The following is a 72,089-nucleotide window of genomic DNA, read 5'->3' on the forward strand; positions in this document are numbered from 1 at the left end:
TATGCCTGCCCTATGGCTGATGAGTCTCATCTATCGGTTATAAAGCCAACCCGACAAGTCCTGGTAGCTAACCATTGGACTGTCCCTTTGTCGTGCATCCCCAACTCGAGTTATTCACAATCATAATCATAATCATACAACACCCACACTGGTGTTTATTCACGGGGGCGAGCTCATTCGAAACTTTCACAGTGTCCGGCCACACTTACGACATAGGGTCAACAGAATCTCGGATCTCAACCTGGAGCAAGTGGAGCCGACCTACTGCATCTATCCAAGGAAATCCGAAACTCAGATAATTTCACAAATCTCAAATTATACTCGATTGGGAGCAAGTGGGGGCTAACCACTGCATCTACTCTAGGAGTCTCAAAACCATAGTTATCAAACCCGGCCGGTTCGACCGGAAACCTGGTCACCCAGTCACCTGGCTGGGCCGAGCCACACGTTGAACCGGCCATGCAATGGACCTGGTGGAATCCGGTTCAACCCGGCGGGTTTTGACTAAAACTGGTGACCCGGACGGGTTATTTGACCCGATCCGGGTGGTGCATTTTTTTAATATCCTAAACCTAAACGGCATCGTTCTACTATCCCCCCTCTTTTCGTTGAAACTGAAAGCCTAGGCTATCCCCATTTCCCTCATTGCCTTACCCTCACATCTCTGATCTCCCTAATGGCATCTGAGACAGATCTCTTGAGAGTTGAGTGAGTGTCAGTTCATCAATCGGCCTCATCAATCACCGCCGAAGTCACCAGTCACCGCCGATACCCCCTCTCAGCCAACCTCATCTCTCCGTCTCTCCGTCACCCTCGTCGTCACTCTCCGCGGCGTCGTTACTTCTCCCAGCCGTCACTGCTTCTCCCCTCACTTCGCCATGTTCGTTGTTATATTGGTCGTTTGTGGGTTATGCTTCTTCTACTTTTACTTTGCTGCTTTTGCTTCTGTCTTTTGTCGGTGCCTCACCTGGTCGTCAGAAAGCTCAGAGCCTCTGCTCCCTCAGGTCAGTGCCTCTACTATTGACCTATTGACTATTGTTATGGAATTGGAATTGGTATATTAGTTAAAATCTGTTCTTGAATTGGTATATTAGTTAAAATCTGTTCTTGAATTGGTATATTAGTTAAAATCTGGTTGATATATTAGTTAAATTTGTTCTTGAATTTTAGTTAAAATTGCTGTATTTTCCCTGTTGCTGTTGCTAGTTGCTGTGTTGGTAATTTGGTATATAGTTTTTTAGTTGCTGGTTGCTGCTAATTGCTATTGTATTTTACTGTGGTTTTTTTAGAGCTGTTGTTGTTTGTTACTGGTTTGTTTAAAGTTGCTGTTAGTTGAATCAGGGAACTTTGGTGAAATGGTGGTGGTTGATATGTTGCTTAAAAACTTATTTAAGCAAATCTTTTGTTGCTGAAAATATTTTTGGTTTCTTTGCTAGAATTTTAAAAATGGCTTCATCTCAAACACCATCAGAAACGCCACCATCTCAAGAACAAGCATCATCAGCAACTCCACCCCTGATCTTACCACTAAAAGAGTTTATAATAATAGAGGAAAGACTGATCCAGCTTGGGGTCATTGTAAACAAATTGTGGAAAAAATAGGGAAAATTACTATGATGTGCATATATTGTGACAAACCTGTTAGGGGAGGTGGGATTAATCGATTTAAGTATCACTTGGCTGGAAAAGGAGGAGATGTTGAAAAGTGCAAAAAGGTTCCACCTGCTGTTGCTCATCAATTTGGGCAAAATATTGAAGAATTTATGAATAAGAAAAGAAAAACTCAAGAAAATTATGCAGAAAGTTATGGAGCACGTGATGATGTTGAAAGAGAATTTGATAGAATGGAAGAGCTTGAAGCACGGCAGCAACAACTCCAACATTCAAGGACAAGGTTGCCACCACCTGCAGCTAGGAAAAGGAAAAAAAACTACTGGAATAGAGACGTTTTTTCCATCTTCAACAACACTTGGAGCCCAACCAACGATAAAACGTGTATTGCAAAGTAAAGAAATTGTGGAAAAATGTGACATTGCCATTGCAAAGTGGATGGTTGATGCTTGTGTGCCATTTAATGCAGTTAATTCAGCATATTACCAACCAATGATTGATGCTATTGCAAACATGGGTGTAGGATATAAAGGTCCAAACTTTGGTAGAGTTCGTGGGTATTTGTTGAGTAAGTTGGTGGATTATGTGAAAAAGATTATTGAACAGTATCATGAAATTTGGAAGCGAACTGGATGTACTATCATGGCTAATGGATGGACTGATCGTTGTAGGCGCACTTTAATTAACTTCTTGGTTTATTGTCCTAAAGGAACTATCTTCCTAAAGTCTGTTGATGCTTCTCATGCCTCCAAGACTGCTGAATTATTGTTTAAGCTTTTTAAGGATGTTGTCAACTTTGTCGGTCCTGAAAATGTTGTTCACATAGTGACGGACAATGCTGCAAATTATGTTGCTGCTGGAAGGTTGTTGGAAGCTGAATTCCCTAAGTTGTATTGGTCTCCTTGTGCTGCGCATTGTATTAATTTGATGTTGCAAGATATTGGAAAGTTGAATGAAGTCAGTGAGACAGTTTCACATGCTTCAAAGATTACTAAATACATATATAATCATTGTCATCCATTGTATCTTATGAGAAAGTTTACTGGTGGACGAGAAATACTTCGTCCAGCTCCAACTCACTTTGCTACCAATTTCATAGCTTTGCAAAGTATTCTAGCTCAAAAAGATGCATTAAGAGATATGGTAACTTTTTAAAGAATGGACAATCTCAGCCTACTCCAAAGAAGCTAAAGCTAAAATATTTGTGGATCAAGTTTTAGACTCTAAGTTTTGGAATCAATGTACAGATGTTGTCAAACTTACTGAGCCACTTGTTCGTGTGCTTCGTATTGTGGATAGTGAAGATAAAGCTGCAATGGGTTTTCTTTATCAAGCTTTTAATATGGCTAGAGAAGAGATGGTGAAGAGGTTTCGACGAAGAAAGAAGATTGTGGAGCCTTACTTGAAGATTTTGGATACTCGTTGGGATTCACAACTTAAAAAAAATTTTCATGCTGCTGGCTATTGGTTAAACCCTGCTTTTCGATTCAACGCTGCTGAATTTGAAAAATATAAGCAAACCACTTCTGGCCTACTAGATGTAATTGAGAAATATTCATATGATGATCTAGAATTGAATACTAAGTTGACAAGTGAGAAGAGAATATATTCTAATGCTGAAGATGATTTTGGAAGACAATCTGCACTGTGTGAACGAAGCACAGTGATGCCAGGTAAATATATTTATTTAGTTTTATCTTTCTTTATTCGTTTATTTATTTAAAAAGGCTAATTGTAATGCATTGCCTCTTTTGATTTTAAGACCAATGGTGGGAATCTTATGGAACTGGAGCACCAAATTTACAAAAGTTAGCCATTCATGTTTTAAGTCAAACTTGTAGTTCTTCTGGTTGTGAGTGAAATTGGAGTATTTTTGAACACATCCACACAAAGAAGAGGAATCGGTTAGAACATCAAAAGCTTAATGATCTTGTTTTCGTTCATTATAACTTGAGGCTACAACAAAGGTATCTTCTATAATTATTTATCTAATTTTAAAAAGTATTGTTCATTAAAATTTAATCTTTAGTTTAGTAATTACATAACTTGATAACATAGGAATCTAATGAGAAAGCAAAGCTATGATCCAATTTGTCTTGATACATTTGATGACTATTCGGATTGGATATTGGAAGATTCACCGCCATTTTTAACTCCTGAAGAGGTTGATACTCTACGAAATGATTTGGCAAATATGTCCATTCAACCAACTTTGGATGATCTTGGTAAATTCTTCAATTGCTTGAATATTTTAATTGTCAGTTGCTATTACGAATTATTCTTGATATTGATTTGTCAAAAATACACAAATGTAGATAAATTAAATTTGGAAGATGACCAAGATAATGATGGACCAAGTAACAATGCTATGGAAGATATGGATACAAATCAAAATGAGGGAAATGTTGATCAAGCTCCTAATTTTCCCTATCAAGATGTTGATGCCAACTTTGAGCTCACCCCTTGGACTTGATTTAATGATTGTGTTATCTTTAACTTGCTCTTGTTGATTTAAATTGAGAACATATTTATACTAGAAACTAGTTTATTAACTCTTCTTTTAGATTATTAGTTATGTTTAAGACTTGATATTTGATTATTAATGTTTGTAAGACTCGCATTTTAAGATTTAAGACATTATTTCAATTTTATTAATATTATTTTATATTTTTTTAGTTATGACCGGGTTAACCGGGTGAATTAGTGACCCACCAGTTGAACCAGTAAGCCGGTGACTTGGTCATATGACCGGATTGATTACCGGTTCGGTTCTGATAACTATGCTCAAAACCAAACCTGGAGCAAGTGGAATCACTCTACTGCATCTACCCAGGCAGGTATGTCTCACCATATCCCGGAATAAGAGGATCAATGCCACTGCATCTACCTAGACAGGTGTTTAAAAGATCAACCTGGAGCGAGTGGAATCACCACTACTGTCGCTACTACCCAGGCGTCACAATCTCTGACCTGGAGCAAGTGGGACGAACCACAACCCTTGCGTCTACTCGGGGAGCCTCTATACTAATCAACCTGGAGCAAGTGGGGCGCAACTACAACCCTTGCATCTTCCCAGGAGGTACATTCTCATATGCCCAGGAGGAACCAAAGAGGGGATCCTAACCTCCCACCATCTCGCAGGGGGCGATTTTACAATACCAGGAGAAACAAGGAAGGGGATCCTCACCTTCCTTCATCTTTCTGGGGTCGCACTTCCGAGAAAGAGACCTCAAGATAAAACAATCATTCAACGCCATATTTTCATTCTCAGCCATAAATCAATATTTATCATAGCCATCCGGCTCATGGCATAACCCATAACTAGCCAATAATCATTATCCAATACAGCCCATTGGCTCACGGCATACACCGCACTTCCATCATCACCCTCAGCAACTCATACAGTCATCATTAATCATAACTCATCATTAATTATCCCCTTACTTCATCCACAAGTTACCACATCTTCTAGTCTCTTCCCATCGCTAGGCATACTATGAGTATTCCAGACAAAAAGGCTGAGAATGGAGACTTAGAAGTCTGAAATTTGGCTTTAAAAACTCAAAATAAGCTTTGGGGTGAAAAACGGGGTCACGCGTGCGCGTCGCCCACGCGCACGCGTGAATGGGAGAAAAGCCAAGTGACGCCTGCGCGTCAGCCACGCATACGCGTGGGTGCGTTTTGTGCCCCAGGCACAAAACCAGCACAACTCCGGCACAACTCTCGGGAATTTTGGCTGGGCAACTGATTTAGCCCATCGATGCGTACACGTCGTCCAGGCGTACGCGTGGATGGCGAATATTTGAAAATGACGCGTGCGCGTTGGCCACGCATACGCGTGGGTGTGCGTTCTGCCAAAAATTTTACTAAGTTAAAAAGCTGCAGAATTTCATTTTAAAACCTCAAACTCCCACCACACATAACTTCTTCTACAAAATTTTTTTTTCAACCATTTCTGAATCGTTGGAAAGATCTTTGAATAGACTTTCATGAAAATCCATTTTTTGAATAATTCCAAACTCCGTGGATCGAGTTACGGACCGCCAAAGTTGGTCAAAATCAGTTTTTACCCCAAAACTAGAAAGTACCAATTTTTCTAATGTTCACAAGCCAAATTCATTTCCACTCATCCAAATGACCACAACCCAACCCCATTAACACAATCACACTCAACAAAACCAAACCTACCTCCTTTACACAATTTCACCTAAAAACTATCAAATTCCACACCTCAATTCCTCAAACCGTATTATTCAATAACCAAACCAATTATTCACACATGAAATATCTAAATCCATCCAATCTCTTATATCATCACATAATACACATATCAACTTATCTTCCTCACCTTTTTCCGGCCTCCGGCCCAAAATCCATGGCCTTCGGCCCAAATTCACAATATAAATGCATATTCCACAAACCAACATTCATTATCCAATTCATCAAATTCTCAACACACCAAACATACAAATCCATACAATTCTCAACTCAATCATTAATTCACATTACATATCAACTATGCATATTAGCACCAACCATTTACACAATCCAAACTTAATCCTAGGGGCATCTAGCCTAGAAATTCTCATCACACCACACGGTACTTAAATGAAACTTAAACCGTACCTCTTGTAGCCAAATTAATTGAGCTTCTTCTTGGAAGTTTCCACCAAGGCACCAACCCTTAGCTCCAAGCCTCACCAAAGCTCCTCAAGCAACACCAACCTCCCAATTATGCCCCAAAATCACCAAATACACTAACATAACCAATTTCACATATATACATTAACCTAGGATTCATGAAAATAATAAATCACAAGGGTTGGAGGGTTCCTTACCTTAACCCACGAAATTTTATGATGAATATCACCAATGTCTCATACTAGAGCACCCCTAAACAACCAAAATCACAAGATTTCCTCAAAACCCAAATCAAATTCAAAATACAAGGGGAAAAACGAAACTGGGCAGAGGAGAGTGGATTACTCACCACAAAACTTAGATAGAATTTTATAGGATGAGAAGAGCGACATGTGGCCGCAAACGGCTCGTCAATCGGAGTTCCGGAGAGAAAGTTATGACGATTTGAAGTTTGGAAGGCTAGGTTTCCTTCCTCTCTACTCTCTAGCCGCCCCTACCCTCTTTCTTTAGGGTAAATGAGCTGAAATGCTCATGACTAATGTTTATATATGTTGGGTCTTGGGCTCACTTGTGCCCGGTTCACTTATTTTTGTCCGTTTTGGGCCAAAACCTTCAAGATTAGAGCTTTAAATCACATTTTAAATATTTCTACCCATCCTAATTATAAATCCTAATTTCTTAGGCTTATTCACTTATAATTAATTTTCTCAGCTGCAGTACCAGACAGATCTCAGTCGATACTTCTGGTCAAGATTCCAGTGCGCGTTTTTATGCAGAAAACTATGTTTTCCGACTCAGAAAAATTCACTAAGTCCAAATATCATATTTAAATTATCAAATTCCGAGTGCTAGATTTTTAACCATATTTTCTTCTATTAAATTTATTATTTAATTAATTACGATTTGACCGGATTTTACAATAAACTTGAGATATGGATGATGGATGAGGAGATTGGAACTTGCAAATGAGTTGAGATTGATCTGAGATTGATAAACTTGAGGTATACTGATATTGGCTAATGAGTTGTGCTGTATTACTGAATTGTTATGTTTGGTAAGTCGCTGTGCGCCTTGGCAAGGGCTGTGGCAGTCTCTTGCTTGTCGAGGTGGTAGTGCCGGCATAGGGGTCGAGGCAGTCTCCTGCCTACGTTGAGATGTGAGGACTGTGGCAATCTCCCGCTCACATAAGTTTTCTGCCGCCAGAGTGAACTCGGGCACTATAACCCACGGGGCACAAGATAAAGTGTTGGGCACTAAAAAGAGTGAGCAGCGCACTATACCCCTGGTCGTGGCAAAAAGGCGACATCCCAGGGATGTGTCGGGTTAGCATTTTGAACCGACAAGTGATATCACGAGACAAATAGGATAGATATTCATCATATGCATCTTCTATATGCCTGCTTACTTTGATTACTTGAGTTTTTCCTATTTGAATAACATGCCTAAATGCTAGTTGAACTACCTGCTGTATATGTATATTACTTGTGTTTTACATGGTTGCATTAAATGTGTTTTACTGGCATTGAGGAGGATCGGGAGGCGGTGGGGATGGGATCGCACGGAGGTTAGGTTGGCGAAGGCTGTGGGATACAACGGCACGACTAGTATTAGTTAGAAATCTACTAAGTTTAGATAACCCTGTTTATGGTTTATGGTTTAATTTATTTATTTTTTGTTAAGCTTGAATATCTGTGATGTTCAAAAGTTCTAGGATTGCCTTTGGCGTCCCGGAACCTTATATCTTAAATATTGGACACTGTTACCATACTGAGAACCTCTGGTTCTCATACCATATGTTGTTGTTGATTTTCAGATGCAGGTCATAATTCACCTTGGTGAAATTGTGGACATGGTGACAGAGCAGACTATGGTTTCTTCCTAGTTTATTTCTGTTTTATTCTGTTGTAGTACTCTCTCTCACCCTTTCTATTTTAGACTTTATGGCCTTAGAGGCTTACTTGAGAGATAAGTTGTATAAGCTGTTTTTAACTCAAAAACTCTGTATTTTTTGTTTGTAACTAGTCGGCCTAAACTCTGTGGGCTACGACTAGAGTTCTTTTGTTTATCATACTTATGTACATCCATCTTGACTATTATTATATTAAGTCTCATGTTGTATCATGTGTTTTTACGCTTTTAGTTATCGTGTGTGAACACCTCGCACTTGTAAATTCGCTTTATGCAATTTTGAACTTTATTCCGTCATTGGGCTCCTAGTATTATTATCTCCTTCTATATTTATTAATGCATGAGCTTTAGAACTCTCGTAGCATCTTGTTATCCTTCGCTTTACGGCTAAAGGTAATTCTTAGGGTAACGAGGTGTTACACTGTGAGAAAAGAGTTTTTGTCACGTGGTTAAGTTGCAATCGAAGTAGGGGCCTTTTTCAGAAAACTATACTTTATAATTTGGAGTTGTTATATATGGATACTGATGTGAGAAATATATCTTTAGTGATTGTATAAGTCTTATGTATTGCTTGGTTGTCTTGGTTGGATATGGGGTTTGTTTGACTAGATTATTGTTTGGTTTTGTTAGACGGACGGTTCTTGAAGTTGTTTCCTTAAAGTTTTGAAATTGAGTTTAATCTGTTGAAAATGAAGTTGTTTCTTGAAATATGAGAATGATATGAATTTCCGGGATTAGTCTGGTTTTAAACTAATTTGGTTTTGAACCCGTGGAAGGGGATGCATAATGGTTTGTTTGGGACCCAAAAAGGGTGGCAAAGTCCAAGTTTTAGGGGAGATGCTGGCAAATTTTTATGAAATTTAAGATTCTATTTTAAAATATGATTTAGAAAAGGAATGAATTTACGAGGTTCTATTATTTGGTTCTTGATTTATTAAGAAATAGGTGTTTCGAGTTTAATCTGTTTAAGGAAAGTTTATGTTTTAAGATTGATTTAAATATGAAAGAACCTATGTTTTGAAGTTTGATTAAAGAAGTACTTTTGGAGGAGTTTTAGTGGATTTTAAAAGAAATTGAACGTTGATTAATTAAATTCGTTTTGCTTTTGAAGTATTCTTTAAATTTTGACTTAGCAAGACTAAACAATTCCAAGCCTTGGAAAGGTTTCCGATTTAAGAATGAAATGAAATTGGTTTTTGGGCTTAAATAACTTTGGTTTTGAAAATGGTTCGGAACTTTTGGCTTACATGCCTTGTTGTTGATTTCTAATCTTCGTTTTAATTTATTTCAATTTAACTAACTATGATTCTGAGGATTTCTAAAGAATTTAAGAAATGAGGCAGGTTATTTTTCCTAGAGTCTTGAGTCTTTGCCAAGGTTGTCAATTAATAACCCTGATTTGAAATAGTAAAAAAAATTCCTTTTGATATGATATTTTTGAAAGTCTTTTAGAAGTTTTGAAAGAGAATTGATTTTGAGGAAAAAGTGGATTATGAACTTGGAATAATTTGAGATTTGAGGAATTTTGAATTTTGAGACAAATATGAGTTTGATTTTGGTTTTTAAAGAAAAGTGATTTGAGGAGAAAGTGATATATGGCAGGAATGATATTTTGACTTGATATGAAGTGTTAATAAAGTGCGAAAATGATGATGAATGAATATGTGACTTTGCACTTCTTTTATCTAAGATACGAGTTTCCCTGGGTAAAGTACCGTGGCTTGCCACCACGTGTTCCAAGGTGAGACTCGATACTCTGTTGACCCTACATCGTAAGGATGACCGGAAACTTATAAATTCCTGAGAAGGTTAACCCCCAATCAGTAGAATTTTATATATACGAATTATGAATGAGAAGAGAAAAAGCTATGCATAGACTCATGGGGATGCACGACGGGGGACAGTCCAGGGTTTAGCAGCCGAACTTTTTGGGTTGGCTTGATAACCGACAGATGAGACTCATCAGCCATGGGCAGGCATTCATGATAGCATCTATGTGACATTGTTTGGGTGTGCATATTGTAATTGGTTTACCTATGTGAATAATTATGTTTAATTGCTAATTGCTCTACTTGATGTAACTGCTTGATTGTGTTTGAACTTTCTTACTTATGTTTGTGACTGAAAATTGGTTGGATTGACTGTTGATTGAATTATTTGGGCCTATGGCCGTGGTTGATTATGAGATGGGCCAAAGGCTGTGTTTGATTTGAGCTTTTGGTTTAGAAAAGTATGAAAAACTAAACTGGTTCAGCATAGACTTAATGAACCTATGCTTGGAACAGTTTGGTCATTCATGCTATTTAGGAAAAACTTTTAAAAAGGCTTTTGGACTTTTGAGAAATTAACAGCTTTCTCTTTCAGAAAGGATTTTGGATTTCGAATATTAAATCTTTGGTTTTGAAAAGATGCATAAGGCGTTTATTAATCACTATATTTTAAAAATAGTTTTATTTCACATATCCTATTATAGTAGTTCTCTAACCCCATAGTGAGAACCAGCGAAGACGATGTTCTCACTCCCCTACAGGTCTTTTCCTTTTAGGTTACGAACGACAAAGTTCGGAAGAGCCTATTTTATTTCTTTTCTGTTCAAACGATGTTTTATGTTGTATTAGTTACTTTTTTCCTCGCCTTTCTATGTAAAAGTTTTTATAAGAGAGATAGGAATTTGATTATGTAATGCTTGTAAATTAATATGTATATATATGTATTCTTTATGAGTATTGTAATTTATATTTTAAGTATGGATGTGTGTTTTGAAAAATTCGGTTTAAGTTTTAAACAGGCTCATATTTTAGTATTAAATATTTTAAGAGTCATCGTAATATCCGATCTATCAGAGTGGCACATCCAGAAGCGTGATATTTTGATAGTTAGGGTATTACGTAGCGCATGGCTTACAACTATAATTTGATGATGAAAGAATGAGATAAAAAAAAGGTATAATGAGTGTGAGTTACTAGCACTTTATAGCAGCGTGTGTTAATTGAAATACCACATTTTAATATTTTGTTACAGTTTAAAACTCTCTTGAATATGAAATAAGTTATTGAATGTGTTGTTTGGTTTGTGCTTAGAATTGAGTAGGCCTTACTCTAAGGATGGAGAATTTTCTGAAAAAGAAGACAAAATAATTTGCAGCCTCTATATATGTTAATAGTGGAAGCAGGTATTACTAGATATACTAGTAATGAACAACTTTCTCTCTTTATATTTAATCTAATCTACCATTCATTATTTCTTCCACTATTTTATGCTCTGGTGATGAAAATATATACACTAATGAAAGTATATGAATTGGTGGTCAATTATAGCAGGTCATTTACCAAGGAAGACTGACAATGATATAAAGAGCTATTGGAACACTGAGCTCAAGAGAAAGCTCATCTCTGGCTTCCTTCCTATTCTTTTATTCATTACATGGCATGTATCTATGTGTTATGTTGATTGTGCTTTGCAGTAATACTGCGAGATGCAATAGCCGATAGGAGGCTCTATTTAAGTATTTATCCACATTATATACTACTATTTACTCATATTGCCATTTTAAAAACATTTAGAAGGCTGCAATGCATGCATGGCTTGAAAGAAAGAATTTGTTTATCACATCTAAACTATGATAATTAAATAAAGTTTTTCTTATGCATATAAGTTTATAAGATAGCATTGGATTTAAAGCTTTTCCTTTAAATTTGGACAAGCTAACTTTGAGTTAAGCTTAAACGCAAGTGAACCGAATTGACCACTAAAAAGGGTTAGAATTGGCTTGAATAACACCCTTGAAGAACTCCAACGTGACTACCTTGATCTTTACTTGGTACATTATTATGCTTCTAAACCCTAATCATACACGATACAAGTTTTGATTTTGGTAAAAGAAAGTTATATTTTTTTTGGTATATATATTAATACTTCAACAGATTCATTGGCCATTTTTACCAAGAGAAGGGGCAAGTATCGTAGACCACCAAAATCAGGAGATCTTCACTTTAGTTCTTGGCTATGTAAGTATTATTAATTTTAGTCTTTAATATTGTATTCCCTCACGACCCTCAGTCATTTTAATCTCACTACATGTGTCACCATGTGTCACTTTCAGCATTTATGACATGTGATTATGATCTGCATCACTTAATAGCATTATATAGGGTGTGTATTCCTAAACTGGTCTAGACACTCCTAAAAAGGCTATTATATCTACTATTTTGTCACTAAGATCTTAAAGTTCTAAGATAATTCATAAAAAGAGGGTATTCTTGATTACATAGATATACCAAAGCAAATAAACTAGGGCTTATCTTTGCGAAATTTTCTCATTGTAATGAATTTTTAAACTAGTTCTCCTGAGTTCCAAGTGATAATAGCACTTGCCATTTAAAAATGGAATTTATGACGTGATAAAATAGATTGTGCTCTAATGATTGAGTTAACGATGTCTTTTGAAATACCGGCATGTAAGATGATTTTGCCTAGTTTTCATACTCATCGAATATTTATTTCCCTCCTTATTATTTCTTATATCACATTATTGGTTTCATATATGTTTGATTATGTGATGCTCTCTTCATAATTTCTAACAATTTGATGCAACGTGCATATATATATAACTTGGATCATGTATCATGGAAGTTCTTGCCTATGAAACAATTCTGGAAACGACTAATGTTGATTATAGTAATATTGTCTTGCTATCTAAATTTGTCTCTCTATTGTTTTTTCTTCTGTTCTATGGCAGGTGACTAATTTAATTGGTTAGCTACTTGGCACTGGGAGGTTTGCGATGTTATTTGTAACATCCTAACTTTTAGCACTTTATGATCGTACTAAAAGCTCAGGCGTCACTTATCTTTAAACCTTTATATTTTATATTATCTTTATTTAATATTGAGCCTTTGCGAGTAGAAACCAAAATTTTAAACAAGAAATCGAAATGAAACTTTATTTTAAATCACTTAACCACAGAAGTATAAATATTCACATAGCTTTATATATATAGACATATTCAATGATTGTCAAATACAAGTCATGTCCCTCTAAAAATCAAAACAACTAACGGCAAGAGGAAAATAAAATCTATGACTAAACCAAATACAAAAAGTAGGAATACATGTATATGTTAAGTTTCATAGTTCGGTCGCGGCCTCGGGCCGAGGATTCCTAAGCCTGTCACTAAACAAAAGAAATCTGTAGGGGGTGAGAACTTCGTCCTCGCAGGTTCTCTGTAGGGACAGAGAATGCCGTGAAAGTAAAGAATTACGTTGCAAATAATCGCTTTTCAACTTAAAAAAAATTACCTTTAGAACTCTTTAAAACTCACTTTAAAGACTTTGATTAGTTCTCAGTAAGTTAAATCATTTAAGAAGATCCCAGTTAGCAGTAGCCACCGAAATCCGCAACAAACGTACTAACTAAAGCACATAAAGAGAAACAAACACAACACATACACAATCACAGAAAAATACAACGAGCAAACACAACCAAAACAAATGCGCAAACAATATGATGCATGTCTATCCCTAGCGCAGGTAATGAGCTCATTTGTCGATTTGGACCTGCACCCGACGCAATCCGACTCGCAAGTCAGATAAGGCATTCCAGCGGCATAACCTCTACAAGTTTTTACTTCATGCAGGCACTGATTTTTCAGCTGAAGTATGCCGAACATGACCTCTGCAAGTACTTGCAAGCGTTGATTCTCCAGCTGAAGCATGTGCCCTTTTCTCCTGGAAGCCATTCCATACACACGGTCGTCCCCGCACAATCATTCACATATAAAGCCCACAGCTTAACATTTTCCCATCGGCAACATAACCATTTAGTTTCCGTCACCCTCTTGTGACCTTTTAAACATTTCATAATCACACGTGCCATGTTCTCTTTTCTCATTCTTTCTTTTTCTTAACAAACCGAATTCATATCATAACTTAAAATAAAATCTCTTCTCAAAAGAGTGAATTTAAAAGATTATACTTTTCTTAATAAATCGGATTGAAAATAACTTTCCGTAATAATTCAAAATCAAATAATATTCATAAATTTGATTGCCTTTTAAATAACGCCTTAAACAAAGTCTTGGAGTTTTATAAAAATTTCGTCAGCATTTCCTCTAAAATTTGGACTATGCCACATTTCCAGGATTCCAACCAAACCATTTCTAATTCTTAGAAAACATCTTTGATCATTCAAACGAATCAAATTCAGTACTAAAAACCTATTTTCAATTCTCACAGATTACTTCCGATAAACTAGCAGGCCAAGTCCAATATCCAAAACATTTATAAATCTGAAAATTCAACTAGTTCCAATGTCAAAATCTTTTCTAACTCTCAATTTATTACTAATAAAACAAATTTTCAATACAAAACCCGTTTCTCAATATGAGTAAATATGTAAATAAAATGTTTTCTACTATAAAATCATGTTTCAAAATAAATTTATAAATAAGGTTTCGAAACAAAACCACGTTTTCGGTTACTTTTACATAAAATTGGGCAGAATCTCCTCTTAAAAATTAGACTTCACCACCCATGCGGGCTCTCTCGGATTCATAACTTTCCAAACCAAACTCAAATCCAACTCTATTCAACAATTATCAATACGACAATTTCTTCAATAATTAACTCATCATATTACAATTTAACAAGTAACACTAATTTAACCACCTTTCACAGTCACAACTCAATCAATTCATCATAATCACACAAAATCAGAATTTCAACAACTCCATCAAAATCAGAAAACCAATATCAATCACAGCCTCAATTCAAACTCATCATTCAGTCATTCCAAGCAATCATAAATTATTTACAAATATCCACTAGACTTTCATGGCATTCATAATTTAAAACAGTTAATTTCAAAATAAAACCCCCTACCTTCGTACAAAATCAAACCAACGGGATCTCCGGAGAAATTTTCTGACCGAGCTGCTGAAGAAGAAAACGTCGAAAATCGTCTGTGCCTCCTAGAACTCCAATTGGCCGAACTCAAAGGGAAGGGGAGTTACGTCACCGTCAGCCTTTACCGAACAAAAATAATGCCAACGTGTAGAGGAGGAGAATACAAACATTTTTACTGGATTAGATTTTTTATTGGAATTACGGATCTCAAGAAATCAAAGCCAAAAGTGCATAGCATCCATAGAATCATGTTCTTTTCTCTCTCTCGGCTTCTCTTTCTTTCTTTCTTTCTTAAATCGCTTTGGTGATGGAAAGAAAGAATGGATTAATATTAAAGTTTTCAAAACAAAAGGGTTAGGTGTCACGGAAGGAATATCATGGGTTTTATATATATATACATATACATACATGCATGCATAAGCCATGTGTTGGCTTTTCTTAACTTCTTTTTGTTTCCTTAATGCACTACAGCAGAGGCGGGATTTGGTGGTGGTTTTTTTATGAATTGGCGGCGATTTTAAAATGCCACAAAATCAAATTCCGGCGGTTAATCGAAACACCATGGATATGGGTGTCGGGATTGGATTTGGCGGCGGTTTCCAACAACCGCTGGCATAACCGCCGCTAAATCAAAATTTCGCGGCACACATACAGAAAACCACCGCCGTTTTCCACTGACACATTTTGCAACATATTTACCGGCGGGTTTTTAACCGCCACAATTTTTATCGCTTTGTTTACGTGGCCGCACGTTTAGCGGCGTTTTTAAAACGGCCACCAAATGCTAATATATTTTCTGTTAGAGATGTCGGCGGTTACAAACCGCCACTAGATATAACACTATCCTTAATTATGGAACCAAAATAGAGGCGGTTTAAAACCGCCGCTGTTTTAATAGAAATTAAAAAAAAAAAGAAAATTCGGATCTTTAAAAAAAAATGCAAAATTGGTTTAAAATATTATTCAATTATTTTTTATAATTCTTCTTATATTTTTTATTATTTTAAGATTGAATATTTTCAACTTTAGAATCTAAACTTGTAGCAAAAAGAAAATTGATATATAAGCAAAATAGGAAATATATATATCCATAAAAAATACGAACAAAAAGAAATCTCTTTCAAAGAGTTGCTCAGTCTAATTCAATAAAATGCTTGATTCATAGCAAAATTTCTCCACTCCTAATATTCTACTATTCACTCTATCATTCCACGAAACTCATTCCTGCAGCGATGTCTGGTGGCAGCTCCTCACCCTGGCGTTGAAACAGATAAATCAGAGCACTCTCTATCACCTTCATCTTTTTCTTCTCTGCTGCTGCCTCATCCTCCATCGCCTTCCTCTTCAACTTCTCTGCTGCTGCCTCATCCTCCATCGCCTTCCTCTTCAACTTCTCGTCTTCAAGCTCTGCCTGCAGTTCAAGCAGCTTCCTCTGAGTCTCCTCTAGTTGGACTCCGTTGCCAGACCCATGTGAATTTGGACCGAAGAGTTGACTAGGAGTCGGTCCAAAACCCACACCACGTACTCTACCCGGTTTCTCTTTTCTGAAAACCTGAGCAATGGAATCATTTTGAGACAACACCCTTGATGACTCATCCTGCTGCTCAATCTCCTCAATTCTTTCCTACATACACAAATTAGCATAAACAACAATTTTGTTGATGGGTCCATCTCATGTCAATAACACATAGCAAACGATAACATAGGATGCCTGCCACTATAACTAGCTGTAAGGGATAAATGAAACTCAGTCATTCAAATTCTACGGCAACTGTTTCCAAATTATATCTTAGCTCAAATAGTCCAGAAACATAACTGTTAAATTAGCAATGATAATTAAAGTAAGCTGAAATAGGACTTTTAAAAGTCTCTTGGTCCATCTTAACATACAGTATCAAACCATTCATCAAACAGGAGCAAAAACAATATAGCATAGAAAAGTAGACTATTGCCCTATTTGAGGTCATAAGTTTATCGATCAATTATAAGTAGTAGTACTTACACCGATTGCTCTTGCTTCATCATTCATATAGGAGCCGTCCTTTTTTTGTGCACCTTTATCCATAACTCTCCTCTACCGACTATTCTCCCTTGTTCTTCCGACTGTATCAACAAATTTTGTGCCATTACCGTTTTCCACACAATCAAGGCAACCTTAAGTCACAGAAATAGTCCGAAGAGTGAACAAAAAAAGTAAAGTACCTCTTCTTCCAAACGCCGTGCAAAGCTCTTCGAACCGCCAGTGTGGGTATACTGTTGTTTTGATCGATTCTTCGCATTTTTCTTGCACTTCTCCTATTGGTTCAGCAGAGAAAATGAGAGATTATAAGATGATTTAAAAATACTCAACGCAACAATAATTTGTAATATACTAGTATACCTTCATCTCGGGTTTGGCGCGATAGTCAAGGTACCATCTCCAATGCTCTCGATATATTCCCGGCGGACGGTTCTCAATATTTTGTTCAGTCGTGAACATTGGCTCGAAATAAGCATTATACAACCTCAGCCTTGTCTCCTTCCAGGACTTTTCCATAGCTTTCAAAATATTTTTTTTGATGGTTCCTTCGCTATCTTCATCAATGTGGAAAATATGCTATACAGATAACAAACAACAGTATGTCAGGAGTTGTAAAAATAAAGCAGATTTATTTCAAAGGGGACATAAACTTTTACCTTGACACATTCATTATAAACTTTGTCCTTGGTGGTAATCTTGCGCCAACTTTCCTCGCAGATATGAAATTTCCCAAAATCAGATCCTAACAGACCAAGCACGCCACTCAACAGTCCAGCCTTGTTTCCAATTGCTTGCTTTGCCTTGTTGAACCTGAGCACGATCTTTCTACCGTTAGGCCTTTCCATAGCCTCCCTGACGCTTAGTCTTGCCGGCTTGATTGTGCCATCAGAATCTAAAAGCCAAACACAATACCATATGTGTATCCGTAGTGGACAGCATGGGATAATAAAAATAATCACCAAGAATGTAAATCGGATTGAACACATAAAATTTAATAGCTAAATTACCGATTATCCTGACTTCCTAAAACTCTGTTGTCTTGCGTCCTTTGTGATTCTGAGCTCTAGAATCAACAAACGAGTCATCAGCTTCTTGATCAACAGAATCTACATCATTAGCATTATCCGTAGAGTTTACACGGCTTGGCTCTGAGTTCTGAATGGTAGTTGTGCTCGTTTGTGGAGCAGGCCTTGGTACACTGCGCGGCGGAAGGAACGGGCGTGAAGTTGGAGGGACACTATCACCACTATCCGGGAGTATTTCAGAGTCATCGCGGTGGGTAGCAGAGGCCGGAGGCGGAGCCATTTGTGGTTGCTGACATCCTGGTCCTACTTTCGATTTTTTCATGAAACGACCTTTTCTGGCCATCTTAGAAGATAAAGGGTGCCTGTTTCAACTAAATAACAAATTAAAATCAAGAAGAGTCAAAGCACATATCATTCTGTTTTGATAAATTTGTTACAACCAAAATTAAAATATAATTCATTGACTAATCCATATAGAAAACACAAGTTTAGATACATATATGAAATTACATACATGTGAGACTATAAGTTCTGCCCAAGACTCTATGATACTCCCAACCATTTCAACAGAAAAAGCACCACGTACATTCAGGATTGTAGCAATTGCAAAGGGCAACTCCAAATTAATTGCTATGTTTCATATATAGCTTTTAGTTTCAAATATCACATGAACACTGTTTAAGGCTAAGTGACTAAATAATTTAATATATTTAATTAAGAAAACTAGTGACTAAATGATTTCCACGAACAAGTACCAAATACACAAGAGGAGTATTTAAAATATATACGATGAAGAGCCTATAGGTAGATATGACCGAACCATTAAATCTTAGGTAGACAACAGCATTAAAAAAACACCACGCACATATCAAAATACAAACCAACTGGCTATATATATTAATGTCATATTTTAGGTATAGATTTGAACAATCAAAAGCATATAAATTACTTATGACCTATCCCAATTTAATTAGATCCTTCCATTGATTATTTTCATGCATGTCCTAGAGTGTTAGCTATAATCATTGCAACGAGTATATGGGGCCAAAAAGGTGTCTTATTTTATAATCACCATCGAATAATTATACACTCAAAAAATATAATTCCCAAAAAATGAATAAATAACTAAATCAATAATCATATGTTATAATTTTTTAATTAGATAATTAATTACTAAAATAATCAAATCTCCCATAAGAAAATAATTAAATGTATAATAAATAAACTAAACAATCAAGCTTTGACCTATGTTTGAACTACTTTGCTTTTAACTCTCTATAAAACCATGTTATCCTTGTTCAACAAAAAAGAGAAAAGATACAATGCCATATAAGAAGAAACAGTGATCAAATCAAGCTAATAAAACGCATGATTTCAAGCCTTTTGTCAGGGTTTATGTTAGTCATTACTGCCCAAGAGAACTCATCATCAGTTTCAATTGTTTCAAGCAATAAAATACCATGGTTCAAGTTCCTTTAATTAGTTATTTAAAATTCTAGGCAGTTAAAGCTTCCCATTACAATATAAGTTTTCACAAATTCAGTATGAAACTTCAAGTCAGAATAGTTTGGGTCTCTCACAAAAATTTTAGGGAATGTGCCTTGAACGACAATAGCATTGGGATCAACGTTAAGATAAATGCTAACAAATTCAAAGATTTTGAATATAAAGATAGTGACAACTGAATGAGTTCCTACTCTCCATAAAAATCTCATGGGGTAAGGCAAGCCAAATAGCATTTCATAACTAACTCAGAATGAAAGCAATGCAAAAATAACCAAATCCCAAAGGAATATAAGTTCAAACTTTAAGATGGGCCAACCTTGATCTCAATCGGAAGCTGTGAAGACTGGTGGAGAGACCTGAGCGACCGGGAGTGGCTGGAGACCTAGGTTTGGCGCAAGCTGAGGATCCCTCGTTGGGAGCGCGAGTTGTGCGAGCTTCTATTGGGGAGGGGTTCCTTCGTTCAATGTTTTCGAAGTTAGGGCTGGGGAATAAGGAATGAGAAGCAAAGTAACTTATAGTGGAGCTGGGGTATTTCATAAAAGGGTTTCAATTTTAATTTCGCGGCTCCCTTTATTTGTGAAAACCCAAATTCCTAATATAGCATTTTAAAGCAAAATCAATAATAGGTGGGTTGATATCCTAAATTTTAAAATAATAATAATAATAATATTAATAATTAAATAGAACAGTATAGGGATTAGTCATAATAAAAATTTCTAAAACATGTTTGTTAAACGAGGATGTGACTCGGTAAGAAATCCTATGCAAGTCTTTTTTTTTTTTTGAAAATTCCTAAGTGGCTAATGCTTTTTGTCTTATTTTTAAAAGAAAGACTAGCTAATTTTCTCTTAGCATTTCTTTGGAAGATGGATAAATAAAATATACTAACAAGACACTTTTCTTGGTTTTTTCTCAAATATGTTTTAACTTCTCTACTCTTATGTTTTTCCTTCATCTTAAAAGATAGAATGTAAACTAGATATATACTCTTATGTAATTATCTGTAAAGTCTAGAAATGTATGAACAGAACTAATTTTTCATGTCAAGGGTGTAATGAGAGTAGCTGGAGATTGTGCAAGTTCAGAGAAAGCAAAGAAGTGAAAGATAAAGACGTGGCTTGAATTAGAAAATGGCAAAACTCAAGCTTTATATCCCATCATAGATACAATGTGTTAAATTTTAGTTCACGCACATACTAGTAGTGTACACACATAGTAGCTGCTGATAAAACAAACTCTAACCACCTTGTGATTAATAGAGTAATATCTTGGGAATAAACAACAATTTTGGGATGCTCTACAGTTTAAGATAGTAAAGAGTGAGGTTTAATTATTACTCCACGTAAAAAAATAAAAACATTATGAGGTGGATGAATGATAAAAGCAGGAGTAGGTAGGAGAAAAATCTCCTGAGAAATAAATTCCTAGAGACCTAATATATGTAAGTGTAATATAACATAACATATTCATTAGGTGGTTGATTCATGTATAATGAAAGGATAAAAATAGTAGTAGGCATCGGCAGAACATGTGATTTGTGGTATCATAAGTCATTTTAATCTTCTCACTAGTTGGGTGAATGAAATAGCACAAACTTGCATAGGATTATAAACACCAGCGAATGAAATTTAAATTTAATAGAGGCAAGAGGCCCTTCACTGTGGCACGGAACAGTGATAAATCCAACTCATTACATATTCACTTTCAAAAAGTAACAAAACAAATGAACCGTTCTTGCCTAAATATCACATTCCCTAAGTTCTCAACCATGATAAACTGTCCAACAAGAACAATCTCTAATAACAATCTGAGAAGTTATAGAGTTACGACAAAATCAATCAACAAGGTTTGGCTTTCCCAAATAACTTCAACTGAAATTCAAATAAATAAACTAAAGCAATGTTCTCAAGGATTCAAGTACTTTGTTGCCCACATAGCCAAGTGCCATGCATTCTTCTTACCAGGAGACATTCCACTGTAAGGATATTCATTATCTTCTGGTGTTTTATTAAGGTCATAGGACAGCATGGAACCATTTCGACTGGCAGAAACAGCCTCATCAGACCCATCGGAGGAGACAACGTCCTCTTTCTCCATCGAATCTGGAACCACCTCTCCTGGTTCTTCGGATGCTTCTTGGATCTTTGCACGAGATAACCCTGAGAGTCCAGCATCATATCCAAACACAAAGGAACAATTGATACATTAGAGTGTGACATACAATCCTATTATATTACCATTGCATATATCATGTATTTCTTACTGTCCCATAGTCGTTCAAGGCCATGTTCCATGAGCTTGAATTCCTCATGTGATGCAATATCCAGCTCAACGAGCAGAGTATTTTCATAGCGTGTCTGTACAAAATATTAATTATCAATACTATAAATAAGAAGCAGAAACAAAATAAAGCACACAGAGACCAATTATCAATCAAAAAGATAATAAGGACAACAAGATCTTGCCCATAATTCTTATCACTGGCATCCACCGATATTTCTAATCTTATTCAAAATCCACCGTAAACTCTCTCACAAGTCTTATAGGTTCCAACTTGGTCTCGGCTTACCCAAATCCCATTTTTACAGGTTCCAACTTGCAAGTGGCTCTTTGTAGTGAATCGTGCACCTAAACTCCATAAAGAATTACAAATATTGCAGGTGGCAAATGGGTGTAGCCAAATTTGTAGGGATATGTTAGAAATCTTTTACAATGCTGAGTGAATTAGGAAATCACTGGCCATACAGAATAATTGGGTGCTTTCTTGAGCCAGCTCACATCATGCCAATACAAGCAATTAAATTTGAGTAAATTTTAAACCCGCACATATTTGTATGTGGTAGATACTAGCATACAACTTAAAGCAACTAAATTTCTTCTAGCAAGGGAAAATAGAGTTTACTCTGATCTAAAAAATACAATTATATATCCATCCTCAATGGTGACTCGGCTTCTTTAATTTTACCAAAACAGCGCAATTTAGGAAATTAGCTACATAGATAGAGAGATGTGGTATAAATTAGATAAATCGAAAGGTAAAATAGGAAGTATTACCTTCGCCTCGTCAAGTATTTTCTGTGTGAACCACAATTCCGTACTTGTTATAAACTCAAACCCAAATTTAGCCCAGTACTTTTGGTCCCAAAATAGCAATTCCTAGAAATTTAACATAATCGCCTGAAATGGGTTTCAACAAAGAATATGACAAGGAAACACATACTAATTAATTGGGGATCAGCAAACAAACCCTCATCAGAGAAGCCGGCGCATCACGAATGGCTCGATAGAGGTGACTTTGTCCAGAAAAGGCATCCAACCATGACTGTATACGCGACTGATTGAACCACAACTGCCTTGCAAAGGATGTTGCGTGGTCCAACGAAGAGAATGGAGACGCCTCTATCATCTTCTCTGCGAACCAACGGCTTCTGGTAATGGGATAGAAGTCTCGGCTCTCCAATTTTCCTGATAGGCAACGGAGATAGATAGAACATATAGGGACAATTAAAAAATGTGATTGGAGGAAATCTTATATGAGAGGCAACAGTTAGAAAAAAAAGACCAATTATATCAGAACCCAGTCAAATAATAGAGATTTATATGAGGGGATAAGTTTTAAATAACAAGAAATAACTCAATCGAGATATCTTTTCTAATAATGAGATGACTAGAATACATTCAGCTATCTCTCCTAGGTGAATCATGACAGTAGTATATATGCATAAAATCCCGTGAATATGAGCTACATCCATCATGGAGAAATGTATATTAGGAATCGGCGGCCTCATCACAATCATCACCCACGTTATGAGTGGATTCCTCTAAAACCTCATCTCTTGTCAACCGCAAGCCTTCGACATCAAATTCAGTCAAGCTCGTCATACAGATTTGGGGGTGAAAGTCGACCTCACAATGTTCATAATCTTCGCCCATGTCAAACAAATCTCTAGGCATCACATGGACTACTACACTCCATCCGTTGTCCACCTCATCCTCCACGTAGAACACAAGACGCGCCTCAGATGCTAGGATGTACGGCTCATCGTCTTCTCGATCACCGGTGTGAATCGGATTAGTAAAATTGACACAGGTATGACCCAACTCGTCTTGTCGTATGCCTCTGCCCGACGTGGTGTCTGCCCAGAGACACTTGAACAAGACTACATTGAACTGACCACTGTAATTTAGCTCGATGATGTCTACTAATCTCACGTAGTACGATACACCGCCGACGGCAACATTGACATCCCGTTTGCTTGCATAACTCCTAGTATCCGAAGTGACATAAATCCCGCTATTTTGTGTTTTCATCCCTTCCTCCCTCGAGATGGTTCTAAATTTAAATCCATTGACGTTGTAAGCTTGATAGCGTCTGGCCTGAGCAAGGGGTCCACAGGCAAGCCATTGCAACTCGTTCGAATGACTGGTGCTTCCAAATGGGACCTAGAATTGAACCATTAGAGGCAAGAAAGCATCAATATGGAAAGTGGAATCCTATGATATTAAGGATTACCTGATGCCTAAACCAGTTGGGGAATTCTCTGTGCACCACACTATCTATAAGAGACTGGGACCTTATTTTGCTTCGCATTTTTCTCTTTGTGATGGCTCTGTACTCACTATGCATAGTTCCAAAAAAATGTTCAATTTTATTATTGTTAAAGCTATATTGGCTCGCTGCATAATTTTAGAACTCGGTCTCGATACTTACTCTAAGAATTTCTCTACGGCAATGCAATTGACCAGTACATGACGATGTGCTTGAAGGATTTCAGTGGAGGTCAAAGTAAAAAATGAAGTAGCCCCGACCGCCTTTCCAACTTATGGGAACATGCTGGCAGCCTCACTGGGCAGGGCATCGTTCGGCCGATCGTCAACCCGCGTCGGTCGGTTGATCCTAGTCTCGACGTTATCTAGATATCTTGAACAGAACGTCAGAATCTCTTCTGACAAGTAGCCCTCTGCAATAGATCCCTCCGGTTGTGCCCTATTACGCACGTACTTCTTGAGACGACATAGGTACCTTCGAGAACATAACACATAAAATTATAGGTGACAGTTATCCTAAAAAATAGATCGAGAAAGCTTAGATAGATTTCTACCTCTCAATTGGGTACATCCACCGGTAATGCACTAGGCCATCGAGGCGTGCCTCCTCGACCAAATGCACCGTTAGATGAACCATGACTGTGAAAAAGGAAGGTGGAAATATCATCTCCATGTGGCATAGAGTATGGACCACACGATCCTGAAGGAGAGGTAGTTGACGAGGATCTATGCATTTGCTGCATAGTAGTCGAAAAAAGGCTGATAACTGAGCCAAGACAGCGGACACTTGGGTGGGCAATACGTGCCTTGACGCAATTGGCAAGAGATGTTCCATTAGAATGTGGCAATCATGACTCTTCAAGCCCAATAACTTGCGCTGTTTTAAATCAACACATCGAGAGATGTTGCTCGAGTACCCATCTGGAAAGACCACATTCTTGATAGTCCTAAGAAATACCTCATTCTGTGGATTTGACATGGTAAAGACTGCAGAGGGATACTTTCCACCTTCAAGTGGCCACATATCATGCCTGATTCCCATCAACTGGAGATCTTTTCGAGCTTTTAGGTGGTCTTTGGATTTACCACTCTCGTTCAACATGGTGAACACAATGTTGTCACACACATTCTTCTCTATGTGCATCACATCAAGATTGTGGCGTAATTCGTTGTTCTCCCAGTATGGGAGATCAAAGAATATACTCCTCTTTTTCCAGAGAGACTCGTCTTGTACCCCGGTCTACTGTACGCGCCTTCTTTTACCGCCCACCGCTTGCACCTTACCGTGTGAGACTGGCACACCCTCCAACTGTCTCAAGATATCCCTGCCAGTGAATTTGACAGGTGGGGATCTATCATCTACCTTTCCATCAAATCTAATCCGGTCCTGCCTATATCTGTGATCGTGATTCAAGAAGCGACGATGACCCATAAAACACCATTTATGACTGAAGGTGAGTCGCCTAGTCTCGATGTCCAGATTGCACGTGGGGTAAGCTCTCCCGCCGTACGTATTCCAGCTAGATAAATTGCCCAATCCAAGAAAATCGCTGATGGTCCACATCAACATAGCACGCATCTTGAATGTTTTCTTCTCACTGGCATCATACGTATCAACACCAGCCCACAACTGCTTCAACTCATCGATCAGTGGCTGTAAGTAGATATCTATGTCATTGCCAGGCATTTTTGGACCGGGAATAATCATGGAGAGAATAAAGTTGGTTTGTTTCATGCAAATCCATGGGGGTAGGTTATACGGAATAAGAATCACTGGCCATATTGAGTACTTTGAACTGAGGTTTCCATAAGGATTAAAGCCATCACTAGCCAGGGCTAAGCAAACACTGCGCGGGTCGCCAAAAAAGTCAGTATATCTCCTGTCAAATGCTTTCCAGGCCTCGCCGTCCCTGGGATGCCTCAAGGAACCGTCAGAATTGGTTCCTCTCTTGTGCCACAACATGTCCACTGATGTCTTGCTGGACATGAATAATCGCTGCAACCGTGGAATCAGAGGAAAGTAGCGGAGAATCTTCGCCGGCAGAGGCTTTTCATTCTTTTTGACAACGGCGTTGATCCTTAATAAGGAATTCTTCCGGGTCTTTTGCTTCCACCTGGATGCTCCACACTGTTTGTACCTAGACAGGTCTTGATCGGAGCCCTGATACAGCATGCAGTCATTTGGACATGCATCTATCTTCTTATACTCAATACCGAGCTTTCTTATGATCCTCTTGGCATCGTGCAACGTCTTCGGAATCATTGCATGCTCAAAGGCATCCCCTAGTAGCTCTAGAATCAAACTGAAAGCCTTGTCACTCACTCCGCACATGCACTTGATATGGTAGAGCCTCACCAAGAAAGACAGCTTCGAGAATTTTGAGCATCCCGGATATAATTCCTGCTCACCATCCTCCAGCAAGTCGTGAAGGGTACGAGCCTCGCGGCTAGGTTTGTCAGATATGAACGGCAGCCCCTCCGAAACGTCTCCGACATGCCCATTCATCGAGTCTTCATCGTCACTCTGCAGTCCCGGCAGGTTGAATGCGTCGTGGACCATGTCACGAATTTGATCTCCTGAATTTACAATGGGTTCTAGTTCTTCCCTACCGCTAGGTCTCTCGTCTACTATCCTCTCACCGTGATGTAACCAGAAGGTATAGTTAGGGGGAAAGGGTTTCATCAGAAGATGATCGTAGGCGTTCTCTCTAGTTTGGAAAAATCGGAACCCATACAAAGGGCATGGACAATGATCATCCCATCGGATGATGAATTAGCAAATGTGAAGTCAAGGAATCTATTCAAACCATCCCTATACTCTACACTACCTCGTGGCCTTGTAATCCAGCTCTTGTCAATGTCTAAATAAATGAAATAGCACAGACAACTAAATGAATAGTAAAAAATTACATTAAACTAAAAAAAAAAGAGGAAAAAATGGGGTGTGTGTCAAGAAAACCAGTAACAGTTTGTCACAATTATGATATGGGAGAGTACCATACACAGTAAACTAGACAGTATATTGCAAGCAGAATTATGTAGAAAGGTATTGGAGAGGTTGCTTACTCATTGTCAAAATCCGTGATTTCTAAAAAATTACTGGTAGAAAGAATTGCTGATCCGAAGTCCAAAAAATGAAAAGACAAAGAAGGAAAAACCTTAAAAAATGAGGGAAAAAAATAATTGGGGTAAAAGTTAGATTTATGTAATAATTAATAAGAAACTAAATCATAAAGAACAGAAACCTCAAATACAAATTTTCAGCCCTTAATTGCGGGTTAAAGCTATATAATAATAAGAGAATAGCCGGATATAATTTCCTCTGTTATGTTTAATTTAAATTCTTTGAAGGATAGATTTGATTAAAAAGATCACTTGAAAAAAAAAGTTCATTTTAGGAAAAAATTAATAAAAAATTTATTTAACAAAAAATGTTTTAGAGATAAAGCTAAACATTTACTCCCAAGATTCTCTAACAAAGCATGCTGGCATGTTTATGTTGATGATGAAGATCTTTGCAAGGATGACAAAAGGTTCTTGATAAAGCAAACTAACACAAAATGACAACTACATATATCAATACTTATATAATTCGCATATAACTCTCTCATGCAATGATAAAGGGCTATATATACGTTGAAGACAACAATCCAGATATCACAAGCCAAGGCTATATTTCTTTTCAGTCAACATAATGCTGGAAAATAAACCACAAGTAGATAAATTAAATAAATAAAACGAACATTCAATTACAAAGCTTCAATATTGTTTCGGATATTGGATAATTAGTGCTCTGCAACATACTATTTTATCTGTTGATAAACCGAGATGCTTTGCAATAAACTTTAAAAGAAAAAGGTACATGGAAATGCTACCCCCATATACAGGACCAAAAAGTACGTCTCTTAGAGCACAAGTGTTCTGATTTGTAAGTGTATTCATATAGAGTAAGAAAACTATACTAATAGCAATCAAACACAGCGCAAGGGAGAGAGACCAACGTCAGAGACTTGTTCTAATAATGGCAGTGAAAAAAAACAAACAACACACAGCTTCACTCTCCATATAACACACTCTATGTATATATTTAATCAATTCATTAAGGAATGGAAAGTTAAAAGTGTAACTAAGTAAATAAGGTGGGGGCCTGATGCAGAGACTGATGAGATAACTTTTGCGTGGTCTAGAAAATTGCGGATAAATCCTCGTTGCAAGTATAGTTTCTAAACCTTCAAAAGTCCTTTCATACAAACGTGTTGGGTGTCACAAGTAACAAACCCCTTTAAAAATTGTTAACCGAGTATTCAAACCTCGGGTCGTCTTCTCAAGGAACTGCGAGGAAGTATGTTCTTATTATTGGCTATAAAGGTTGTAATCGGGGTTTAGAAGGTGAGAAGCAAGTAATTTAAATGACGAGTGATTTAAATGGCAATTAAGAATAAATAATAACTGTAAAGTGACTTTTAGCAAGGTAGGGAAATTAGAGGTCCAACTTAGTTATCTCTCTCAACAATAATGAAAGTTGAATCTAAACTCCACTTAGTCAACCTTCACTAGGGCAAAGGAAAGTCAAGGGATTAATTAGATTGACTTTCGAATCCTAATTATTTCCTCAGAAAAGGTTGGGATTATTTAAGTTCAGCTCAATTAGCAAGATAACGATTATCAATTATGTTGAGTTTAATAACTGTTGAGTTACTAAATTCTTAACCAGAACCAAAAAGGGAAAAGTAAAATTGCTGGAATGATAAAGAGGTCCTTAGAATGGAAGCAATGGTAACTTAAATCAAAGAGAACAATCATAAACTGAAAATACCTCAATTATCATTAATTCAAATAACAGTCTGTAACATGAGAGAATTCATAAATCAAATTATAATAATCAATTCAAATGTTGGAATAAATAAATAGAAGTAATACTAAAAGAACATTAAACCTGGGATCCAGAGTTACTCTTAAAACAAGAAGAAATCCTAAATCCTAAAGGAGAGAGAGAAGATCTCCCTCTCAATTAAATCTAAATCATTGAAAGGTAAAAATATGCGAGCTCTCTTTGAATGGGTGCATTCCCACACTTTATAACCTCTGGTCTATACTGTCTGGACTTGGATTTGGGCCAAAAAGGGCCTCTGAACTCGTTAAGAGAGTTTTCTGCAATTTCTGATGCGTGGCCTCTGTCACGCGTCCGCGTGGGTCACGCGATCGCGTCATTTGGAGCTTTTTCTTGCCACGCGGTCGCGTCAGTCATGCGACCGCGTCGCTGCTGATTCATGCTTGGCACGCGATCGCGTCATCCATGCGATCGCGTGGATACCAGTTTCTTTAAAGCTCCGTTTTGCTTTCTCCTTCCATTTTAGTATGTTCCTTTTTTCATCCTTTAAGTCATTCTGCCTTAGAAAATCTGAAACTACTCAACACACTAATCACGGCATCGAATGGAAATAAAGGTAATTAAAATAATTAATTTTTAAAGCTTAGGAAACATGTTTTTCACAACATGACATAATAAGGAAGGGAAAGTAAAACCATGCAATTAATGTGAATAAGTAGGTGAAGAGTTGAATAAATCACTCTAATTAAGCACAAAAGAACTCATGAAATATGGGTTTATCAACCTTCCCACACTTAAACACTAGCATGTCCTCATGCTAAATCCAAGGTAAATAATTAAGGTTAAAGTGATGGAATGTTATGAAATGCAACCTATGCTAAATGCATCTACATAATGAGTCATGCAATTCTAATTCATCCACTCATATATAAAGCTTACATGTAGCTAAGTTGATTCCCATTCTCAAGGAGTTATGTATATATATATAGCCAACCCTTAAATAATAAAGCATTTTAGCAAATGAGATGGGAAAGAAAACATTGTACAAACTTGCAAAACAATTAGTAAATTTTGAGCACAGATATATGTTGATGAGTTATTGAACCCTCACTGGATTTTGTGTTTACTCTCTAGTCACTCAGTGTTTATTGGGTTTATTCACTCTATTTTTCTTTTTATTCTTACTTTCTATAACTTTGCTTTTCATTTAACCAGTCAACAATTACAGAATATAGTCATACCAAAAAGTTATGAGGTCTTAATTAAGGTTGTAATGGGGCCAAGGTAAAGGTAAGGATTTATGTTTAGATTTAAGTGAGCTAATAAGCGAATCCCTAATTAGACTAAGATCTCACCTAACATACATATCTAGTAAAATAAAATTTCTTTACCTAATTTCCCATAATTTCCCACTTATTGTTACATGCTCATGTTTCACTTTTTTATTTTTATTCCATGTGCATTGTTTTCATCGGGGAATTTCTTTTTGTATTCCCTTTTATTTAGATGCTGAAAAATAATTTTTTTTTTTTGCACATGATAATTGAATCACTTAGATTTTCTCATGAGTATGCTTCCCAAATTTTATTTTTTAGTCCCTTTTACTTCTCTACCCTTTTGTTTCTATTACCCATGTTCCCAAAAGGTTTTCCACATTTAACTCTATTTATAATTTTCTATCTTAAGCTAACCAAGGATTCACTTGGGATTTTCTTTTGTTTTTCTGCTTAAGGCTAGTAATTTGGCTAAATAGAATAAAGGGGTTTTAAAAGGCTCAAGGGGGCTAACAAGGGTGATGTAAAAGGTAGGCTAATTTGGGGTGAGTGAGCTAAAATCAAATGATGGCCTCAATCACTCTCTTGGTATGTATCTATTCTATATTCTATAATTGGACATATAAATTAAAGCAAAGGAAAGAACATCAGAATAAAAAGAAATGTAACACACAGAAATGAAATTATGGTTTGAATGAAACCATACAATTTAAGCTCAAGACTCACAGGCTGTGTTTTTTCTAACTCAAGCATCATATATCATTCATATATTGTATGCAGGTTTGGTTAAAAATTCCCATTATTCCTTTGAAAAAAAAATATTTTAGGATAGCTTTTAAAGTTTTAATGTTCCTCCTTGATGAAATGTTGTCAACTAACATGTAATGCTATATATACAAGGTGAGGGTTGTTTTGATTCTGTTAAAGTTTCTAGTTTACTCCCTTTATATTTTTCTATTTAAACTATACTATCTTATGCTAAAAAGAGTAAACTATACTAATTAATCCACTAATAAATCAGAATTGCAAACTAAACTAAATAACTAACATGAACTAAATGACTAAAATATGAACAAAAAAAATGCAAAATGCAGAAAATAGAGTAAAATACACAAGTAGCAATGTATAAGTACTCAGAAAATAACAATAAAAGAAAAAGAGAAAAATACAGAAAAAAATATCCAAAATAAAAGAAAAAGTATGTAGTAGTTCACCAAAATAAACGTCAGAGATGGCGACCTCCCTACACTTAAAAGGAAGCATCGTCCCCGATGCTCAATCAAGCCGGGTGTGAAGGAGTGTCATCACTAGTAGGGATGGTAGCTGGGGTCTCTGTGGCGGTGGTGGGCTGAGAGTTTGGCTGCTGTAGAGGGGAGACTGACTGGATCGGGATCTCCGGATCTGCAGCCAGACTCTCAGCCCACCACCGCCACAGAGACCCCAGCTACCATCCCTACCAGTGATGACACTCCTTCACACCCGGCTTGATTGAGCATCGGGGACGATGCTTCCTTTTTAAGTGTGGGGAGGTCGCCATCTCTGGCGTTTATTTTGGTGAACTACTACATACTTTTTCTTTTATTTTAGATATTTTTTTCTGTATTTTTCTCTTTTTCTTTTATTGTTATTTTCTGAGTACTTATACATTGCTACTTGTGTATTTTACTCTATTTTTTGCATTTTGCATTTTTTTTTAACTGAAAAATACAAGATGCAGTGATGGACATGAATGCTATGCATGATTCCAGGTTTAATAAATTAAAATGAAAAAGAAAAAATGAAAGTAATTAACAGGAAATAAGTTGAAAAAGAGGCGACCATACCATGGTGGGTTGTCTCCCACCTAGCACTTTTAGTTAAAGTCCTTAAGTTGGACATTGGAAGAGTATCCTGTTATGGTGGCTTGTGTTTAAATTCGTCCAAAAATCTCCACCAGTGCTTGGAATTCCAATAGCCTCCGGGGTCCCAAACTAGGCATGTAAAGCTTCTGAGCAGCTTCAAACAAATTTTCAGGCTCCTGGGGTAACAAATGTCAGAATAAACCTCAGGATTCCAAGCCTTGCGTTTAAATCCGCCTCCGTCTTGGTCTACATGTCTCCATCCGGGCGGCTTAAAAGGTAGAATCTCACTGTGGTGACCAAACGTTCTCTGTGATCCATGCAATTGAGCATGATGCCAATCCGTGTACTTCAAGGTGAAGCGTGGAACCTTATTGAACCTAGTGCACCAGCTCTGAATACGAGCCATTTCCCTCTTACTCTTAAAGCCGCAGAGAGCTCTAAGTTGGCCATCTGTTTCAAGCAAACCATATTCAAGTGAATAAGTAAAATTATAAGTTAAGGATTGTACCCACTTGAAGCTTGTATTGGGTGGTAATAGCCTTGGGATAGGTGTTTTTGGTGGTTCTGCAAGTTCCGTTTCCTTGTGCTCTTCTGTGAATTCTTCCACTTCCTTGCAAAGATCTTCAATTGTATCTGTATCCTGGTCAAAGTCTTCTATGTCTTCCTCATCACTCGAGTCATAGATTGGAGGTTGAGAGAAATCTACCTCCGCATCATCTTCGTATTCACTTGGGGAAGATTCTTCGATCTCAGAGAATTCACTTGCGGACGCAAGTTCATCACTAGGAGAACTAGACTTGTGACTATCATCATCAAGGAAATTTGCTTCTTGGATTATTCCGTCTGATTCTTCGTAAACGACTTGCCTTGGAGATTGTACGGTATCCTCCTTAGCATCAACTGTGGCATCTTGGACGGAGTTTTCCTCAATTCTGGATTTTCAAGGAAGTTCAGCATCGCCTAGATCTTCGACCAACTCTTCTTCTTGAACAATGACAGCTTCTTCCACTTGTTCTAGTACGAATTCATTCTCTGTCTTGTTCATTGGAGTCTCTAGTATTTCTTTCATGCTACGCTCTTCATCGGGCTGTCCACATGGGGCTGTGGTTGATCCTTGTATATTTGAGCGCCTAGTGGCCCATTGAATTAGTGCTTGCTCTAGTTGTTGAATGGTTGTTTGAAATTTAATTACTGTTTCTTTTAGGCGATCCTTTGCTTCGTGGTTTGCCAGACTTGGACATGATACAAAGGAAAGTGGTGATGATTGGGAACGATTGGATTGGTATTGGGGTAAGGGAGGATCATATGATGGCGAATGGTGAAGAGAAGCTTGTGAGTGTGGTGGTTCGAGGTTATGTTGAAAGGATGGTTCATATGCACGGGGTGGGGCTTGTTGGTAGTTACAAGGTTGTCCACCATGTCTTTAAGCTGGGTATACACGGTAGAATGGTCTTTGTCCAGGATATCTCGGAGGGTGTTGTTGCCAAAAGGGTTGATTAGATCCTCTTGGTTCCATCCATCCTTGATTGGTCTGACCTTGATGCACATTCCTGCTGTAACGTCTATTTCCTTTAACAATATTAAAACCAAACTCAAAGCGAGAAGGGTGAGAGTTCATAGTAGCAAATAAGGGTAAAAAGGGAAAATGAAAATAAATAAACAAGCAAAAGAAAAATATTTACAATAACCAATAATAAGGCACACGTTAGCAGTTCCCCGGCAACGGCGCCATTTTGATGAGATGACTTTTGCATGGTCTAGAAAATTGCGGATAAATCCTCGTTGCAAGTATAGTTTCTAAACCTTTAAAAGTCCTTTCATACAAACGTGTTGGGTGTCACAAGTAACAAACCCCTTTAAAAATTGTTAACCGAGTATTCAAACCTCGGGTCGTCTTCTCAAGGAACTGCGAGGAAGTATGTTCTTATTATTGGCTATAAAGGTTGTAATCGGGGTTTAGAAGGTGAGAAGCAAGTAATTTAAATAACGAATGAATTAAATGGCAATTAAGAATAAATAATAACTGTAAGGCGACTTTTAGCAAGGTAGGGAAATTAGAGGTCCAACTTAGTTATCTCTCTCAACAATAATGAAAGTTGAATCTAAACTCCACTTGGTCAACCTTTACCAGGGCAAAGGAAAGTCAAGGGATTAATTAAATTGACTTTCGAATCCTAATTATTTCCTCAGAAAAGGTTGGGATTATTTAAGTTCAGCTCAATTAGCAAGATAACGATTATCAATTATGTTGAGTTTAATAACTGTTGAGTTACTAAATTCTTAACCAGAACCAAAAGGGAAAAAGTAAAATTGCTGGAATGATAAAGAGGTCCTTAGATGGGAAGCAATGGTAACTTAAATCAAAGAGAACAATCATAAACTGAAAATACCTCAATTATCATTAATTCAAATAACAGTCTGTAACATGAGAGAATTCATAAATCAAATTATAATAATCAATTCAAATGTTGGAATAAATAAATAGAAGTAATACTAAACGAACATTAAACCTGGGATCCAGAGTTACTCTTATAACAAGAAGAAATCCTAAATCCTAAAGGAGAGAGAGAAGATCTCCCTCTCAATTAAATCTAAATCATTGAAAGGTAAAAATATGCGAGCTCTCTTTGAATGGGTGCATTACAACACTTTATAACCTCTGGTCTATGCTGTCTGGACTTGGATTTGGGCCAAAAAGGGCCTCTGAACTCGTTAAGAGCGTTTTCTGCAATTTCTGATGCGTGGCCTCTGTCACGCGTCCGCGTGGGTCATGCGGTCGCGTCATTTGGAGCTTTTCCTTGCCACGCGGTCGCGTCAGTCATGCGACCGCGTCATGTGCATTCTGCTTAAGGCGCGTGGTCGCGTCAGTCATGCGGCCGCGTCGCTGCTGATTCATGCTTGGCACGCGATCGCGTCATCCATGCGATCGCGTGGATACCAATTTCTTTAAAGCTCCGTTTTGCTTTCTCCTTCCATTTTAGTATGTTCCTTTTTTCATCCTTTAAGTCATTCTGCCTTAGAAAATCTGAAACTACTCAACACACTAATCACGGCATCGAATGGAAATAAAGGTAATTAAAATAATTAATTTTTAAAGCTTAGGAAACATGTTTTTCACAACATGACATAATAAAGAAGGGAAAGTAAAACCATGAAATTAATGTGAATAAGTAGGTAAAGAGTTGAATAAATCACTCTAATTAAGCACAAAAGAACTCATGAAATATGGGTTTATCAAAGACATTCCCAATGCATATGAGAAAAATAATTATTTTGAGTTAAATGACAACTCTAATAATTAACATGCATGCGTGATTCATACGACTTCATTCTCACTCTCATATATATATATATATATATATATATATATATCTTAATTTCATATAAAATACTAGCATTTAAAAATTAAACTATTATTGGTATTATGCATTTATTTTTGGTATTTGTATCAAATTAGGAAAAAAATAGTATAATTTGGCTCAGTTTAACCGAAAAAATGAGAAATAAAAATCAAACATGCCTCATAGTTATAAAATCATTAACTTTCCTCTCTTCTATACAACAATTTCTCTACCAATAATAAACACATAATCCGGCCAAGCTAGCTAGCTGCACGAATTCATTAGGTGCTATTTTCTAATTTCACATAGCGGATAATACAAATGCAACTTCTATATTCTGTACCATTTTCTAACATGCATGAAAGCTGCCAAACATGAAATAGGACTAGGTTCACAATATACAGCAAGTGTAATCAATGAGCTTTCACAAAATTAATGATTCAGATACAATAAACTAAATTTCCTGATAATGTAGCCATCTCAGGAACCAAGCAGCAAGGAGAAATTAAAATTGTACAATGACATGTACAGGCTTCAAAGAGATTTAACTATGCAAGCATATAGAAAGTTGTTCCATCAAAGGCATTTGATTGGATCAACATTATCATGTCAAAATTTTACTGAAATATAATGTTAACCTTATCTAGCAGAAACTATGGCCAAGTAGTAGAGTTGAGCAGCAGCCAATTTTGTATATTGCTTATAACGCTTTAATAGTATCATAGTTTACATCAGTCTCAAACCCTTCTTATTATTTTTCAATTTCCTTACTACGGAAAGATCAATTCTAATCCTCACAAAGGCTAAAGAGGAATAGTACAATAATAGTAAATCAAGATCATCATATACATATATAATAAGAAAGTTGTAAGAAAAATAACCTTGTTTGGAGTGTGCTCTAGAAGCCTCTCTGCTGAAAATAAACCAGATTTTCTGATATATAGCAAATATAATGAATGAGCTTTCACAAAATCAGTGATTCAGATACAATAAACAAAATTTCCTGAGAATGCAGCCATCTCAGAAACTAAGCAGCAAGGAGAATTCTTAATTGTACAATGACATGTATATGCTTCAAAGAGATCGAACTAAGGAAGCTGTAACACCCTACCATACAGAGTCTTATGCTTAAGTCATAATTCCGAGATGGCAAGGTATTACGACCTCTAGAATAAAAATTTAGTACATATAGTAGTATGAGTGATTGATTATAACTAGGAGCCTTTGTAGAAAAAGGGGTAAACAAAAACCATAACTCGAAAGCGCAACACTCTGATCGATAACGTACCGAGCAAAGGATAAGTCAATGCGAGATTATATATATACAAAGGAGTGTCAAAAACAGGAATATCAAGACTCAAAATCCGGTTGCGAAGATAACCGGTCCGAGCATAACAATATATACATATAATGAAATAAGGAAACCCCAAAGGAAACCCAAAGGGACACAAATACAGAAACCTATTCTCCAAAATCTCCTGTAAGAGGAGTCATCACAGTTTGTATTATGTAATGGAGATAAAAGTATCTAAGCAAAACATATAAACCAAAACAGAGTCCCGAGAATAAAGGATCTTCGCTAATCCAGAAGTCTCCAGCATGCCTCAGCAAGAAACCTCACGTCCTGCATCTGAAAATCACAAAATCTGCATGGGTGAGAACCAGAGGTCCCCAGCATGGTAACAGCTTCCACATATATAATACATAATAATAGAGGAAAGCCGAAGGCAATCCTAGAACTTCCTCCAGATAATATCAAAGCTTATAAACAAGCTAAACCATAAGTGGCAACTGACTAAAGATCCTTCAGTTTAAATAATACTTCCCTGTCCAATTCCTTCAGACCTCCCAACCACCAGCAGGAGTATAATATAGCAAACACTGTTATATCAGACAATAGATTTACAAATAGGAACAGATAAGGCATTTAGACAATTAGCAAGTAATATGCAGTCAAATATGCAATCTCAAACAATTCATGTAGTATGCATATGATGAATGCCTGTCCCTAGTGGCTGATGATATCATCTGTCGGTTATAGAGCCAACCTGACAAGTCCTGGTAGCTAACCATTGGACTGTCCCTCTGTCGTGTCTCCCCAACTCGAGTCATACTCAATATAAATTGATCACAATCATGATCCATATCCATCACCGTCACTGGTGAATATTTATGGGGGTGAGCTCATCCGAGGCTTTCACAGTGCCCAGCCACCCTGATGACATAGGGTCAACAGAGCTTCGAGTCTCAACCTGGAGCATGTGGTAGCTAGCCACTGCTTCCTCCCAGGGAAACCCTCATCTCCGATAGTGGAAGTGCAAACATTCACAATTCATTCAACAGCATATATGCATTTATACTTAGCCATAATCATGGCTCCGCCGTAACACGGCAATAATCCAGCCATCCGGCTCACGGTTAAATCCATAACCAGCCAATTCACTAACAATTGCGGCCCTTCGGCCCATGGCATAACAAGCACTTCCACCGCCATCCTCCGCATCTCACATAATCATCTTTGATCCTCATTGATCATTCATTTTTCCCTTGCTTCACTCGTAAGTTACCACATTCACTAGCTCCTTGTCTCATTGCTAGGCATATCATAATGATTTAAGACATAAGTGGTGAGATCGGAGGCTTAGAAGTATGAAATTTGGCTTTTAAAACTCAAAAATCAACTTTGGGATGAAAACAGGGCCACGCGTACGCGCACTCCACGCGCACACGTGGATGGCCACAAAGCTCATCGGCGCGCAAACGTCATACACGCGGACGTGTGGGTTGAAAAATAGCCAAACAACGCGCAAGCGTCAGCCACGCGTACGCGTGGGTGCTCTTGCGCCCCAGGCACAAAACTGGCACAACTCTCTAGAAAATGGCTGGGCATTTGGTGCAGCGCATCGACGCGGTCGCGCACACCACACGCAAGCGTGGATGGTGTTTTCTTGAAGAACGGTGCATACGCGCCAAGTGCGCCTACGCCGGGGGGTCATTCTGCTAAAAATTTTCTAGGTTAAAAGCTGCAGAATTCACAGATTCAACCCCCAATCTTCCAACGGACATAACTTTCTCATTTTAAATCGTTTTCCGCCCATTCTTTCAACGGAATGAACATCCCGGATCCAATTTCATTTCTAAATAAGTTTGGTACAAAACGGGAATTCGTAGTCCAAGTTATGTCTTGTCAAAATATGCCCAAAAATCATGTTTTCATACAAAACCACAAGGTGCCATTTTCAAAACAAGCCATTTTCAACTCTCTTCAAAATCAACCAAAACATGCCAATTTCAACCCTTTGTGAAATCAATCAAAATGTACTAAAATCAACATCAAGCCATCCTCAACTCACTCATTGACACTTTACCAAAATTTCCAACGTCACCATCCAACCATTTTAACACTTCTCAATCAAATGGCTAAAGGACAAACACAATATCATGTCATACATCCTTCCTCATCCCAATTTCCAATAATACCATTTCCAATCAACCATCATTATACATAATCAACATTATACTCACCATCAACATGGTACCACCCAATCAATTCAACCTCAATCATCCATCAAGCATATATCACAACATGCATTTCTCATATATCACACAATCAAGGCATCAATATTCATAATCACATATATGAACACATCATATATCTCAACCATTCAACAACATCAACAATTCAATGACTATCTTAGGGCCTCTAGCCTAAGTATTTCCTACCACATTACATATTAGATACGGGAAACCGAGACCATACCTTAGCCGATTTCCCAAGCTCAACCGGAGCACTTCCAAACCACTTGTCCACAAGCTCTCAAGGTATCAACACCTCCAAGAACAGATTTTAACACACAAAACCCTCTCCCAAGCTTTCCAAAATCACCAATCAAGCTCCAATATTCACATATACAAAACCTAAGCCACAATCATCATATGCATACACAACATCTCAATACCCAAACATCATAGAACAACAATTTATACTAGGGTTGAGAATCTTACCACACCCAAGGTCCAAGGAGACAAGATCAGATTAACCTTCTCCTTCAAGAGGGTTGGGTCCTATAACATCAAAGAGCCCACAATCTCAACATTTTTACTCATGAAACTCGAAATCAAAGCTGGAAATTCGAAAAGGCAAACGTGGCTTACCTCAAGATTGATTGTATGGGTTTTGTAGAGCTCTCCGCGGTGAACGCATGGCCGCAAACGGTGCGGCAATCGGAGCTCTAGATCAAAAGTTATGGTGGTTTGAAGATCAAATGAGAGAAAGAAGTTGAGAGAGAGTTCTTCCCTTCCTTTCCACCATTTCAGCATGTTTGAGTGATAAGTGAGGAAAGAGAGTGCTGAAATGAGTGTTTTAGGGTTTAGTTATGTTGGGCCAAGGGCTCATTTTGGGTCCGGTTGGCCCGGTTTGGCCCGTTCGGTCCAATCTTGGTCCGATTTCTATAAAATTGGTACCGAAATTCTCGTCTCAAACTCCTCTATCACATTTAGCCATAAAAATAACATTTTTGGCTTTCTAGAATAAATTCTCATTTATGGGTTAATTAGCCGTTAATTAACCGGATCTTACATTCTACCCACCTAATTGGGAATTTTGCCCACAAAATTCAAATTCAATTACCTGAGAATAAGTGCGGATAGTCCGTTCGCATCTCCGACTCAACTTCCCAAGTGTGTTCCTCAACACCGCCTCGACTCCAAGCCACTTTGACTAATGAAACCTCTTTTCCACGCAACCGTTTGATACTAGTATCATCAATTCTGACTGGAGCCACCGGAAGCGTCAAATCTTCTTTTAATTGAACCGATTCAGGTTCTAACACATGGCTAGTATCAGGAGTGTACTTCCGAAGCTGCGACACGTGAAACACGTCGTGCAGGTTCGAAAGATGAGGTGGTAGAGCCATCCAATATGCCACCCTTCCAATCCTCTCCAGGATCTGAAATGGACCAATGTATCGAGGATTCAACTTCTTCACTTTAATCGCCTTACCTACTCCTGTGGTCGGAGTAACCTTAAGGAAAACATGATCTCTTTCCTCAAATTCCAAGGGCTTTCGCCTCTGATCGGCGTAACTCTTCTGGCGACTCTGCACCATAAGCATCCTATCTCGGATTTTCTTGACTTGTTCAGTGGTCTCAGCTATCATCTCCGGCCCCAACAAGCCTTTCTCTCCAGCTTCATACCAACATAGCGGAGATTGACATTTCCTCCCATACAATGCCTCATACGGAGCCATTCCAATGCTCGCATGGTAACTATTATTGTATGCAAACTCCACTAACGGCATATACCGATCCCAACTCGCCGGTTGGTCCAAAACACAAGCTCTCAACATATCCTCTAGGGTTTGGATCGTCCTCTCGGATTGACCATCTGTTTGAGGATGGTAAGCTGTACTCAAGCTTAATCAGGTTCCAAAAGCTTTCTGAAATGCACCCCAGAACCTCGAAGTGAAACGAGGATCTCTATCAGAGATTATAGTAGCAGGTACACCATGAAGTCTCACAATCTCCTTTATGTATAACCGTGCTAGCTCCTCAAGGGTGTAAGTCATCCGAATGGGCAAAAAGTGAGCTGACTTCGTCAGTTGGTCCACAATCACCCAGATAGCATCGAATCTAGTCCTAGTCCTTGGCAATCCCGACACAAAGTCCATTGCAATACTTTCCCACTTCCATTGCGGAACCTCTAAAGGTTGCGACATCCCGGAAGGTCTTTGATGTTCAATCTTTACCTTTTGACAAGTTAGGCACTTTGAAACATATTCCGCCACATCATTCTTCATCCCCAGCCACCAAAACATCGCCTTTAAATCATGGTACATCTTAGTACTTCCCAGGTGAATGGAGAATCCGCTTTGGTGTGCCTCCTTTAAGATATCTTGCCTCAAAGTGCCAACATCCGGCACAATGATCCTACCCTTGAATCTCCATAACCCATCTTTTTCTTCCGACACTCTCCACTGTTTTCCTTGCTCAATAGCCGGTAACACCTTCCATAACGCTTCATCATTCTCATGGGCCTTTAGGAGTTCGGACTTAAAGTCACTCGAGATTTATAATCGGCTCAAACACAAGGTTCCAGATACTTCTTGAGCAACAATTTTTAGACTCTCAAATCCCTTGAGCAACTTCTCCTCTTGCAGCATCATCCAAGCCGCATATAACGACTTCCGACTTAACGCATCCGCCACTACATTTGCATTTCCCGGATGGTAATTCAACTCAAAATCGTAGTCCTTCAATAATTCCATCCATCTTCTCTGCCTCATATTAAGCTCTTTCTGATCAAAGAGATATTTCAAGCTTTTGTGATCGGAGAAGACTTGGAACTTAACCCCATAGAGATAATGCCTCCACACCTTCAAGGCAAACACAACCGCAGCGAGTTCCAAATCGTGCGTAGGGTAACTAACTTCGTGAGGTCTCAACTGTCGTGAGGCATACGCCACCACATTATGATGCTGCATCAGCACGCACCCTAGACCTTTAATGAGGCATCACAGTACACCTCAAAAGGCTCGTTTGGCTCAGGTAACACTAACACAGGTGCAGTGGTCAACTTTTTCTTCAATGTCTGAAAGCTCTCCTCGCACTCAGGAGTCCAAACAAACGGAGTGTCTTTGCGGGTTAACTTTGTCAACGGCAAGGCTACTTACGAAAAGCCTTTGATGAACCTTCGGTAATAGCCAGCTAAACCCAGAAAACTCCTTATCTCAGTTACTGTGGTTGGTTGCCTCCAATCTATCACAGCTTCCACCTTAGTTGGATCTACAGCTATTCCCTTCTTACTCACCACGTGACCCAAAAACTTCACCTCACTCTTCCAGAACTCACACTTAGATAGTTTTGCATAGAGTTTCTTCTCCTTTAGAATTTGCAACACGGTCCTCAAGTGTTCTGCATGCTCTTCTTTAGTTTTGGAGTAAATTAGTATATCGTCAATGAAGACAACAACGAATTTATCCAGAAACGGACGGAACACTCTATTCATGTAATCCATGAATACTGCAGGAGCGTTCGCCAACCCAAAGGACATTACAGTGTACTTGTAATGACCATAACGAGTCCTGAAAGTGGTCTTAGGGATATCCTCACCCCTTACCCTTATCTGGTGATAACCGGATCGCAAATCGATCTTGGAGAAAACCCCAACTCCTTGTAACTGATCCATGAGATCATCAATCCTCAGCAATGGGTACTTATTCTTTATGGTGACCTTGTTCAGCTGCCTGTAATCCACACAGAGCCGCATGCTTCCATCTTTCTTCTTTACCAGTAACACTGGAGCACCCCACGGGGAAACACTTGGTCGGATAAAGTTCTTACCCAACAATTCCTCTAACTGAGACTTTAGCTCGACCATCTCTAACGGTGACATTCTATAAGGAGCACTTGAGATTGGTCCCGCCCCAGGCACCAATTCAATAGCAAACTCGACCTCTCGGTTAGGTGGAAATTCCTCAATATCATCGGGAAACACTTCTGAAAACTCACACACTACCGGAATCTGATCCAACTTTTGATCATCACCTGAAACACTCGCGGTTAACAACAGGATACCCTGACATTCGATTCCAGAACAGTTCACAATCATTGAATTCAAGTAATAATTATTCACCACGACTGGCCCTTCTGTATCTTCCGGCATAAAGTACACCGACTTTGTAGAACAATCAAGCAGGACATGGTTCTCATATAACCAGTCCAATCCCAAGATAAGATCAAGACCGATCATCGGTAAGCAGATTAAATTATGGACAAAATCACACTGCTTGAACCTAAACGAAACTTTCGGGCATCCTAACCTAGTTACCATGGCTTCATGGGTAGCATTATACACTTTTAGGTCATAACCTAAGGTTACGATCTTCAATCCTAACTCATGGGCTTTCTCAAATGCAATGAATGAATGCGATACTCCCGAATAAAATAAAGCATTTAAAGTTTGACCAGCCATTTCACAATTACCTCGAATGAGTGTCTCGGATCCCTCTGCACCCACAGCTGAGGTGGTGAACACCCGACCAGTCTGTTGTGCTTTCCCAACACCTTGTTTCTGCTTCTCCAGAAAATTTGCGGCTTTATGCCCCGCCTTTCCACAATTGTAGCACAAACCCCATCTGGCCTTGCATGGTGCTCCCGGATGGTGACTTCCACACCTAGTACAAGCTTGATCATTCTGAGGCTGCTTCCCAAACCTTTTCCCTTGGGAGTTGTTGTTGTTGGGCCTCCTAAAAGAACCTCCCCTCTTGAAGGGCGGACCTCTAGGTGCAAAGCTCTTCCCTCGGTTCTGTGGAAATGATCCTTTGTGACTTCCTTTCTCAGCGGCTGCCCTCTTCACACACTCTTTAGCAACCCTACACTTGTTCACCAACTCGGAGAAAGTCCTAATCTCCATTGGCCCCACTTAACCGAAAATATCGCTCCGGAGTCCTCCTTCGTACTTAACACACTTCCATTCCTCATATTCCACCGGAGTCCCTTGACACATACGAGAGAATCTGAACAGCTCCTCAAACTTGTCAGTATACTCAGATACGGACATAGTACTTTGCTTCAGCTGTAACAATTCAAGCTCCTTGGCGTCCTAGCAGAAGTCGGAAAGTACTTCTTATAGAACTCCTCTTGGAAAACATCTCAGGTGATATAATCATCACCCTGCTGCAAGAGGCGTCGGATACCCTGCCACCAATGCGACGCTTCACCAGTGAGCAAATAGGTAGCGAACTCCACACGCTACCCTTCAGGTACCACCTGCGCTTGTAGTGCTCGTTCCATAGCCTGAAACCATGTATCGGCTTCAGTCGGGCTAGTAGTTCCCTTGAACTTCGGTGGATTAACCTTCAAAAAGTTTGCCAGTGTCATCGGGCCCTGAACTCCACCTCCGTCATTACCATGGTTGTTCATCTGTTGACCAAGAGCCTCAGCAGTAGCTTGCATAGCAGCAGCCATATTCTCCAACGCAGTCATAAAGTTTACCGGGTCATTAGGGTTAGTCTCCGGCGTACGAGCATTTGTATGACCTCTCCTATGACCTCTACCGCGTCCACGAGGTGCCATATGGTTCCTATACACACAAAACAATCGATATTAAGTTGATCAGTCTCAATATCGGAAGTCTAGTGCTTCAAAGTTCCAAATGCATGCTCATGAACGTTTATGCCAATTATATCAAGCAGATATACTAATAGCACATAACACACACACAGATAATGCACAGAAGCATAGTCAGTCCGTCCCTCAGGCTCTACAGGAACGAACTGCTCTGATACCATAATGTAACACCCTACCATACAGAGTCTTATGCTTAAGTCATAATTCCGAGATGGCAAGGTATTACGACCTCTAGAATAAAACTTTAGTACATATAGTAGTATGAATGATTGATTATAACTAGGAGCCTTTGTAGAAAAAGGGGTAAACAAAAACCGTAACTCGAAAGCGCAACACTCCGATCAATAACGTACCGAGCAAAGGATAAGTCAACGCGAGATTATATATATACAAAGGAGTGTCAAAAACAGGAATATCAAGACTCAAAATCCGGTTGTGAAGATAACCGGTCCGAGCATAACAATATATACATATAATGAAATAAGGAAACCCCAAAGGAAACCCAAAGGGACACAAATACAGAAACCTATTCTCCAAAATCTCCTATAAGAGGAGTCATCACAGTTTGTATTATGTAATGGAGATAAAAGTATCTAAGCAAAACATATAAACCAAAATAGAGTCCCGAGAACAAAGGATCTTCGCTAATCCAGAAGTCTCCAGCATGCCTCAGCGAGAAACCTCACGTCCTGCATCTGAAAATCACAAAATCCGCATGGGTGAGAACCAGAGGTCCCCAGCATGGTAACAGCTTCCACATATATAATACATAATAATAGAGGAAAGCCGAAGGAAATCCTAAAACTTCCTCCAGATAATATCAAAGCTTATAAACAAGTTAAACCATAAGTGGTAACTGACTAAAGATCCTTCAGTCTAACTAATACTTCCCTGTCCAATTCCTTCAGACCTCCCAACCACCAGCAGGAGAATAATATAGCAAACACTGTTATATCAGACAACAGATTTACAAATAGGAACAGATAAGGCATTTAGACAATTAGCAAGTAATATGCAGTCAAATAGGCAATCTCAAACAATTCATGTAGTATGCATATGATGAATGCCTGTCTCTAGTGGCTGATGATATCATCTGTCGGTTATAGAGCCAACCCGACAAGTCCTGGTAGCTAACCATTGGACTGTCCCTCTGTCGTGTCTCCCCAACTCGAGTCATACTCAATATAAATTGATCATAATCATGATCCATATCCATCACCGTCACTGGTGAATATTTATGGGGGTGAGCTCATTCGGGGCTTTCACAGTGCCCGGCCACCCTGATGACATAGAGTCAACAGAGCTTCGAGTCTCAACCTGGAGCACGTGGTGGCTAGCTACTGCTTCCTCCCAGGGAAACCCTCATCTCCGATAGTGGAAGTGCAAACATTCACAATTCATTTAACAGCATATATGCATTTATACTTAGCCATAATCATGGCTCCGCCGTAACACGGCAATAATCCAGCCATCCGGCACACGGTTAAATCCATAACCAACCAATTCATTAACAATTGCAGCCCTTCGGCCCATGGCATAACAAGCACTTCCACCGCCATCCTCCGCATCTCACATAATCATCTTTGATCCTCATTGATCATTCATTTTTCCCTTGCTTCACTCGCAAGTTACCACATTCACTAGCTCCTTGTCTCATTGCTAGGCATATCATAATGATTTAAGACATAAGTGGTGAGATCGGAGGCTTAGAAGTATGAAATTTGGCTTTTAAAACTCAAAAATCAACTTTGGGATGAAAACAGGGCCACGCGTACGCGCACTCCACGCGCACGCATGGATGGCCACAAAGCTCATCGGCGCGCAAGCGTCATACACACGGACGCGATGGTTGAAAAATAGCCAAACGACGCGCAAGCATCAGCCACGCGTATGCGTGGGTGCTCTTGCGCCCTAGGCACAAAATTGGCACAACTCTGGCACAACTCTCTGGAAAATGGCTGGGCATTTGGTGCAGCGCATCGACGCGCTTGCGCACACCACGCGCACACGTGGATGGTGTTTTCTTGAAGAACGGCGCGTACGCGCCAAGTGCGCCTACGCGCCGGGGGTCATTCTGCTAAAAATTTTGTAGGTTAAAAGCTGCAGAATTCACAGATTCAACCCCCAATCTTCCAACGGACATAACTTTCTCATTTTAAATTGTTTTCCGCCCATTCTTTCAACGGCATGAACATCCCGGATCCAATTTCATTTCTAAATAAGTTTGGTACAAAACGGGGATCCGTAGTCCAAGTTATGTCTTGTCAAAATATGCCCAAAAATCATGTTTTCATACAAAATCACAAGGTGCCATTTTCAAAACAAGCCATTTTCAACTCTCTTCAAAATCAACCAAAACATGCCAATTTCAACCCTTTGTGAAATCAATCAAAATGTACCAAAATCAACATCAAGCCATCCTCAACTCACTCATTGACACTTTACCAAAATTTCCAACGTCACCATCCAACCATTTTAACACTTCTCAATCAAATGGCTAAAGGACAAACACAATATCATGTCATACATCCTTCCTCATCCCAATTTCCAATAATACCATTTCCAATCAACAATCATTATACATAATCAACATTATACTCACCATCAACATGGTACCACCCAATCAATTCAACCTCAATCATCCATCAAGCATATATCACAACATGCATTTCTCATATATCACACAATCAAGGCATCAATATTCATAATCACATATATGAACACATCATATATCTCAACCATTCAACAACATCAACAATTCAATGCCTATCTTAGGGCCTCTAGCCTAAGTATTTCCTACCACATTACATATTAGATACGGGAAACCGAGACCATACCTTAGCTGATTTCCCAAGCTCAACCGGAGCACTTCCAAACCACTTGTCCACAAGCTCTCAAGGTATCAACACCTCCAAGAACAGATTTTATCACACAAAACCCTCTCCCAAGCTTTCCAAAATCACCAATCAAGCTCCAATATTCACATATACACAACCTAAGCCACAATCATCATACGCATACACAACATCTCAATACCCAAACATCATAGAACAATAATTTACACTAGGGTTGAGAATCTTACCACATCCAAGGTCCAAGGAGACAAGATTAACCTTCTCCTTCAACATTAAAGAGCCCACAATCTCAACATTTTTGCTCATGAAACTCGAAATCAAAGCTGGAAATTCGAAGAGGAAAACGTAGCTTACCTCAAAATTGATTGTATGGGTTTTGTAGAGCTCTCCGCGGTGAACGCGTGGCCGCAAACGGTGCGGCAATCGGAGCTCTAGATCAAAAGTTATGGTGGTTTGAAGATCAAATGAGAGAAAGAAGTTGAGAGAGAGTTCTTCCCTTCCTTTCCACCATTTCAGCGTGTTTGAGTGATAAGTGAGGAGAGAGAGTGCTGAAATGAGTGTTTTAGGGTTTAGTTATGTTGGGTCAAGGGCGCACTTTGGGTCCGGTTGGCCCGGTTTGGCCCGTTCGGTCCAATCTTGGTCCGATTTCTATAAAATTGGTACCAAAATTCTCGTCTCAAACTCCTCTATCACATTTAGCCATAAAAATAACATTTTTGGCTTTCTAGAATAAATTTTTATTTATGGGTTAATTAGCCGTTAATTAACCGGATCTTACACAAGCAGGTACAAAATTGAGTACTGTTCAAAAAATATATATATTTAAAGCTCATTGCTAGTTACTACTGAGTGGAATTCTATTTCATTTAGCACTTCTAACTTTAACTTGGCATGCAGTGCACATTCTATGGCAGGGATGGTATAGTGGCAATGATTGTAGAAATAGACCAACCTCTTACTCATTCACAAAGTCATTCAGGGAAGTATGTAAACTAACTATTATAGTTCAGTGTTGCTGATATATAATCTAACTACTGTAATTAGCTCATATAGCTTTTCTATAACTTGGTAAAAGTAAACATTATCAGCCTTTCAACCAAGTCAGGGCCAAGTTTCTTGCCCAAGACCAAGTTGGCAGCATCAGTTGTAAGGAACCAGTCAAAGACAACGTTAATAAAGCCAGAAAGAAAAGCTCCACCAACAAGTGCACCAGCCATGGTATGATCTCAACAACAACAGAAAAGTGAATGGATTTGCAGAGAAAGGTAAGAGAACAATGGTTGCAGGGTGTAGTGAACTCAATAGAGGGGTTTTCTTAAACAAGTCTTCAAAGAAGGTGTCCTACATGATATTACGTGGTATCGGTCTCCAAGGTAACTATAAAGAATTTGGTATCAGTGGAGTGCTTAGCTGGCTCTGCATTAACTCCATTAGTTAAATTCTTGTTTGAAGGAACCAACACATTGTTAAATAGCAAAAATATTAGTGGTGTGGTTTCACTGTGACCAATGGACACTAGTCTTTGTGGGAATTATATAAAACTAAGGAGTATGAATCTGCATATCATCATGGTATATGGTAATAATATAAGGTTAAAATCTGTTGGCAATAGACATTGGCTTTCACGCTTTCACGTGGTGATAGCTAGCTTATCTATGAGGTTGCTTTAAAAAATAACTCTGTACACTGTTAAATATGTGATGCTTTGGGACTAATAAATTTAATCATGTATAGAAGTATATGTAATTACAGAATTAGGCGCTCATGATGATTCTTTTATTGGATTGCTGGATGTAAACATTATTTGTGGTGAATCAAGGTTAATATTAACTCGACCTTTTTCCATGTTTAGGTTCTAATTAAACAAGGCATGCTCTATCAGGGAGACAAGGTTGCATTATAATCTGTTAATCCAAAATTCCGAACCAAGAGTGAAAACACGAATGAAAGCTCAAAGTGTTCAAACTCACCAGGGACAGGGAGAAGCCGCGAGAGCTCGGGATGGCGAACAGTGGAGGGTGGCTCAACAGTTTCGTGCACGGCAGGCAGAGGACCCAAGATCGGCAGCACCTTCGTAGTGGAGCAGCGACGGCAGCAGAGTTCGCGCGCTTCCAATGACTCTTCGCAGGGTTCTGCTTAATTTGGGGAAGAATGAATTAGAATTTATAGGAGAAATTAAAAAGGCAGAAAGGAGAAATTGAGTTAACAAATCCTCACCTGGTGGCGTTTTGTGATGCAATTGCCGCTGATTTGTGGCATGTGAAGGAGTCCTGCCTTCACAACCTTGTTTTGGAATTGCAGTAATGGGTGTGCTTCGCGGGCTACCAGTTACTCTTCGCGGGTTTTCTTGAAATTTGGGGGGAATCAACTCAGGGTTATAAGAAAAAAAAGGGGGCAAAACAAAAATTGGATTGCTTAAGATTGGATCCTCACCTGGCGGCGTTTTGTGATGGAGTCGCCGCTGATGATAAGGCACGCGAAGGATTTCTGCTTCCCCAGCATGTTTCGCGGCGGCGAGGTGTGTGGCCTCCAGATCTTCGCCGCTATTTACCGTGCCTCGCGTAGGCGATGGCGGCATTTTTGGTGGAGTCGCCGCTGATGATTGTGGCACGCGAAGGAGTTCTGCTTTCCCCAGCATGCTTTGCGGCAGCGAGGTGTGTGGCCTCCAAATCTTGGCCGCTATTCACCGTGCCTGGCGTAGTGATGAAACTGGCAAACTGCCAAATGAATGGAAATAATAATAATAATAATAATAATAATAATAATAATAATAATAATAATAATTTATTTAAATTTTGTCTATCAAAATAGTTTCTAATAAATAATTTAAATTAATCAAATAAATTATAATTAAATTAAACTTCAATAATCATAAAATTATATTTAATTATTTTATTAAAAAATAGTTTTTTTAAAAATTAAATCTCAATATAATATAATAACTTATAAATAGTTAATTATTTAATTTTCAAAAATTTAGGGTGTTAAATAATTCAATTTGGAACTCTTGTTCTATTTCAGGGTAGTTCTGATTTAGTTATTTGAGGAAGTGCCAATGTAATACTTTACAATTTAGAAGGTCTTTTAATCTTGTCCATGATTATTTTGAGATCAAATTTTATTGTAGATGGTAAATATTGTAGATTTGTTATTGACCTTGTGAATTTACTAAAATATATCATTTTGTGGTAATTAGTTTTAGTTATTTGATATTTTATACAAGTAATAATAGCTATTAGTAAAAATGAATTTGAAACTTTAGAAAAAGGTTGGTTGTTATTTCTTATTCTCATGTAAAAATAATAAGTATAATATAATTAAAAAAATCTTAAAATTTTAGCGGCAATAATAATAGCTACTAAAAATGAACAACACTATAATTTTAGAATTACTTTTAGTGGTCATATTGCAACAACTTCACTTTATTGACAGTGGCTCAACGGTAGTCATTTTATTATTGTCTATCCGTATTCGGTATTCACCTTAATCCAACTTATAAGTAGCTTTTTTCATGGGGCTAACAACTAAGACTCTAATACCGTTGTTAATTATCCTCTAGAGAGCCGACCTCAACGATAGCTTCACTTTGTTGACACTGGCCCAGCGGTAGTCACTTTGCTATTGTCTGTTTGTATTCGGTATTCAGCTTAATCTAACTTATAAATGAGGCCAATAGATACTATTGTTAAATAACCTCTAGAGAGCCGACATCAACGACATCTTCACTTTATTGACAATGTCTAGTAGTAGCCACTTTGCTATTGTCTGTCCGTATTCGGTATTCACCTTAATCCAACTTATAAGTAGCCCTTCCCAAAGGGCCAACAATGAAGACTCTGATACTATTGTTAAGTATTCCCTAGAGAGCCGACGTCGACGACAGCTTCACTTTATTGATAGTGGCCCAACGATAGTCACTTTATTATTGTCTGTCCGTATTCAGTATTCACCTTAATCCATCTTATAAATAGCCATTTCCATGGGGCCAACGACCAAGACTCTGATACCATTTTTAAGTATTTCCTGGAGAGCTGGAGTCAACGACAACTTCACTTTATTGACACTGGCCCAATAGTAGCCCCTTTGTTATTGTTTATATGTATTCAGTATTCACCTTAATCCAACTTATAAATAGCCATTCCCATGGACCAACAATCAAGACTTTAATACTATTATTAAGTATCCAAGAAAATTGAGAAACTAGACTTCAAAAACTAGCTATTAAAAGAAAGAATAACTCTTCTTAAGTACAACATTAAGCATACAATACTATTCAATTTGGGAATTTGGGAACCCCATAATGCCCAATTCTAAGGCTGTATTTGAAAGGAGTTTGAGAAAAACTAAATTGAGTATCTGTATTATGTTTGGTGTAAAGGGTACAAAACTGAGTTACATCTTAGTATACTATTTGGTTTAAGATAGATATGGAAATGAAGTAAGAATATTTACTAAATTACCCTTAATCATTAAAGAAAATGTTGTTAAAGTTTTAGTCTTTATTTTGCAAAATTTTCAGTCTTTTGTATTCCTAGTTTCAAGAGATACTGAAAGGGCTGAAATTTTGTGTTCCTAGACTGAAATTTTAGTTCCAATCTCTGGCTACCAAACACAATATTGAGTCTCAGTCTTCTAGTTCCAATTTTAGTATCTAGAAACAAACATTACCTAAGAGTGATTCTATGTTTTTATTTAATTTAGTGATTTAGAGATATGTTTGATTAATTTGATCCTTTAGAAATATTGCACATATCTCTATATTTATCATTCTTATTTATGCAAGTGTTTATTAGTAGTCTTATTAATATTAAGCAATTTCCATTTTGAAAAAATCCTACATTTTCTATATAAATATACTCATTTTTCTACTCAATATATAAGTCTTTCTATTCCCTCTTCACATATGCGCTTTGCCTCCGCGATAACTTATTCTGTGCGAGGTATATTCTTCACTTTTCGTTCTGTAGTAAGTCATCATTTTATCTTATTTTCTTAGTTTAACAAAACATTCGGTGAACTTGATCTTTAGAAACCTTGATTTTGTGTCTAATTTTATTGTTCTTGATTTATGTGAGTGTTCATAAGACATTTTTATTGTTATTATATGTAAAGTAAAATTTATTCTGTATAACTAGGTTTTAGCAACTTGGCCACATTTTTCTTTGTGTGACTTCTTTTGTGCGAGCTGTATTCTTCGCATTTGGTTCTATAGTAGGTCATCATCTTATTTTTTATTTTAATTTAGCAAAATGTTTAATGAATTTGATCTCTTAGAAACCTTGATTTTGTGTTTAATTTTATTGTTTTTAATTCATATATGTGTTCATCAGACAACTTTATCGTTATTAAATACAAGGACAAAAAGAATACTTTACAATTCCGTAGAATCTTGCTTACCTTTTCAAAACTTAAAACCCTCTTTTTAAGGGTTTTGAACTTTCTGTAACTTCGTTTACATGTCCACTATAGTTTTTTTCTTTTAGTTTTTCCCCTTTCACAATATCATTAACCCATTTTCTTAGACTTTTCATGTTGAGAAAGGGAAATATAAACTTGCAAATGTTGCCAAGGATCATACTTTGTTTAATCGTTAGCAAAATCAGCCATTCATCATTATTTTTATTGTTTTGTAATACTTTTAGAAGAACATCAATGTTGCTTCCTTTTGAAAATTCTACTTACATTATTGTTTCTTGTATGTAAATCTAGATTTTTTTTTCTTTTCTTATTATTATGTTTTTATTTCATTTTAATTTCTAATTTTTAATAATTTATTTAGTTTCTATTGATAGACTTTGCTAATAGAGTACTAGTATTCTGTTATGTAGATGAAACTAAAATAGATTTTAAGCCTAACTGATAGTTAGTATATATATTTTTCCGCTCTACTATTACATAGATAGTAATTATATGCATTCTATTGTTTGTGTTGGTTTCATTTTATATCTTAAGAAAACAATTCTTTTTGGTTAAGAAGTATAGCTTATAGTGTTTCATTCTTATTGTTTGGGAAGGGGAATTTATTTTTTAAGTGAAATTAAGTGTATTAATTATGGTTTGAGCTTGTTACAAACTTTTTTGTAGCAAGTCCTAAACCCGGATAAAAGAGGACAGTTGTATTAGATGTTCAATAACATTTGTCGAATCTTTATGACATGGATCAAATGTACCAGTACTTTGATAGATTGTCTTTTAAGCAGTAACGTGAGTCTTTAAAAAGTGATAATTTTTTCTATACTTGAACTTTTAGGTAAGAAGAAAGTGCAAAGAAAAACAGTTTAGTAAAGACTTGATTTGATCCTAAAATCAAATGGTATTTTTGCAAATTTTATTTTTTGGATTAAAAATTTAATACGGCTTTCTAGATCTTGTCATCGGTGCTGCATTTACCATGTTTTGGTATTTTAAATTCTTTCCCAACTTTGTGATCCATAAAAGCAAAAACTTAATATTGTTTTTCATTAATTATTTCCTGAACTATCATATATGAATTTATTGTAGAAACAATTTAAGACAATTTCTTAACATTGTTTAAATTTTTAACAAAATTCTATACAAAACATTAGGCAAACCTTGGCCAAAAGTCCATATATATCTATGGTGGCTGTATAAAAGGTATGAGAACCATATAAAGAAGTGCACTGCATCCAAGCTTCTATGGAATATATCTCTAAATATTCCTAATCTTGATTGAGATATTTGGTAATAATATAAATGCAAAGTGCTAATTGAATTTAAATTTAATATTTTGTTGTAACTATTTAACTATATATTGTCACAACACTAAAATTATTTGACTTTTACTATAACTACCAACAAAGTCACACATATAAATGATGATAAACGAGTTGTGGATAAAATAAAGCATTTTACAATTTACATTAATAATGTACCAAATTAAGTTACTGTTGCTTTTAAAAGTTTGTGATATTTGTTTTAGTAGCATATCTGAATCAAATTACAACAAGATGATTGATGTTTCTATTGGAAGTTTCATAGGCACTATAATGTAAGAATTGACGACTAGCTTTGGTTTCTCTTATTAATTTCTTCAGGTGTTGGATATTTTTTCACATTGTTTCTATTGAATAATTTATTGAATGATATTGTATATTGAACCTTAGGCTCAGCATATATAGATTAAAGCACTTTGCATGAAATCACTAGGTTCAATAACTCCTTTTAGCAATTTCACTTCATATGTCCTATGGAAGTTTTGCTTTTGAGTATTTAACAAGACTTATTAAAAGAAGCCACTGGCAGTTGATTCAATTTGTATATATTTGAAAATATTACTTGAAATGCATAGGATTGATGCCTCATGTTTTGTGGCTATAAAAATAGGTAGATGCCACTTTAACTTAAAAAGAATAACGGGAGACTTATGATTTTAGTTTCTATTATGAAAAGTCATATTTTATCAATTTAAATATATCCACAACTACTCAGAGTAATTGCGTCTTCCTATTTCCTCTTCCTATACATGTTCTGCCTATGAAATTTTTTATATCTGCATTCTCGAATTTTGGTTATGTAGTTGGGTATATGTTAAGTATCTATGTAAAGTGGGAAACAACTCCTTAAAAATTAGCTATTAAGGGAGAAGAACCACTCTCCTTGAATACAACATCAAACATCGCATACTACTCAATGTAGGACTTTAGACAACCCATGATACCCAAGTTCCTAACAACATAGTTTTCTTGGAGAGCCGATGTCAACAACAGTTTCACTTTATTGTTACTTACTCAGCGGTAGCCACTATGCTATTGTCTATTTGTATTCGGAATTCACTTTAATCCAACCAATAAGTAGCTCTTTCAATAGGGCCAACAACCAAGATTTTGATACCATTGTTAAGTATTCCCAAGAGAGCCGACATCATCGACAACTTCACTTTATTGACATTGGCTCAGCGGTAGCCACTTCGCTATTGTCTGTCCATATTTGGTATTTACCTTAATCAAGCTTATAAATAGCCCTTCCCATGGGGCTAACAACAAAGACTCTAGTACCATTGTTAAGTATTCCCTAGAGAGCCGACGTCAACGACAACTTTATTTTTTTAACACTGGCCCAGTGGTAACCACTTTGCTATTGTTTGTCTGTATTCGATAATCACCTTAATCTAACTTATAAATAGCCCTTCCCATGTGGCCAACAACTAAGACTCTAATACCATTGTTAAATATCCCTTAGAAAGCCGATGTTAATGAAAACTTCCCCTTATTGACAATGGCCTCGCGGTAGCCACTTTGCTATTGTCTGTCCGTATTTGCTATTCACCTTAATCCAACTTATAAATAGCCATTTTCATAGGACCAACAACTAAGATTCTGATACCATTATTAAATACCCAAGAAAACTGAGAAATCACACCTCAATATAAATATATCCACTCTTACACTCAATATATAAGTCTTCCTGTTCCCTCTTCACATATGTGCTTTGCTTCTGCCATAACTTATTCTGTGTGAGTTGTATTCCTCGCTTTTGGTTTTGTAGTAGGTCATCATTTTCTCTTTTTGTATAATTTAGCAAAATACTTGATGAATTTGATCTCTAAAAGCCTTGATTTTGTGTCTAATTTTATTATTCTTGATTTACGTGAGTGTTCATAAGTCAATTTTATCATTATTATGTGTAAAGTAAAATTCATTCTCTATAACTAGGTTTAGCAAATTGGCCACATGCCCCTTTGTGTGACTTCTTTTGTGCAAGTTGTATCATTTACATTTGGTTTTGTAGTTGGTCATTATTTTATCTTTTTGTTTAGTTTTTTAAAATGTTTGATGAATTTGTTCTCTTAGAAATCTTGATTTTGTGTCTAATTTTGTTATTCTTGATTCATGTATGTGTTTATCAGATAACTTTATCGTTATTAAATACAAAGTAAAATTCTATTTGTATAACTAGATTTTAGCTATCTAGCCTCACGCCTCCTTATGTGACTTATTTTGTCACAGCTATAATGTTCGCATTTTGTTCTGTAGTAAGTTATGGTTTTATGGTTTTGTTCAGTTTAGCAAAATGTTTGATGAATTTCATTTCTTAAAAATTTTTATTTTGTGTCTAATTTTGTTGTTCTTGAAACATATAAATGTTTATCAGACAACTTTATTGTTATTATATATAAAGTGAAATTCTATCTATATAACTAGGTTTTAGCCACCTAGCCACACGCCCCCTTGTGTGACTTATTTTGTAGCAATTATATTCTTTGCTTTTGGTTCTGTAGTAAGTTATGGTTTTATGGGTTTTTTTCATTTTAGCGAAATATTTGATGAAATTGATTCCTTTAAATCTTTGATTTTTTGTTGAATTTTGTTGTTTTTGATATATGTGAATGTTATCAAAAAATTTTTGTCATTATATATAAAGTGAAATTCTATCTGTATAACTATGTTTTAACAACCTGGCCACACGCTCCCTGTGTGACTTTGCACGGCTCGTGCGAAGCTGTATAGGGGGCTAAATGCCACTATCCCCTATTAATTATACCAAATCCTCCTAGGGATATGACTTCTGAAGTTCTTGCATTATTCCTCTGATACCATTATTTTCACTTTAATTCGTTATCTAGAATCTTTCCTCTAAATACACAGTATTATAACTTGATTTCATTTTGTATCTTTCCTCTAAATGCATAGTATTATATCTTGTCTATTATTCTATTATCTATTACTAATTTTATAATCAAATAATGCCACATGTCATACCTCAATATAAATATATCCATTCTTCCACTTAATGTATAAGTCCTCCTGTTCCCTCTTCACATATGTACTTTGCCTCCGCCATAACTTATTCTGGGTGAGTTGTATTCTTCGCTTTTGGTTTTGTAGTAGGTCATCATTTTCTCTTTTGGTATAATTTAGTAAAATATTTGATGAATTTGATCTTTGAAAACCTTGATTTTGTGTCTAATTTTATTATTCTTCATTTATGTGAGTGTTCATAAAATAATTTTATCATTATAATATGTAAAGTAAAATTTATTCTCTATAACTAGGTTTAGCAACTCGGCCACATGCCCCCTTGTGTGACTTCTTTTGTGCAAGTTGTATTCTTCACATTTAGTTTTGTAGTTGGTCATCATTTTATCTTTTTGTTTACTTTTGTAAAATGTTTGATGAATTTGTTCTTTTAGAAATCTTGAATTTGTGTCTAATTTTGTTATTCTTGATTGATGTATGTGTTTACCAGATAACTTTATTGTTATTAAATACAAAGTAAAATTCTATTTGTATAGCTAGATTTTAGCTATGTAGCCACACGCCTCCTTGTGTGACTTATTTTGTCACAGTTATATTGTTCGCTTTTTGTTCTGTAGCAAGTTATGGTTTTATGATTTTGTTCAGTTTAGCAAAATGTTTGATAAATTTGATTTCTTAAAAAATTTCATTTTGTGTCTAATTTTGTTGTTCTTGAATCATATAAGTGTTTATCAGACAACTTTATCGTTATTATATATAAAGTGAAATTGTATCTGTACAACAAGGTTTTTGCCACCTAGCCACACGCCCCTTTGTGTGACTTCTTTTGTAGCAGTTATATTCTTCGCTTTTAGTTCTGTAGTAAGTTATGGTCTTATGGGTTTGTTCAGTTTAGCAAAATGTTTGATAAAATTCATCCCTTTAAATCTTTGAATTTTTGTTGAATTTTGTTGTTCTTGATATATGTGAATGTTCATCAATCAATTTTGTCGTTATTATATATAAAGTGAAATTCTATCTGTCTAACTATGTTTTAGCAACCTGGCCACACGCTCCTTGTATGACTTTGCACGGCTCGAGTGAAGCTATATAGGGGGCTGAATGTCACTCTCCCCTATTAATTATACCAAATCCTCCTAGGGATATGATTTTTGAAGTTCTTGCTTTTTTCATCTGATGCTATTATTTTCACTTTAATTCGTTATCTAGAATCTTTCCTCTAAATGCACAGTATTATAACTTGATTTCATTTTGTATCTTTCCTCTAAATGCATAGTATCATATCTTGTCTATTATTTTATTATCTATTACTAATTTTATAACCAAAATATGCCACATGTCACATCTCAATATAAATATATCTATTCTTCCACTCAATGTATAAGTCTTCCTGTTCCCTCTTCACATATGCGCTTTGCCTCCGCCATAACTTATTCAATGTGAGTTGTATTCTTCACTTTTGGTTTTGTAGTAGGTCATCATTTTCTCTTTTTGTATAATTTAGCAAAATATTTAATGAATTTGATATCTAAAAACCTTGATTTTATGTCTAATTTTATTATTCTTGATTTATGTATGTGTTCTTAAGACAACTTTATCATTATTATATGTAAAGTAAAATTCGTTCTCTATAACTAGGTTTAGCAACTTGGCCACATGCCCCCTTGTGTGACTTCTTTTGTGCAATTTGTATTCTTCACATTTGGTCTTGTAGTTGGTCATCATTTTATCTTTTTGGTTAGTTTTGCAAAGTGTTTGATGAATTTTTTATCTTAGAAATCTTGATTTTGTGTATAATTTTGTTATTCTTGATTCATATATCTGTTTATCAGATAACTTTATCGTTATTAAATACAAAGTAAAATTCTATTTGTATAACTAGACTTTAGCTATCTAGCCACATGCACTACAAGAAAAACACCCATTCAGGTACACTTGAAAAGTGTAGCCAAAAGTAAAAAAAAAAGAAGTGATGCCTTAGGCTACGACTACGCTTTTTGGGCTACGGCTACGCTTTTTGGGGTGATTCCTATTCGGCCATTGCCTATTCTCAAAGGCTACGCTTTTCTGCACCAAGAGCTACGCTTTTGACGTTTGGGAATAGGGTACGCTTTTCAAGTGATGCTGTCCAGGACCAAAGACTACGCTTTTCAGCTTTCATTTTTGCCAGAATAGGCTACGCTTTTCAACGCTACTGCATCACCTGTAAAACGTAGCCACATTGTATACCATGGCTACTTTTTATAAGTGTAGCCTTAGGTCCCTCATTTTTTTTTTTTTTGTATACTATAGCTACTCTATATAAGTGTAGCCTTAGGTCCGTTATTGTTTTTTTTAATTTTCTATATATATATATATATAATATTCTAATAATTTTTTGTACAACATAATATTTAATAATATGATTATATATAAAATTATGTATTTTTAATTAAATAAATTAAATATTATAAAATAAAAATAAATACACAATTATACTAAACTAAAAATTATTCTAGCAAAACACAGCAAATACATTCTAAAGATTCACAAGCACCGTAATGTTACAATATATTAGTACATAAAACAATGGATCCAACTATCCAATTGAACAATCATTCAACAATAGAGTAAAAAAATGAAACATGTCTAAACTACTACTTTCCATGTATCAATGAATATAAAGAGGATTACAAATTAAATCTATTATTAAAATAAATAAAAGAAAAGAGAATAAATAAAGACCTTAGTGCCCTGAGTACCAAGTCCCTATGAGTTGTGTGCCTGAAAATCATTTGAACGTACCCCACAAAGAAAGAGGATTTTTTTGTTGGAGCCACTTATGTTGCCTCCTGGTGCCTTTGTAAAGTGTTGATTAAATTCAGGGTGCCCTTCATAAGTGGCGGCAGTAATGAGATTATCATCTTTTGCTGCCATGGTGTCTGGTTCAACCCAATGAGTACCGGAGGCAACCAATGCCAGTTTAACAGGAGGAAAAGCGGTGCACTTGCGATCTTTAGCTACACCTGCAGCCGCCAGAATCAACTGTCCAAAGTGCATTCTGGAGGTGATTCCTAATTTCTCGTGCCAAGAATTCATTCCAAACAAACATGGTCTCATAAAGGACATGGCCTGTCTCATTATCACACATGTTTCTTTGAAGACTACACATAATGTGATATGAGTAGCTAAAAAAGAAATAAATTGATATAAATTGATAACAATTTAAGTGTCATGAAACTGAAAATCTGAGCCTAAAAATATAAACATTTTAACCTAATAAAACTGTCACATCGAAATAAATTGATAACAATTTAAAATATAAGATTATAAGCAAATAAACTGAAAATCTGAGCCTAAAAATATAAACATTTTAACCTAGCAACTAAAAATAGTGACATAAGTTTGAATTAAATGCTGTTTTGAAGATTCAATGATACCTAATTCCATGTCCTGGTCCACAAAAAATTCAGCTCTGGGTTGTAAACGAGTTTTTTCTTCATTTGTTCTGATTCTTCAATTGTGGTAGTGTTTAGCTTTATCCCAAGTTCAGCTGCAGTTGTCACAATCTCCATGGGAAACAATAACATGTTTATAGATCAGTCAACTACAAAACTTCATTTAATATCAGCTCAAACCTTGACAATTATTTCCATCATAAGGTACAAAATTCTTCTTGCTTATTTTCATACAAAAATAAAAATAGCAATAATCATCATCATTATCATGCAGGAAAAAAGTTGATAGCATTATTTGGTAAGCTTCTCCCTTGGAGTTCATGGGCTTGATACCTTAAACCATATTAAATCTGTAGCCCCACCATGCTTGATCAGGTTAGGAGAAGCTATGAATACATTTTAGTCTATTGGCAATCCCTCAATCTCACAAACTTTGATCTTCTACATGTAAAACACTAATATGTATTATGCAAGTCACTTAAGAAGAATAAACCACGGAATCAAAAAGAAACTATTTCCTAAGTGTGCATTATTTGACTACCTATGCAATTGGGTAGGAAAAAAAATCATATATATTTTTAATATATTTCAAGAGTCCATACTGTTGAACCAATTAAATGCTAACTAAGCCATGCATATCCAAAGAATTCAACGCCCATTTGCATGCAGGTATAGCATATATAGATAAAGGTACAAAATGAAGTACCCTTTAACTTAATCCAGAGCAAAGCATACCAATAAATTGAAATTAAACAAGCATACCAATAAATTGTTAGGACCATCAGCCATCCACAGAAGACAAATTGCCTCAATTTTAGAAATGAACCTACAAAATAAATTTATTAAGTAACATAAAAGAATAATGTTATCATGACAGTAAAGTAGCATCATTTCAACACAAAGGACCGTTTCTTTTACAGTAATGCTATAAAGTGTCCTTGTAATTGAGATTTCATGCAAATTTGAACGAAGAGGGCTCAAAAAATAAACAAACCTTTCCCATGAAGAAGCTATAGTGAAATCATCAAAATGCTCAAACTGCATTGACATTTGAAGGAGGTAGCAAAATTAGCACTACCCCTAATACCATCATCACACACAATAAGGAATCCACCAATTAATTAAGAAATAAGAATTTTGATTTAGTGGTGAAAGGGCTATAAAAAGCTCACCTTATCCAAATTATCAATGTGAACAGAACCAGGAGAACTTGTTTGATTACTTACTTTAACTGAGATAAAAGTTGAATCTGAATTATATATCAGCAGAAAAACCACAAGAGAAGGACAAGTCAGAAAAGTCTATACTTGTTAACAATAATTTAGAAACAAGTTAATCAGATTTATATTTTGTAACTCATAAACATAGATATATCTAACTGATTTGGATATCTATGTGCATTGTGTATTGTGTATTGTGTATTGTGTCTCTATCAGTGCAAATATTCCCTTTACTTAGTAGCAAAATACTAGTTAGTTTTGAACTGACATACTGCAAAAACAGCAGTTATTGCATAAATTAGTGCCCCAATGAATGAGGCTGCTACCATGACCTGACAGGATAAGTTAGCTACTTTTGATCTCTATTAATCTTGCCAAGTCATATTGTTTAGAATTTGATGCTTAATCTCTCCCTTTAACAAAAGAGGAACATTATTCTTGAAAATCTTACAAAAGAAATGAAACAATCACATCCTACAATAAATTGGGAGGGGAAAAAAGTGAGAAGGAGGATCAGAAAAAATTTAAGTTAAATGCAAAAATTGTTTAAATGAAATATTTAAATAACACATTTTGATATCAGCATATAGTTATCCTACTCTTTAGTCCAATCAATGATTATCACACATATCATAACCAAAGTGGGATATTACTCACTATACAAGTAAATTAATTTAGCATATCAATGTTGCAATCAAATCAAATTCTATTTGAATGCACGTCTTCAACCATTTATTTGCAGCTTAGCAGCTACCGAATGGAGAAATTAAATAAGGAAACACAAAATTATTATGTCATACCTTTCAATATATATATATAATTGGGATTAGTTTACGACATCAAACACAAAAATCAACCCAAACTCCAACAACAACTAAATTCAGAAACCAAAGCTATAAGATAAGATACCAATACACCAAAAATACTAGAAAAACTTGAAATGTTGAAGCTGCTTGTTTTATTCCATGTTTCCATGTCTTAGTTTAATTTTGATCCGTAAAAATCAGTTTTATGTTAGCAACAACCACTTTTAACATTTATTACGTTAAATTACTGGCACTGAATTATACAAATATTTTATAGAATCATACAAGTATCTCTAATAAAATATTTTTAGAGTATTAATTTTGATATTTTTTAAAAGATAAATTAATTTATAATTAAAATTTACATTAGAATTAATTTATGAAATAAAATTAGTCTCATCTGAGAAATATGGTATTATCTTAAATTTGAGCAGGTGGTCTCAGATAGTACAAAATTTGCCAGGAAGAACTGAAAATGAGATAATGAACTACTGGCATCCATAGTTGAAACAGAGAGTGATGTCCAGTATGCTAAGGAAATGGAATCTCATGAACAAGTTCAGTATGCTACCTCAAGTTCAGAAACCATGTTTCTTCTCCAGCTTGCAATAAAGTAATCTGATAATCAAGTGCTGGAAATGGATTCTTCTCCGCCTTGGTCTTCCTCCTGGTCTTCAGAACATGTAGTAGTCTACACAAAAAGCAGAAACGTAGTCAATGAGGGTACGAGAGTTCACCCACGCCGCAACATACCCAAACCCCCAAATTGAAAACCCTTAAATCGGAATCCTAACCCTCTGAAATTTTAGAACCCTAAAAATACATACCTTCACCACCATGATGGTGAGCGACAGGAGGACGATGCTGACGAGCAATGTGAGCAATTGAGCACGCATCGAAACGTATTTGGGGTTAGCGTCGAGTGGTTGGTGCTGACGATGCTGACAACCAAAGCTGACGATGCTGAATACCAATGCTAGCGACTGATGGCTCTCGAGTGGTTAGCATCGAGTGGGGAAGAGGAGCGGTGAGTGTGGAAGAGGAGCTGTGGTTCTGGAGTGGCGACACCGATGGATCTCGAGTGGTTGGTGCGACGACGGCGAAACGTATTTGGGTTGTGAGAGGCACGAAGTGGTGGTGGTGAGAACAGAGTGTTGGTGGTGAGAGGCACGAAGTGGTTCTTCGATAACGACGAGATCAGAGTGTTGGTGGTGAGAGCTGAGAGGCACCAATATGGCGTGTGCTGGTGTGAAGTATGGTTGAAAAGAAAAAAAAATTACTAAGTCCCGCAGGGATTTGGGCTCACATAGATTAGGCAACACTTTTGAAACGCACCCAAAACTTAATAAATAGGTTACTTTTTAAAAGTGCTCCCTTTGGTCAAAAAAGTGTATCTATAGCTTTTTAGATTCGGCTACGCTTTATAAGTGATATTTAAAATATCTAAGGAGACGCTTTTGAAGTGATGCCTCAATAGTGTTTCCTTTTCTCTTATAAAAGGGCACCATGCAGAAAAGCGTAGCCTATTCTGAGAATAGGCTACGCTTTTCAAATGTAGCTTAAAAAAAGTGTGGCTGAATGGGTGTTTTTCTTGTAGTGATGCCTCCTTGTGTGACTTATTTTGTCATAGCTATATTGTTCGTTTTTTGTTCTGCAGTAAGTTATGGTTTTATGATTTTTTTTTCAGTTTAGCAAAATGTTTGATGAATTTGATTTCTTAAAAACTTTCATTTTGGGTCTAATTTTGTTGTTCTTAAATCATATAAGTGTTTATCAGACAACTTTATCGTTATTATATATAAAGTGAAATTCTATCTATACAACTAGGTTTTAGCCACCTAGCCACACGCCCCCTTGTGTGACTTCTTTTGCAGTTATATTCGTCACTTTTGGTTCTGTAGCAAGTTATGGTTTTATGGGTTTGTTTAGTTTAGCAAAATGTTTTACGAAATTGATCCCTTTAAATCTTTGATTTTTTTTTAATTTTGTTGTTCTTGATATATGTGAATGTTCATCAAACAATTTTGTTGTTATTATATATAAAGTTAAATTCTATTTGTATAACTAAGTTTTAGATACCTGGCCACATGCTCCTTGTGTGACTTTGCACGGCTCGAGTGAAGCTGTTTAAGGGGCTGAATGCTACTATCCCCTATTAATTATACCAAATCCTCCAAGGGATATGATTTTGAAGTTGTTACTTTTTTTTCTCTGATACTATTATTTTCACTTTAATTGGTTATCTAGAATCTTTCCTCTAAATGCACAGTATTATAACTTGATTTCATTTTGTATCTTTTCTCTAAATGCATAGTATTATATCTTGTCCATTATTCTATTATCTATTACTAATTTCATAACCAAAATATGCTATATGTCACACCTCAATATAAATATATCCATTCTTCCACTTAATGTATAAGTCTTCCTTTTCCCTCTTCACATATGCGCTTTGCCTCCGCCATAACTAATTCTGTGTGAGTTATATTCTTCGCTTATGGTTTTGTAGTAGGTCATCATTTTCTCTTTTTGTATAATTTAGCAAAATATTTGATGAATTTGATTTCGAAAAACCTTGATTTTGTGTCTAATTTTATTATTCTTGGTTTATGTGAGTGTTCATAAGACAATTTTATCATTATTATATGTTAAGTAAAATTCATTCTCTATAACTCGGTTTAGCAACTTGGCCACATGCCCCTTATGTGACTTCTTTTGTGCAAGTTGTATTCTTCACATTTGGTTTTGTAGTTGGTCGTTGATGAGCGGATAATTTATACACTTTTTGACATTGTTTTTAGTATGTTTTTAGTAGGATCTAGTTACTTTTAGGGATGTTTTCATTAGTTTTCATGTTAAATTCACATTTCTGGACTTTACTATGAGTTTGTGTGTTTTTCTGTGATTTCAAGTATTTTTTGGCTGAAATTGAGGGACTTGAGCAAAAATCAGATTCAGAGGTTGAAGAAGGACTGCTGATGCTGTTGGATTCTGACCTCCCTGCACTCAAAGTGGATTTTCTAGAGCTACAGAACTCGAAATGGTGCGCTTCCAATTGCGTTGGAAAGTAGACATCCAGGGCTTTCTAGAAATATATAATAGTCCATACTTTGGCCAAGAATAGATGACGTAAACTGGCGTTCAACGCCAGCTTTCTACCCAAATCTGGCGTCCAGCGCCAGAAAAGGAGCCAAAACCAGAGTTGAACGCCCAAACTGGCACAAAAGCTGGCGTTCAACTCCAAGAAGGACCTCTACACGTGCAACACTCAGGCTCAGCCCAAACACACACCAAGTGGGCCCAGGAAGTGGATTTATACATCAATTACTTACTCATGTAAACCCTAGTAGCTAGTTTATTATAAATAGGACCTTTTACTATTGTATTAGGCATATTTTGATCATCTTTGGATTACCTTATGATCCTTTGATCACGTTTTGAGGGCTGGCCATCTCGGCCATGCCTGGACCTTCACTTATGTATTTTCAACGGTAGAGTTTCTACACTCCATAGATTAAGGTGTGGAGCTCTGCTGTTCCTCAAAGATTAATGCAAAGTACTACTGTTTTCTATTCAATTCTTCTTATTTCGCTTCTAAGATGTCCATTTGCACCCAAGAACGTGATGAAGGTGATGATTATGTGTGACGCTCATCACCATTCTCCCCTATGAACACGTGCCTGACAAACACTTCCGTTCTACATGAAATAAGCTAGAATGAATATCTCTTAGATCTCCTAACCAGAATCTTCGTGGCGTAAGCTAGAATGATGGCGGCATTCAAGAGAATCCGGAAGGTCTAAACCTTGTCTGTGGTATTCCGAGTAGGATTCAATGATTGAATGACTGTGACGAGCTCCTAACTCACGATTGCAGGGCGTTAGTGACAGACGCAAAAGGATAGTAAATCCTATTCCAGCATGATCGAGAACCGACAGATGAATAGTCGTGCCGTGACAGGGTGCGTGAGCATATTATTCACTGAGAGGATAAGATGAAGCCATTGACAAGGGTGATGCCTCCAGACGATTAGCCGTGCCGTGATAGGGCATTGGATCATTTTCCCGAGAGATGACCGAAAGTAGCCATTGACAGTGGTGATGTATCACATAAAGCCAGCCATGGAAAGGAGTAAGACTGATTGGATGAAGATAGCAGAAAAGCAGAGGTTCAGATATTCGAAAAGCATCTCCATTCGCTTATCTGAAATTCCTACCAATGATTTACATAAGTACCTCTATCCCTATTCTATTATTTATTATTCGAAAACACCATTATCACTTTATGTCTGCCTGACTGAGATTTACAAGGTGACCATAGCTTGCTTCATACCAACAATCTCCGTGGGATTCGACCCTTACTCACGTAAGGTATTACTTGGACGACCCAGTGCACTTGCTGGTTAGTTGTGTCGAAGTTGTGACAAATTATGAATGTGTAATCACGATTACGCGTACCAAGTTGCTCACATGCCAGGAATAGTTCGAGCCTGGACATCACAATTTCGTGCACCAAGTTTTTGGCGCCGTTGCCGGGGATTGTTCGTGTTTGGACAACTGACGGTTCATCTTGTTGCTCAGATTAGGTAATTTTCTTTTTGTTTTGTTTTCAAAAAAAAATTTCAAAAATCTTTCAAAAATTCCTCCTTTGTTTTCGAAAAAAATAAAAATGTTTTCAAAAATATATTTTTCTTCAGAATTTTTAAGAATGAATTCTAGTGTTTCATGAAATATGTTGAATCTTATCTGGCTGTAAAGCCATACCCAAACTACTTTGGGATTGGTATTCAACTAATCACTCCAGTCCATGTAATTATATGCTAAAGCTTGGCTGGCTATTAAGCCATGCCTGACCCTTTGATTGGAGCTTTAAGACTAACATGGCAAGATTCCTGGAATTCATATTAAAAATTTTGAAATCCTTATTTTTATTTTTCACAATAATTTTCGAAATTAAAATTCAAAAAAAAAATTTAGAAAATCATAAAAAGCAAAAATATTTCTCTGTTTCTTGTTTGAGTCTTGAGTCATGTTATAAGTTTGGTGTCACTTGCATATGCATCTTGCATTTTTCGAAAATTTCATGCATTCATAGTGTTCTTCATGATCTTCAAGTTGTTCTTGGTAAGTCTTCTTGTTTGATCTTGATGATTTTTTTTTGTTTTGTGTCTTTTCATGTTTATCATATGCACTCTTGAATTCTTAGTGCCTAAGCATTAAAGAATTCTAAGTTTGGTGTCTTACATGTTTTCTTTGCATCAAAAAATTTTTCAAAAATATGTTCTTGATGTTCATCTTGACATTCAAAGTGTTCTTGGTGTTCATCTTGACACTTATATCATTCATGCATGCATTCATTGTTTTGATCTAAAAATTTCATGCATTGCATCATTTTTCTTGTTTTTCCCTTGCATCATAAAAATTCAAAAATCAAAAAAATATCTTTCCCTTTTTCTCTCATCAAATTCGAAAATTTGAGTTGACTTTTTCAAAAATTTTTAAAATCAAGTTGTTTCTTATGAGTCAAATCAAATTTTCAATTTGAAAATCTTATCTTTTTCAAAATCTTTTTCAAAAGTCAAATCTTTTTCAAAATTCTTAGTTATTTTCGAAAATTCAAAAAAAAACATTTTTCAAAAATCTTTTTCTTATTTTTATACCAAATTTTCGAAAATAACATAAAAAATTAATGTTTTGATTCAAAAATTTGAAGTTTGTTACTTGCTTGTTAAGAAAGATTCAAACTTTAAGTTCTAGAATCATATCTTGTGATTTCTTATGAATCAAGTCATTAATTGTGATTTTAAAAATCAAATCTTTTTCAAAACTAATTTCAATCGTATCTTTTCAAAAATATCTCCTTATCTTATCTTTTTCAAAAAAATATCTTTTCAAAATATCTTTTCTAACTTCCTAACTTCCTATCTTTTCAAAATTTGTTTCAACTAACTAACTAACTTTTTGTTTGTTTCTTAACTTTTTCAAAACTACCTAACTAACTCTCTCTCTTTAATTTTCGAAAATATCTTCCCTTTTTTTCAAAAATTTCTTTTTAATTAACTAATTATTCTTATTTTTATTTTTAATTAAAAAAAATTCGAAAAAATACTAACAATTTTCAAAAACCATTTTCGAAAATCACTAACTCTTTTTCAAAATAATTTTCGAAAATCATCCCTCCCCCCATCTTATTCTATTTATTCATTCATATCCTAACATCTCATCTCACATTTCTGCCATCCTCACAGTTGTGTTTCTTCCATTATATTACATTCTTTGTCTCCCCCTCTTTCTCCACTCACAAAGGGATCCCTATACTGTGGTATAAAGGATCCATATTATTATTATTATTTTTTCTGTGCCCTCTTCTTTGTCATATGAGCAGGAGCAAGGATAAGAACATTCTTGTGGAAGCAGATCCAGAACCTAAAAGGACTCTGAAGAGAAAACTAAGAGAAGCTAAAATACAACAATCCAGAGATAACCTTTCAGAAATTTTTGAACAGGAAGAGGAGATGGCAGCCGAAAATAATAATAATGTAAGGAAGATGCTTGGTGACTTTACTGCACCTAATTCCAATTTACATGGAATAAGCATCTCCATTCCTGCCATTGGAGCAAACAACTTTGAGCTAAAACCTCAATTAGTTTCTCTGATGCAGCAGAACTGCAAGTTTCATGGACTTCCATCTGAAGATCCTTTTCAGTTCTTAACTGAATTCTTGCAGATATGTGATACTGTTAAGACTAGTGGAGTAGATCCTAAAGTCTACAGGCTCATGCTTTTCCTTTTTGCTGTAAGAGACAAAGCTAGATTATGGTTGGATTCTCAACCCAAAGACAGCCTGAACTCTTGGGATAAGCTGGTCACGGCTTTCTTAGCCAAGTACTTTCCTCCTCAAAAGCTGAGCAAACTTAGAGCTGATGTTCAAACCTTCAGACAGAAAGAAGGTGAATCCATCTATGAAGCTTGGGAAAGATACAAACAGTTGACCAAAAGGTGTCCTTCTGACATGCTTTCAGAATGGACCATCCTGGATATATTCTATGATGGTTTATTTGAGCTATCAAAGATGTCACTGGACACTTCTGCAGGTGGATCCATTCACCTAAAGAAAACGCCTGCAGAAGCTCAAGAACTCATTGACATGGTTGCTAATAACCAGTTCATGTACACTTCTGAAAGAAATCCTGTGAATAATGGGACGCCTATGAAGAAGGGAGTTCTTGAAGTTGATACTCTGAATGCCATATTGGCTCAGAATAAAATATTGACTCAGCAAGTCAATATGATCTCTCAGAGTCTGCATGGAATGCAAGCTACATCCAACAGTACTCAAAAGGCATCTTCTGAAGAAGAAGCTTATGATCCTGAGAACCCTGCAATAGCAGAGGTAAATTACTTAGGTGAAGCTTATGGAAACACCTATAACTCAACATGGAGAAATCATCCAAATTTCTCATGGAAGGATCAAAAGCCCCAACAAGGCTTTAATAATGGTGGAAGAAACAGGTTTAGCAATAGCAAGCCTTTTCCATCATCAACTCAGCAACAGACAGAGAACTCTGAACAAAATGCTTCTAATTTAGCAAATCTAGTCTCTGATCTATCTAAGGCCACTATAAGTTTCATGAATGAAACAAGGTCTTCCATTAGAAATCTGGAAGCACAAGTGGGCCAGCTGAGTAAAAGGATCACTGAAATCCCTCCTAGTACTCTCCCAAGCAATACAGAAGAGAACCCAAAAGGAGAGTACAAGGCCATTGACATAAGCACCATGGCCGAACCTGTAAGGGAAGGAGAGGACGTGAATCCCAAGGAGGAAGACCTCCTGGGACGTCCAGTGATCAATAAGGAGCTTCCCTCTGAGGAATCAAAGGACTCTGAGGCTCATCTAGAGACCATAGAGATTCCATTGAACCTCCTTATGCCCTTCATGAGCTCTGATGAGTATTCCTCTTCTGAAGAGAATGAGGATGTTACTGAAGAGCAAACTGCCAAGTTTCTTGGTGCAATCATGAAGCTGAATGCCAAATTATTTGGCATTGATACTTGGGAAGTTGAACCTCCCTTGTTCATCAATGAACTAAGTGATCTGGATCAACTGACATTGCCTCAGAAGAGACAGGATCCTGGAAAGTTTATAATACCTTGTACCATAGGCACCATGATCTTTAAGGCTCTGTGTGACCTTGGTTCAGGAATAAACCTCATGCCCCTCTCTGTAATAGAGAAACTGGGAATCTATGGGGTGCAAGCTGCTAAAATCTCATTAGAGATGGCAGACAATTCAAGAAAACAGGCTTATGGACAAGTAGAGGACGTGTTAGTAAAGGTTGAAGGCCTTTACATCCCTGCTGATTTCATAGTCCTGGATACTGGAAAGGAAGAGGATGAATCCATCATCCTAGGAAGACCTTTCCTGGCCACAGCAAGAGCTGTGATTGATGTTGACAGAGGTGAACTAGTCCTTCAATGGAATGAGGACTCCCTTGTGTTTAAAACTTAAGGATCTCCCTCTGCAACCATGGAGAGGAAGCATGAAAAGCTTCTCTCAAAGTAGAGTCAACCAGAGCCCCCACAGTCAAACTCTAAGTTTAGTGTTGGAAGGCCACAACCAAACTCTAAGTTTGGTGTTGAAATCCCATATCCAAACTCTAAGTTTGGTGTTGGAGAGTCTCAATAAAGCTCTGCACATCTGTGAGGCTCCATGAGAGCCCACTGTCAAGCTATTGACATTAAAGAAGCGCTTGTTGGGAGGCAACCCAATTTTTATTTATCTAACTATATTTTTCTTAGTTATATGTCTTTATAGGTTCATGATCATGTGGAGTCACAAAATAAACAAAAAAAAATCAAAAACGGAATCAAAAAATAGCAGAAGAAAAATCACACCCTGGAGGAGCATCTGTCTGGCGTTCAAACGCCAGAACAGAGCATGGTTCTGGCGCTGAACGCCCAGAATGGGCAGCATCCTGGCGCTGAACGCCCAGAACAAGCATGGTTCTGGCGTTCAATGCCAGAAATGGCAGCAAAGGGGCGTTGAACGCCCAAAATGGGCACCAACCTGGCGCTGAACGCCCAGAGTTGTGTGCAAGGGCATTTTACATGCCTAAATTGGTGCAGGGATGTAAATGCCTTGACACCTCAGGATCTGTGAACCCCACAGGATCATCTCAGGATCTGTGGACACCACAGGATCCCCACCTACCTCATCATCTCTCTTTCCATTCATGATCATCCCTTCTGTTTTCCATTTACCACTCACATCTATACACCCACTACCTTCAAAATTCAACATCTCTCTCCCACCCAATCCCACCCATATGGCCGAATACACACTCCCATCAATCTCCTCCATATCTTCTTATTCTTCTATTCTTTCTTCTTTTGCTCGAGGGCGAGCAACATTCTAAGTTTGGTGTGGTAAAAGCATAGCTTTTTTGTTTTTTTTTCCATAACCATTGATGGCACCTAA

The 72,089-nt window shown here is 36.9% G+C and overlaps 3 protein-coding genes, 1 non-coding gene and 1 pseudogene across 4 annotated transcripts; 1 reads left to right on the forward strand and 4 right to left on the reverse strand.

Moving 5' to 3' along the window:
- Positions 1-1,806: 1,806 nt before the first annotated feature.
- On the forward strand, positions 1,807-4,084 carry LOC107610896 (uncharacterized). Its single transcript, XM_021108202.1, has 4 exons — positions 1,807-2,719; positions 2,859-3,284; positions 3,747-3,836; positions 3,927-4,084. Exons 1-4 carry the CDS (start codon positions 1,807-1,809, stop codon positions 4,082-4,084), a joined length of 1,587 nt encoding a protein of 528 aa, XP_020963861.1.
- A 13,003-nt stretch (positions 4,085-17,087) lies between these two features.
- On the reverse strand, positions 17,088-17,927 carry LOC107611956 (uncharacterized). The gene is made up of 4 exons (XM_088497657.1): positions 17,739-17,927; positions 17,443-17,658; positions 17,265-17,357; positions 17,088-17,165 (listed from the first exon to the last, which is right to left on the reverse strand). Exons 1-4 carry the CDS (start codon positions 17,925-17,927, stop codon positions 17,088-17,090), a joined length of 576 nt encoding a protein of 191 aa, XP_088353783.1.
- A 3,591-nt stretch (positions 17,928-21,518) lies between these two features.
- Positions 21,519-50,070, reverse strand: LOC107619460 (uncharacterized). Its single transcript, XM_088497499.1, has 7 exons — positions 49,866-50,070; positions 49,650-49,778; positions 49,403-49,564; positions 22,861-23,078; positions 22,668-22,769; positions 21,877-21,970; positions 21,519-21,772 (listed from the first exon to the last, which is right to left on the reverse strand). Exons 1-7 carry the CDS (start codon positions 50,068-50,070, stop codon positions 21,519-21,521), a joined length of 1,164 nt encoding a protein of 387 aa, XP_088353625.1.
- On the reverse strand, positions 23,382-24,996 carry LOC107610895 (uncharacterized; annotated as a pseudogene).
- Positions 50,071-69,521: 19,451 nt separating the features above from the next.
- On the reverse strand, positions 69,522-69,629 carry LOC148547653 (small nucleolar RNA R71). The gene has a single exon (XR_015897806.1). It is a non-coding gene; the product is annotated as a small nucleolar RNA R71 (small nucleolar RNA).
- Positions 69,630-72,089: the final 2,460 nt, after the last annotated feature.

Source organism: Arachis ipaensis, chromosome B8 (genome assembly GCF_059453495.1).
Source record: "Arachis ipaensis isolate K30076 ecotype BB chromosome B8, ASM5945349v1, whole genome shotgun sequence".
Taxonomy (NCBI): domain Eukaryota; kingdom Viridiplantae; phylum Streptophyta; class Magnoliopsida; order Fabales; family Fabaceae; genus Arachis; species Arachis ipaensis.

Coding starts and splice junctions, on each gene's coding strand:
- LOC107619460 (XM_088497499.1), bottom strand. CDS start 50,070: ATGCTGGGGAAAGCAGAACTCCTTCGCGTGCCACAATCATCAGCGGCG. Junction 22,770..22,860: donor CGCCGGCTTCTCTGATGAGG/GTTTGTTTGCTG, acceptor TTAAATTTCTAG/GAATTGCTATTTTGGGACCA. Junction 21,971..22,667: donor AAATACTTGACGAGGCGAAG/GTAATACTTCCT, acceptor TATTTTGTACAG/ACACGCTATGAAAATACTCT.
- LOC107610896 (XM_021108202.1), top strand. CDS start 1,807: ATGGAGCACGTGATGATGTTGAAAGAGAATTTGATAGAATGGAAGAGC. Junction 3,285..3,746: donor ACGAAGCACAGTGATGCCAG/GTAAATATATTT, acceptor GGATATTGGAAG/ATTCACCGCCATTTTTAACT. Junction 3,837..3,926: donor ACCAACTTTGGATGATCTTG/GTAAATTCTTCA, acceptor ACACAAATGTAG/ATAAATTAAATTTGGAAGAT.
- LOC107611956 (XM_088497657.1), bottom strand. CDS start 17,927: ATGGAAAGGCCTAACGGTAGAAAGATCGTGCTCAGGTTCAACAAGGCA. Junction 17,659..17,738: donor TTTATAATGAATGTGTCAAG/GTAAAAGTTTAT, acceptor TTATCTGTATAG/CATATTTTCCACATTGATGA. Junction 17,166..17,264: donor CACGGCGTTTGGAAGAAGAG/GTACTTTACTTT, acceptor TTGTTGATACAG/TCGGAAGAACAAGGGAGAAT.